This window comes from Zingiber officinale, chromosome 3B (assembly GCF_018446385.1).
Source record: "Zingiber officinale cultivar Zhangliang chromosome 3B, Zo_v1.1, whole genome shotgun sequence".
NCBI classification, from domain to species: Eukaryota; Viridiplantae; Streptophyta; class Magnoliopsida; order Zingiberales; family Zingiberaceae; genus Zingiber; species Zingiber officinale.
This window is the reverse complement of record NC_055991.1, coordinates 103124494-103196582: the sequence shown is the minus strand read 5'-3', so window position 1 is coordinate 103196582 and position 72089 is coordinate 103124494. Positions and strand designations below refer to the sequence as shown.

Here is a 72089-nt window from a genome sequence, read left to right as displayed (position 1 = left end):
CATAGAGAAAAAAAAATATATGATTACTTTTTTTTTTCTTTGCTTATCTCTTTACCAGATAAATATAGAAAAACAGATTATTAAGAAAGATAAAAAAAAAAATGTAATATAATTTCTAATTTTATAAAATATACTACAATTAATAAACTAAATTATTCTATATATAAATTTAATTTAATTTTAATTAAATTGATTTTTACTTAATAAATATTAAATATTTTATGAGATAATATTAAAATAGCAATCAAATATTAATAAAAATAATATTTTAAAAAATACCGAAACTATATCGGCACAACACAATACGGTATCGAAACTATATTGTTTCGATCATAAATTAAAATTTTGGCACCACTCAAAATTTAAATCTTGGAATAAATAATGTGGGCAAGATGAATTAATCATAGATGGTCAAGATAGTGAAATGTGTGTTGAGTTGGATCACCATAGACAAAATCATAAGTGGTCCACCGGTCCAACAGCAGCTTAAAACAAAAGTGTCATCTTATTATTGACTAGGAATATCAGCACAAGTTTTTTTGCCAAGTATAACAACAACCATCAAACTTTATCCCACTAAATGAAATCGGTTATATGGATTCTTCTACACCATTGGGCTCTATTCCCTACTATACCATCATCTATATTTAAATAAATTTTATCTTATTCTATTATTACTGATTAAGTCTTTTTTAGTCTTCATCTTACTCGTTTGATGTGCATACTTGTCAGAGTTTCACATCGCCTAACCGGAACATTATTAGCTGTCTAAGTACATATTTGTGTCATCTTGAACCGGAGTTTTCCCTCAATAGATACAACTCCGACTCTCTCTAATGCACTCATTTCTTATTTTGTCCATCCTCGTATGTCCACACATCCACCTTAACATCCTCATTTCTGTAACTCTTATCTTCTACTCATATGCTCGAGTCATAGCCCAACATAACAGGTCTAACTGTCGTTTGTAGAAACACTTTACGATCACATAAAACATCTGACGCTCTCCTCCATTTCAACCATTTTACTATATAAGACATCTCTCACAATCCCTTCATCATTTAGTAAAATGATCCTAAATATTTAAAGCTTTTAGTTTCGGACAACTCGTCATCTCCTATCTTAACGATTGTTTTATTACGTCTAATATTCAACAACAACATCAAACCTTATCCCACTAGGTGGGGTCGGCTATATGAATCCTTTTATGTCATTGAGCTCTATCTCCTACTATATCATCATCTATACTTAAATAAATTTTATTTTGTTTTATTGTTACTAACCAAGTCTTTTTTTGATCTTCTTCTTCCTCGTTTGATATGCGTATTTGTCATAATTTCACATCGCCTAATTGGGACATTTATTGGTCGTCTAAGAACATATCCATACCATCTTAAACGTCTCTCAGAATTTTTCCTCAATAGATACAACTCCAACTTTCTCTCTAATGCTCTCATTTCTTATTTTGTCCATTCTCGTATGTCCACACATCCACCTTAACATTCTCATCTCTGCAACTCTCATCTTCTGCTCATGTGCTCGAATCATAGCTCACCATTTAGCTCCATATAACATAACAGATCTAACTGCGGCTTTGTTTTAGAGGTACTTTACAATCATATAAAACACTCGACGCTCCCCTCCATTTCAACCATCCTGCTTGTATTCTATGTAAGACATCTCTCTCAATCCCTTCATCAGCTCGTCCTCTCTTATCTTAACAATTATCTCATTAATTCTAATATGGTAAACTTGAATTCCATATATTCTATATTTAATCTACTAAGCTTAAAATCTTTTCCTTCTAGTGTTTCTCGCCAAGATTCTAGTTTAGCATTTACTTTACGTATTTCATCTACCAAAATAATATCATCTGCAAACAACATTGACATATGCGCAGTGAATTCGTCCATAATTAGTGTGACAAGATTGGAACTTAGAACTAATCCTTGATGTAACCCTATCTTTATTAAAAATGCTTCAGTTACTCCGCCTAAAGTCTTTAATTTGGTTATTACATCCTCATACATATCCTTAATTAGTTTAATATATGTTACGCTAACGCCTCTCTTTTCTAGAATTCTCCATATAATTTCTCTTAGAACTCTATCATAAGTTTTTTCTAAGTCAATAAATATCATATGTAGATATTGTTTTTTGCTCCCGATATTTTTCAATTAATTATCTAAAAAGATGTATAGCTTCTATTGTCAACCTTCCAAGCATCAACCCAATTTAATTTTTGGTCTCCTTCCTTGATTTTTTTTCTATTACATTTTTCTAAAATTTCATGGTATGACTCATTAGTTTAATACCCCTATAGTTTGCATAATTTTGTATGTCTTCCTTGTTCTTATATAAGGGAACTCGAGTATATATCCTCCATTGATCAGACATTTTTTTCGTTTTCAATATCATGTTAAATAATTTTGTAAACCCTTCAATACCTTGTTTCCTAAACATTTCCATGCCTCTATCGGAATATCATCTAGTACGACGATTTTTTCATTATGCATCCCATTTAAAGTTTGTTCTACTTAAGTTTGAATTCTACGATAAAAATTAAAATTATTATGTTCATTTAACCTACTTAAATTACCTAAGTTAAGTTGATCACCTAAACCTTCACTAAAAAGTTGATGAAAATACCTCTTCCACCAATTTTATTTCTCCATCGTTTACTAATACCCTATTACGTTCATCGTTAATACATTTTATTTGGATAAGATCCCTTGTTTTCCTTTCTCTCACTTTAGCTATTATATAAATATCTCTTTCCCCTTCTTTTGTATCCAATTTTTGATATAATCGTTCAAAAGTTTCATTTTTTGCTTCACTCACTACTTTCTTAACTTCTTTCTAGGCTATTGTATATTTTTTAAAATTTTCCCGTTATTACAAATATATAATTCCTTATAAACTATTCGTTTTTTCCTTCACTTTCTCTTGTACTTTCTCATTCAACCACCAAGATTCCTTACTTAGTGGTGCATGTCCCTGTGACTCACCGAGTACACTCTTAGTTACTATTTTCAATTTTGATATCATCTTATCCTATGTTATATTAGAGTCATTGTATATTTCAAACATTACCTCTATCGAAATATCATCTAGTACAACACGGCTTTTCCATTGTACATCCCATTTAAAGTTTGTTCTACTTCTGAAGTTTAAATTCTATGATAAAAATTAAAATTTTATGCTCATTTGACTTACTTAAATTACCTAAGTTAAGTTGGTTACCTAAACCTTCACTAAAAAGTTGATGAAAATACTTCTTCCACCATTTTTATTTCTCCATCGTTACTAATACCCTATTACGTTCATCTTTAATACATTTTATTTGGATAAGATGTCTTATTTTCCTTTCTCTCACTTTATCTATTCCCCTTCTTTTGTATCCAATTTTTAATATAATCATTCAAAAGTTTCATTTTTTACTTCACTAACTACTTTCTTAGCTTCTTTCTAGGCTATTGAATATTTTTTTAAATTTCCTCGTTCTTACAAATATATAATTCCTTATAAGTTATTCGTTTTTCCTTCACTTTCTCTTGTACTTTCTCATTCCACCACCAAGATTCCTTACTTAATGGTGCATATCCCACCGAGTACACTCTTAGCTACTATTTTCAACTTTGATACCATCTTATCCCATGTTATATTAGAGTCATCGTATATTTCACCTAATGCTTCTACCTTCTCCTTAAATATATTTTGTTTCTCATCTTTAAACTTCCATCACTTAGTTCTAGGAGTCATATATATTTTCTTTCTATTGATACTATGTTTGAGGCGTATATCCAACACACTAATCTATATTGGGTAGTTAAGCTTTATCCAGGAATGACTTTGCAATTTTTACAAATATTTCTATCCTTCTTCCTAACCATAAGAAAAGTCAATTTGTGATTTATTATTCCCACTTTTGAATGTGACTAAGAGAGATGTATTCAATGTTAGACTTTTAATTACTTTTAATTACTTTTAATTACTTTTAATTACTTTTAATTACTTTAAATGATTTTTGTAGATTTTAAAAGTTTAGATATTCTAGACTTTTATAAACTTTATAGAAATCTAGTGGAATCCAAATTAGATTTTTATAGAGTTTTAAAAATCATGTAGTATTCAAATTGACTTTTTAAAACTCTATAAAAATCTTTTCGTATTCAAAGTTTCAATAGATTTTCGATTCCTTTAAATTCCTTCGATACAAATTTTAACCAATAAGAGCTCTCCAAAACACTTGGTACAACTTTAAAAAAAAGTCTTCTCTTCACCCTCGAGATTTCTATAGACTTCAATCGCCTTAATTTTTTTACGAATAAGTCATTTCTCTTCCCACTCCTCGATTTTAATTATTTCTTCGATCTTAAAGGACCAATTTAATCATCCGTTCTCTATCAACCCACCACCCATCGAATATGTATTTAATCGGAGTATTTAGTGCAGTAAATATAGCAGAGGAATAAAAATTCCTTAGAATAAAATAAGGAATATAAGAATTTGATATTCCAAGTTCATGTTCAGAATCAAACATCGAGCTCCTATTCCATAAGAATTCATAGGACTAGAATAACTATTCTAACCAACCAAACACACATTGTAATAAGATAAATCAGGAGCAATTCCTACGAGGAAAACACATGCCCAGAAAACAATAAATATATTCAATAATAGGAAAAAGATAAGTTCGAATGTGGAGCGATGTTTATCATATCGACAATAACGAAACTTATAGAATTTTTCTTTCCTATAAATCTACAAATTTTCATGAAGTTTACAAATGTATACAAAAATCTCGCAAAAAAGTCTATAGAACTCCATGTAATTCTTTTCACAACTATGGAAAATTCTATAAAAGTTAATAAAAATCTATCAACTCCATAAAAGTCTATCATTAAAAAAAAAATTATTGAAAATCATTCAATCTTTTGATTGAATACACCCCACTAAGTGTTCTTCTCTTTTCTTAAAAAATATATTAGCTAATATAAGATCATATGTTATCACAAATTAATATAGTTTTTCCTTCCTTATTTCTCGTTCCAAACTCATAACTCTCATGTACCCTCTCATATTCTTCATTTTTCACTCTGACATATTCATTTAGATCACCTCCTATTAAAATCATTTCATTTTGTGGAATATTTTTTAATATTTCATCTAAGTCATCTCAAACCTTGATTTAGAGTTTCATCTAATTCTACTTGCGGTTCATATACGCTAATTATGTTCATAATTTCTTTCGTTACTATTATCTTAAGGGTTATAATTCTATCCTCTTTTTTAGTTACTCCTACAACTTCATCCTTTAACGAACTATCTACAATAATACCCACTTCATTTCTTACTTTAATTTTTTCGATGTACCATAACTTAAAACCCAAGTTCTCTATCATCTTTACCTTCTCGCCCACCCATTTTGTCTCTTATACATACAAAATACTAATTCTTCTCCTAATCATCGTATCTACTACCTCCATTGATTTACTAGTAAGAGTTCCTATGTTCCATGTTTCAAATTTCAGGTTATTAATTTTCCTATCATATTTGTTCTTATCCAACTTATGGTATGAGAACTCTTACTTATTTAACACTACACCGAAGTTCTTACGGAGATGTAGCGGTCCTTACTGATACGTTACAGTCGAATCATGTAATGTGAACTCTTGCATATTTAGCACTACACCCAAATTCTGGAGATATAGCAGTCTTTGTCGAGGCGCTACAGTCGAACACTGCAACGTGTTCCTTCCAGGGAACAACTTAGCATTAGCACAATAATTTAATGGATTCATTCATTGAATATTTGTCATAGTTTTAACGCTGGCTGACAACCTAACGCAACCCTCCTCCTTTATCCGAGCTTAGGACCGGTCATGACCAGTCATCATAACGTGTCTCATCTACCAAAATAATATCATCTACAAACAACATGCACTTATTTTGAATGTGTCTGTTCGTGCATGATTAGTGTAAAAAATAAAGACTTAAGCTTATCCTTAATGTAACCCTATCTTTATTGAAAATGCTTCAGTTAATTTATCTGAAGTCTTCACTATGGTCGTTACTTGTACATATTAGTTCAATATATGCTACGCTAACACCTTTCTTTTTTAGAATTCTCTATATAATTTCTCTTTTATAATAAGCTTTTTAAGTCAATGAATACCAATTTATAGATCTTGTTTTTGCTCCCCATACTTTTCAATTTGTTGTCTGAGAAGATGTATAACTTCTATTATTGACTTTCCAGACATGAATCCAAATTAATTTTCGATTATCGTGATCTCCTTCCTTAATCTTTTTTTCTATTACTCTTTCTCAAAATTTCATGGTATGACTCATTAGTTTAATACCCCTATAGTTTGCATAATTTTGTATGTCTCCCTTGTTCTTATATAAGAGAACTAGAGTACTTACCTTCCTTGATTAGACTTTTTTTCATTTTCAATATCATGTTAATTAATTTTATAAGTCATTCAATACCTTGTTTCCCTAGATACTTTCATACATCTATCAGAATATCATCTAGTCCAACGATTTTTTCATTTTTCATCCCATTTAAAGCTTGTTCTATTTTTTAAGTTTGAATTCTATAATAAAAATTTAAATTTCTATACTCATTTAACTTACTTAAATTACCTAAGTTAAGTTGGTCACCTAAACTTTATTAAAAAGTTGATAAAAATACTTCTTCCACCACTATTTTATTTCTCCATCATTTACTAGTACTCTATTGCATTCATCTATAATTCATCTTATTTGGATAAGATCTCATCTTACTCTCTCTCACTTTAGTTATTCTATAAATGTCTCTTATCCCTTCTTTTATATCCAATTTTTGATATAACCAGTCAAAAGTTCATTCCTTGCTTTCTTAGCCTCTTTCTTGTCTATTGTTTATTTTTTTAAGTTTTTCTCGGTCTCATAAATATATAATTTTTTATAGACTATTCGTTTTTCCATCACTTTCTCCAACACTTTCTCATTTTATCATCAAAATTCTTTATTTGGTGGTGCATACTCTTTTGACTCACTGTGCACACTCTTACTACTATTTTCAACTTTGATATCATCTTATCTCATGATGTATTAAAGCCATCGTATATTTCAACTAATACTTGTATTTCTATCTTAAATATGTTTTGCTTACTATTCTTTAACTTCAATCACTTAATTCTAGAAGTCGTGTATATTTTCCTTCAATTGATATCAATCTTTATAAATCTTTCTATTTCTCTTCCTAACCATAAAGTCAATTTACGATTTATTATTCTCACTTTTGAATATAATCAAGTATTCTTCTCTTTTCTTAAAAAATATATTAATTAGTATAAGGTCATATGCTATTTCAAAATTCAATATAGTTTTCCCCTTTTCATTTCTTGTTCCAAACTCATAACCCACGCACCTTTTCATATTCCTTATTTTTCACTCCGACACGCTCATTTAGATCTCTGCATATTAAAATCATTCATTTAGTAGAATGTTTTGTAATACTTTATCTAGGTCATCCCAAAACCTTAATTTGGTACTTTCATCTACATATATGTTAATTCCATTCATAGTTTTCTTTCATCACTACTATCTTAAGAGTTATAATTCTATCTCCCTTTTTAACTATTTCTACAACTATATCCTTTAATGAGCTATCTATAAAAATATTCACTTCATTTCTTGTTTACTCTTTCCTATTTATCAAAACTTAAAATCTAACTTTTTTATCATCTTTGCCTTCTCACCTATCCATTTTGTCTCTTGTACACACAAAATACTAATTCTTCTATTAATCATCGTATCTACTGCCTCTATTACAACCTTTATTGCTTTACTAGCTAAGTAACATATGACAAATCTTCTCCACCTCTAACATCTTAAATCTCACTTTGGCCGATACACTCACACCCATGCCATCAAACCCACCAATTTCCTTTAAGTCAACTTCACCCTCGAGCACCACTCTAACTCACACCATCTCATAAAACATCCATCATCAAACCTTGGGAACGGAACCAATTATTCCCAAGAAAAGGGGTTCAATTCTGGTTTATCGCAACCCATCGGATATTCTTCAGCAAAAGAAGAAGAAATGAATCCTGCAAGACCACCGGCAGTATCAACTACCTCAACAGTTCAAGTCTCTAGTGCTGAGGATCAGATCAAGGATTACCGGACAAACCAACGAAGATTCTATAATATACAGCAAAGGATAATGCCAAGCCAAAGACGCTCAGGCGTACTATTAAGAGCCAAATAAGTCTTGAAGAGCAATTGGAGATCTCACGGTCCAGAAGAGCTGGCATGGTACCGGCAGAAGTTCTATACTCAGCTGGATTTAGACCCACTCAATATAGGGTCTATCAACATTATTCTGAAGAAGACATCCTTTGTATTGAACAAAATCAAGTGGACTTACCACTAGTTACACAATAAAGCCATCAAGTCTTACGAGAGGCAGGATTTTACCATATGCATATGGGCCTCGTAATGATCAGAATATATGCTCTATATAGGCGAGATACAGGGCCATGGTATTAATAGTGCTCAGGGATTCCAGATGCCCCAGTAGCACCAACTAGAGAACAAACCCGAGCACTACTAGACGGCAGTGTTTTGATGCAGTTCCAGAGGTATACTCCTACAATTGAAGACCGCGAAGTTCAAAGGACCCATCATGAAGATGTGGAGATCACCTCCCCAGAAAATGAAATTCTGGCAATGCTAAGGGAAGAATACCCCAAAGTAAATCCTGATGTCATAATACTAGAAAGAAGAACGGCAGGAGCTGCAGGGTATGATTTCACTCTTAATCATTCCTATATAATTGAAGCAGGTGAACGAGAGTTAATACCGACCGGCTTAGCGTTAGGGGTGTCAAAAATGAACCCGACCCGACGACCCAACCCGAGTCGACCCGAAAAAAATCAAGTTCGGGTTGGGCATTTTCGGGTTCGGGTCGGGTTCGGGTTGGAGGGTTGGAGAGTAAAAAATTTTCAGGTTGGATCGGGTCGGGTTCGGGTTGACCCGGGTTGACCCAGGTTGGCTTAAATATAGGGTTTTGTGGGTTTTTTTTTGGATTAAATCAAATTTTATTTTAAAAATTTAGATATTTTTATGTATATTAATATCATGATTGTATGATAATGATGGAGTATTGAGATAAAAGTGAAAAATTATAGGGAAAATAGCCCAAAAAAGTCATTTTGAATCGGATTTTCGAGTTATATGGGTCGAGTTCGGGTTGATCGGGTTGGTCGGGTTCGGGTTCGGGTTGAGGAGTGTAGGGGTGAACTCGGGTTCGGGTCGGATTCGGGTTGGGTTAAAAAAAACAAAAAACTCAACCCGACCCGACCCACCCTAATTGACACCCTTATGGATGGATAGCCTACGATCTGGAGTTGCGTGGCGCACAAGGATATACATTAGGGGGGAGTTATCGACAATGACTTCCGAGGTGAAGTTAAAAATTCGTGTTTAATATGGCATATGGTAACATAATATTAAACAAAGGAGAAGTCATAGCTTAGTTAATTTTGGAAAAATAGTCACCCCGGAAATTGTACAAGTGGTCGAATTGCCACATACTGTTAGAGGAACCAGGGGTTTTGGTTCAACCGATCAACAGACTGTAGTTCAGACCACTACCCCGACAGTCCAGCTTGGAACCACAGCTTGGACCAATTTGATGGACAAACTCCTACCACGAAAGAAGGTTGTTGATCCTTCAACATCCTATCAGCGGCTATATGCTCTCGCGGAGGATATGCCCAGCGACGAATGGATTAATCCATTCTATACGGAAGGTGGTGGGTATGACTCTTCAACTTCTTTTTATTCAGCTGAACCAGACGTCTTTGATGAACAGATGATAGCTCATCTGGACCTAGAGGAAGGCTTGGAAATGGATTATCCTATCCAAAAGAAAGACGAAGGCCTCTTTGCTTCATCATCAGCAATCTCAAAGTATAATCCACCAAAGGATACCATGATGGGACCACCAGCAATAGAACGACCAGAATTTCCAAATCCTTACCAAAATTCGGGATTTATTAGAGCAAAAATCAGGAAGATAAAAAGATAATACAGTGAGCCATGGACTCTCCCGTCGGCCCAACAGCAAACTGGTGCGTTATTAGTACTCCCTGATAATATGGGCTAACTCCAAGACTTTTGGTTTTGATGTTTCAGCAAGATCTAGGTATTCAAGGTTTACGATTCGGGACTTGTTATACCATTCTTTTATATTTTGCTCAAATCTTTCGGACATAGGTGATATATCAGATACTCATACTTACAGCTTAGGAATTTATAAAACTTTCATACTCACCTGATTAATGGCTCCGTTTGGAGGCTTACGCACACGGCAGTCTTTTGCATTTAGTTAACAAATTCGGTCGCCTTATCATATGCTTATCTTCGGTCGCCTTATCATATGCTTATCTGAATATATTAGTAATCCTTACCAAGAAGTATCCTCAATTAAGGCCTTCGGCTTACCGTCTTACACACTTACTAGCCTTGCGGAACTCCAGACCAAGGATGTTTGTCGAATCTCCACCTTTCAGCCTTGCGATTAACTTCTTGTAAATAGGGATAAATAACAAGCATATATTATTTTAAATGGCACAAAAATCCCTTACCTTCACCTTGAACCTAGAAAAAATTTTAGCCTGCCATGAGCTTAAAACTCAAAGCTCTGATACCAAAATAGGATCGCCTTCCATGAAATAATTTTGAAATGAAACCCAAGTCAAAGCTCAGAATTTATTTCACCTTCGGAAAGGTTTTACAATCTCACGAAAACTATTACTTAGGAATAAACACCTTGGTATTGTTCAAGTGTGTCTAAACCTTTACACTCATAGTCCTTATATAGCTTCGTCAAAGTTGTGACGATAAGAAGCGGGTGCCCTTCTTTAGCCCCATTGTCCTTACACATCACCTTTGTCGGCTATTATGGACTTTACAGCACATACTGACTCATCATACCTTTATTTTACATAAAGTAACTTTACAGCTAATAGTGACTAGAGAAAGGACGGCTCCCCGGGGCTCAATCCTTTCCACTTTACATCTGTAGGATTTTGGGCTCACCACTTGCTTCCTAGCTATGGTGGGGTTTCCTGTATTACACGATAGACGTCGCGTAAAGCATTGGATGCTCTCCAAAGGTCTTTTCGTGTTTCTTGAATAATTAGGAGCTTCTCCGTCCAGTAATTTTCTTTTCCACCTCCCGGATGCCTTCTATGATTAAAATCATATTCTTTCATCCGTTGGATAAGCTCAAACTCGTTATTGCCAGGAGGCATTTCATAGCTTGATCTTCAATTTCTTTCATCCTATGGCGTTTTGGGTTTTCTTCTTGGAGAATTATCCTTTTAGCAGTGTCATGAATTAGGTCTTCGTATTCTGTTAGTAAGGGGAATTGGGTGGAGCCCCCCCGACCTTCCTCTGTCAGCACTGCTACCATCTCTTGATCTTCTACTAACCTTGACAAGCTATCTGCAAAAATATTTAACTTGCCATCAATATGTTCAAAGTTTACCTTTATTCCGATGCACATTATGAAATCCATGAAGGCTATCCATCGTACTCCGGAAGGTTTATTTTTGACAGATTTATTGTGGAAGCCGATAATTGCTTGACAGTCTGTTCTTAATGTAATCTCCTCCTTGTCTAGGAAATGAATCTTTAATCGCTCATCGTCTCCATTACAGAAAGATCTACGAATCAATTACAAATTTAATTGTGGGAAATTTTCCATGGCGTAGGCGAATACCTTTCCATATTCACAGGGTTAGCCTTATTGGGCTTCCATTTGCATACCTCCCCACCCTATTATTGACCCATCTGTCTCATAATAATATAGGCATGTTCGGAGGGATCTCTAAATCTGGTAACTGTGTGCCTGGCTTTGATCTGTTTTACAAGGGCCCAATCAGGAAGCCTTCATTCTTTTATCCCCACGAGGAGATGTCTTCTCATATAACGGCCCAAGCTTTGAGCTTAGATTTAGTATATATGTTCTAGCATAGTTTAAAACACCAAGCCACGACCTCATACCCTTCTTTTCCTTAAGCTTGTCGTCCTGTACCTCATTAATCTTCTTTATGATATACGGTTGTAGTAGTAGCTTTCCTTCACCAATCTCCGCCCCAAGAAATTCAATCCTTGATGCTGTGATCTTGCATTTGGTTGGTGATAAAACCAACCCATGTTGCTCACATATGTTGAGCATAACTTCTGGATGTAATATGCTCCTTCTCTGTTTTTGAAAGGCAAAATATCATCAATATAGAGGCTAAAAATTCCTCCGTACCTTTAAAGCGGAAGTCCATCTTTACATGGAAAACCATGAAGCATTCTTTAAGTCGAATGGCATTACCAACCATTCATATAACCCAGGGCAAAAAAAGTTGTCCTTGATCGAAGTGGATTCAGCACTATTTGGTGGAATCCGACTTAGATCAAACTTCTGAGTAGATCTTAGAATTTCTTACCTTCTTGAATAGTATTTATCCTAGGTAAACTATACCGATCTTTATATGTGTTGTCGTTTAGGTCGATAATTAAACATCATTCTTTCTTTACCTTTTATCTCCTTGCCTGTGGTTAGATCTACACTTGTTCCGGATTGCACAATCATGGCCATAGTTCTGTGTCTTGACTTACTGAACCTGATTACTTTTAGCTTTAATAAGGCTTTAACGTGCTTATCAAAGGCCCGCCTCATCGCCGGTGTTACATGTGACAAAGGTTTGTCTTGAATGGTAATGTCTGGGTTAATGATATCAATTTTGCAGATAATTTGATTATTGGCCCAATGTTGGAGGGGATTTTCTCCAATATAGCCTTGTTCTCTAAGTCTGGCAAGCAATGGTCCATGTTTCATCAAAATATTAGTGCTTGATGGATTACCAGCAAAGAATACCTGCTCCTTTATGTCCAAGTATTCCTCTTCGTCCAGTTCTAATTCTTCTATTGCGGAGGCTGCGTTCTGTCTTGTAATGATAGTTCTTAGGCCTCCTTACATACTTATGATGAAATTGCACCCAAGGACCATTTGTATTCCTTCTCCTAAGGTCATTTCAAAGGAGTATGTAAAAGGAATCCTGAATTTGTTTTCTCCGATTATCATTTGTCCTCCTTTAAGCTTCCAATTAGCTGACTGCTTTGAATTGACTCCATTAATTACTATTGTATAAGAATTTTCTTCTAAAGCTTGCGCCGGTATACACCTTTTGTCAATGCAACAGGATGTGGCACCTGTATCAAGTATTGCATTAACACTAAATGGTGCAATGTTTGGAATTTCAAAGGTTACCGTCAGTCCACCTCAAACAAATCGCATCCGACTAACGTATGACAAATCTTCCCCACCTCTGACATCTTAAATCTCACTTTGGCCAATACACACACTCATGCCACGCCAAACCCTCGAATTTCCTTGAAGTCAACTTTGCCCTCAAGCACCACTCTGACTCACACCATCTCATGAGAAATCCATCATTAAACCTAGGAATTTGGCTTAGTCCACCTCAAACAAGTCACATAAGTAACATATGGCAAATCTTCCCCACCTGTGACATCTTAAATATCACATTGGCCAATACCCACACTCATGCCACGTTAAACCCTCCAATTTCCTTGAAGTCAACTTCGCCTTCGAGCACCACTCTGACTCACACCATCTCATAAGAAATCCATCATAAAACTTGGAATTTGGCCTAGTCCCCCTCAAACCAGTAGCATAAGCTTGGCAAAATTGATTGTGTTGCCAAGCTCCACTAAATGAACCAAACTTAATCCAATTCAAGCAAATTCAACCTAACTTTGACCATAGAACCACTGACTCTATCACCTTAATCTGTCTAATCCACCACCCAATATCAAGGTTTGAGGTAGGATCAAAGTTCTAGCAGGTTCACTATCTAACAAAGCCTTTGTAAAATCTAGAGAGAAAAGTATGCTGCATTGATTTAAAGGTTCATATTGATTAGCAAATATAACTAAAAATAGTAATACTATGCGTTCTATGCAGATTCCTTACAGTGAGATGTGAATGCAAGAACACATTCTATTGCAAAACACACTGAGAACGTAAGCACGATTCTCTAGTCTCGCATTACTTCTATTCCAACGGAGGATATATGCTTATATGTGAGAGCACATTATCCAATCGGGCAGTCTCTTTGTGGTGAATGGTATCTTGCATCATGAAACTTTAATTAAACACTAAGAAACTGTATATAATTCATACACACCACTTATACTCGTTTTGTGAAATGGAACTTTTGCAACCAGGCTAAGGAGTTCACAAGCTGCAACTTGTGAAAATATGTAGAATACAGACATGTTTTAAACAACTTTTCCTTTTTTGGTTTCTAACCTAACCAACTGTAATAATTAAGATTATTAAACTTAGAAGTTTGGTTGCTGAGAACAAAATCAAAGTTGCAGCATACCTGTTCTCTTATCATCCTTTCCCTTGGTTCTTTTGGATTTTCGAAAGCTTCGGGAAGTTTGATCAGACTCCTCACTGAATAATTTATTATACTTCTCCAGTAGCTTATTCTTCTCCTCCAATAAATCAAGGACTATATATGCATCTGCTACCTTCCTGACAATTGACTTAGTTGGATATTTCCTGCCAAATGACTCAAGTGACTGGAAGAGCTGCAAAGTTGGAATAGCATAAAGAGGAAATGTGAATTTCTGGAATTATTTGACTCCATAATCAACTCAAAACATCAAAAGGAAATTATGTTCAGATTATACAACCTCCTGAATAAAGTCTTGAAAACAATTTAAATACTGTGTAAATACCTATTTGTCAATGGGTGTATGTCATGAAAGTGTACCTTTACAAGCCTTTCTAGCATGTTATTACGATAATAAATTGAAATCATAAGATCACAAAACCGCCAAGGAACTGAATGCAAATCATGGCTGATTTTCTTCATCCAAATTCTGTGAGCTTCCTCAGCCCTGTTGTCTTTTTCTAATGCACGAATTAGTTGCTCATATGTACCCATTGTTGTTCCTTGACCTTTGCTCAAAATCCACTTTATCACCTAAAGAAGATCATAGTTGATCTAATTCAATACTGCAAGCTGAAAAGGGAATGTACAACAATAAAAAATGCTAAAATAGTACAATAATAACAAGACTTCAATTAAAAACATTAGAGTACTTCAATAGAAATACCTGCACAACTCTATGCCACTGTTCCTCCTTTTCAAGAACAAGAATAGCTTTTTTGAGTGAAACCAATGGAAAGTTAGTCTCCCATGCCACCCAGGCATCAAGGGTACCATATACAGCTTCTTTGGATTCTTCAAGGGTCAGAAGCTAGGAAAGAGTAACCAGTAAAGTATATGTGACACACGATATGCTGGAGAAATTAAACATTTTTGCCAATATATAAGAATAGACAGATAACTATAGCTCCCCATGGAACAAAAATACTCTGATTTTAATTGCTCAAACTTTAAACAGAAAATCACCCTTGGAGATGTTATACTGTAAGAATTACGTTGATAAACAGTACTTAAAGAATGGATATTTCATTATCCATATCATTATTGGTAAGGACAATTCCTTATTTCAAGCTTTTGATTACTTGTGAACCAATTTGTACAAAGCTTTTAATTGGAACTTATTCCTTCATAACTATTATCAAAAGAAAAATAAGAAATTCACATACTGTATTAACAAGGAATATTCGTTTCTCTGCAATAGAGATGTTCTTCCCTATATTTGACTCCGTTGCATTCTTGAAATTTGAATTTTGCAAATCCTGCACGCAGATGAATTTTAAATAATTATTCTTTCTGTTAAACTATAAAAAAACGTATGTACCATTATCTAACATGATGTCAAGAAACAAATAACTTAAAAGTATAATAATTTGTTTCATGAAATATTTGAATAAAAAATACAAAATTCTAGAATCTTAATATGAACAGTACTACACTTAATTCAATAACTAGAATCAAAACATATCCACTCTAGGGTGATCTCCAACCATAACAAGTAATATTAGAGGCACTCGTGATTCATACAAGAAGGTTTGCAAACATTCCATTCGTTGATGAAGAACAATACTGACACAAAAAAAAAGCTCACAAAACACAATTGTTTAATATGAAGTAGAAAGAAATATTTGATTAGAATTTTGGATCTTCTTTCAATTTTGTATAGATTAATGAATTAAGAAAAAAGAAATATATTGATGCAGTTAAAGGCCTAAAGGCAACATTGTGTTAATTGTAATATTCAACATTCAAAATAAAATACAATATAATAATTAATTTTCTATAGATTGAATATGATGATTTTCTTGAAAATTGATAAAATTTGCAGGGGATTTGAAGACAAATATTATAAAATTTCATTATGGACCAAACAAATTGACCACCACCGGCAACAATAAGGCAACAATAAGGGGGTTGGGCGACAATAGTAATGATGGCAATAGCTTTTGGAGGAGGGAAATGGCGAGTATCAACAATGGTGAGAAGTAATCAAATACAACACTAGCATTATCAAGGTAAAATTAAACCAGTGTCTTGATTGGATTAAAAGAGAAAAAGGATGAGGGATGTTGAGAGATAATAGAGATTTGAAAAAACAAAATTGAAAATAGAGAGAAGAGAGGGAGGAAAAAGAAATCAATAACTTGTTATTGCTTAATTTGATATTGCATCCATCTCCTTAAAGTTTGAGGTAAGGAGGACTAACATGACCAAAGGAAGGGAAACAACCTTGGAATGTTAAATCAATAACCTTCTCTTGGAAAAAAAAAACCATAGATCTAGATTAATCAATAGAGAAAGATCTTTGAGGAAAAGGATTCAGTGGAAAGATTCAAAGATTCAGCTACACTTGAAGACCTAGTCTTAGTATAAGAATATAAAGATTTGGTAAATAAATCACGCCTCAAATAAATGGATCCAAGACCAAGCAATGTGCTCTCTCAGCCACTAAGCTAATTGTCACTGTGATGCCCGATCCTTGATGTGTGCTGCAATCGGTTGGATCCATAACAAATTCCTTAAGTGAACACCCCCAAAGTTGTTATATACTACAGAAATGAAGGCCTAAACCATTGGAAAAAAAATAAAACCATTGAAAAAAAATAAAACCATCGAAACAAACCAGTTGATTTCTCGTGCGACTCTGTTTTAACTACATAAAAAGCCAGCATAATCTAAGAAACTTATCCGCAAAAAACACACCTTTGAGTTTATGGCATCCAATTTTTTTCTAAAATTGAGCACAAAATTTATCAAAATTATCACCCACAAATTAATCAACTAGAAGTGTCTAAATAATAAAAAACGGCGAGCTGACCTTGCCGGAACGGAGGCCAGAGGAGACGCGCTCAGTGAGGCCAAGGCGCGGCGAGGAGACATAGATAGCAGAACTCGGAATGCCACGATGATCGAGCGAGTGAGAAAGATGGGACGTGGTTGTGTGAAGGGATCCGACGCAGCGGAAGACACCGGCGGCGGACGGAGTTTGACCGATGTGAGAGTGAGGGGAACGCTGGAGGCACGCTGCTCTTGACAACTTTGGCGATCAGCAATCCTACAGCCATGGCTCTCCCCAGCGATCTACAACGCTACAGCCATTGAACTCCCCCAGGGATAAACCCTACGGCCTCTTCCATGTTCCAAACCGCTCGCAGATAGGAAACGATTGGGCCAGTTAGGATTTTTGACGGCTGGATTGATTTCCAGATAATTGGTCTGGATCATATTTGAGTCTACACGAATAATTAGGGTAAATTTACCCTTAAGCCCTAGAATTTTCAAGCTTTTGCATAATTTATAAGAACAAGACAATTAGAAATATTAGCCATATGAGATTTCTTTCATTTTTTCCTAAATTTGTGAAACCGAATTTTACGTTAATTCAAGATAAATTTCAAGCTTTCCACTAGCTAAAAATAATAATTGTTAACTTCCATTGAGACAAAAAGAGTTTTTTTCAGAAAAAGTAGGGTAAACACTCATACAACGAGAATTTGAATCATTTATGATATTAAGTCATTCGATGGATCCATTTATATTGTTTAAATTTATTTGCTGGCGAGTGTAAAATCTTTCAGCTTCATTTGTGAAAAAAAAAATTTAACTTTTTTCTTCAAAAATGAGAGAAAATAAATTTTAGACCAAGTGAATGATAACAACCACATAGATTTTTCCTCTATCTTTATAATCCTATCCGTTAAAGAGAAATTCTCAAGTATTCTCTCCCTTACTGCAATGTCATCAAGTGGTTGATGTGTTAAGAAGTCATTGTCATTGCAGTGTATATGATTGAAAGGTGAGAGTATAAAAGTGGAGCTGGTGAATAATTGATTGTTTGAATCGCTTACTCATGTCTACAATCAAGTAAGTACACGGTAGAAATATATCAAAAAGATAAAATATGAAACACAAGTAATGCAAATACTTGTGGTCCATAACTACTCCTAGTGCTTATTCCAAGGCCTATAATTAGTCGATGAATCACTTCCAAAATATCTCTATCCTTTTTCCATTTTGAATATCTTCCAAAGTTGAAGAAAACCTTACTTACAATAAAATAAGAATAAGACAAATTCAGAGTATCACAAGTAATATTACAAATGTTCTATGCAAATGTTTCTTTTACCTAAATTAATTTCTTTAGTGTCTAAATGTATTCTTTGGATCCTTATAAGGAGTCAATGATGTGCACGCTGAAGGATAAAAAAAGAGGATAGGGGTAAACAGATGATAGGGGTGAATAATAGTAACTTCTACAATAGGATTAGTCTGCGGCAAAAAAAAAAAAAAAAAAAATACAAACAAAAAACATAAACATGAAAACAACTATAAAGAAAATGCAAACAAGAGTATTTATATAATTTTGTAGTCCCTATTTCCTACTCTATAGTCTATAACCCTTCAGCAGGTCACTCCATGAAAATTCATTAGTTTTTTCTTTCTTAGCTATATTTTAAATGTGGAAAAACCCTTTATAAAGTTTTCTTTTACAAATGAAACTATAAGCACGAGAGAAGTATTACAAGTAGAGTAAGAGAATAGAGTGAAGATTTCAGAAAATAATATCGCATAAGCACTTGGATTTGTTCATTTCGTTGCCTTCTAACTCCATATATATAGTCCTTTGATCAAGACTTCATCCAAGTCTTAAAATATTTTCTCTACACTAGTTCAGCGTTGAGCTTCCAATTGACTATTCTTTGTCATGCAACAATTTACCAGTCATATTAGTCAACTATATTAACCATCAATCAATTGATCTTCCATGAAGTTTCAGATCGCCGTCATTGTAACAGCTAATCGTTCTGTTGCAATTGCTCAACTACTCCATTAGTTGACTTAATGCTCCATCAATAGACTGTTCCTATAAAAAAATTATATTATCAATTGTATCGACAATTAATCATCCTATTCTAACAGTGCAATGGTTTTTGAGCCAACTCAAAGAAATATTAGTCAATTGCTCAAAGTGACTGATTGATCAATTAAGTTACAAATAGAGGCGAATATAAATGTTGTATTCCTTTTTTATTTATCTTGATCAATTGACTAGTCAACTCAAGCTTTAATCGAACAAGAAATATATTTAGTCAATGGTTCTAATTGATTAAGTCAACTCTAAGGTTTAATCTGTACTTAATCTAACCAACATTAAACCCAATCTTTAGATCTTTAATCGCTAAGAAATCTTGCTTCTAGTTCTTTCTCTTTTGGGCAAATATTTTTTTACTTTTCAAGTATACAATCGTTCTTGATTTATTTATTAACACTTAAGATATTACACTTGCAACACTTGTGTTAAATAATTTATATATACACACTTGACGCACCTTATCAATAAGTATCACATAATTTAACTTTGTCTAAATATATAAACTAGCACATTCGTAATTATTTTCTTAGTATTTGCTCTATCAAAATTGTTATTTTCTTAGTATTCTCTACGGGGTTGCATGACCCTGTTATGTGATCTCTGTATGGCTCATTGCGTGGGATGCGTGTTCGATGTGTAGATTGCAGGGCTGTGCTGCCAGCCTTGCATGCAGACCAGCCTGCGCTCGTGTCGCTTCATGTTCATACATTTTATTTTCTATTTGTGTGCAACCCATGTAATTGTGCACTTCTGCTTCATACCTTTAAGTTTTTGTCTTATGCCCTATAAATCTATCAAGAATTATGCTCATACCAAAAGTCTTCCACAATCCATCCTTAATTTATACAAAGAAAGATAAATAATCAATTTATAACTGACCGCTCAAGCTAAGGGGTGGAAAGGATTTTTATCTATTTTTCTCCCTTGATTGCATTTCAAGGAGCTATTATTCAGCAAAGAATGGTAAAAAAAAAAAAACAGATTAATCTTTTTGTCAGGTGCAATTCGGTGCAGCCTCATCTTATACCTCCATCAAGTTGATCTCAAGAGATACAAATGAGCTTCAGCGATCTACTGCTGAGCAATTCATGCACATAAGAAAGCATTAGTGTTAATCTATCATCAATCAAATCTACAAGCAGCAGAACATTAACAAGCAATATTGTAGGAACTCTCAAATTCGAAGAAATTGATATCTCAATGGACCAACAAAAAAGCATTTAACTGTCAATCAAATTCTTTATAGAATGTAATATTATAGGACGATTCCATCAACCAAAGTAGCAATATAACGTTATAAAAAGTTCCCACAGATGCTTGCCATCAATGTTCAAGCTGTTTGAAAAATACTCTCTTCAGAATTGATGGTCTCTTATTTCACATTTCTTCAGACAGATGGCTTTTTGCCAGTCATTCTACTAAAAGCAGACGATATGCAAAATAAAAAAATATAACGAGTCCAAATAATCATTTGGCATCTTGCACACTTACTGCGTTGGTTGCAAGTATGTAGTTGCCTCATGGTTTTGAAGAAATGTTACATTGCAGGAGCTAATATTTACCATCAAGGTGAAGGCTCAGCTTTCTCCCATTACTAAAAATTTGGAGGTAATAGTACAACGTGCCTCCAGATTTAGAGCATAATTGGTTGGTGTAGGGGCAGCGCAAAACTTGATCATTGAATTTGATTTAGGAATGCACATAAGAGATGCACAGCTCTATATTCTTGAATTCTTGCTATCTGCGGCAGATAGTCGCACAATGGAGTGGAATAGTAGAATAAAATTAAGAAAAAATTGTGATGAGAGATAAAATCACCTCTGCAGCTGCATCCCTATTTTAAAGCATCGAATCAATTTCTGCATCTGACGGCCCGCTATCAATTTGTGTTGAAGCTTCTGCAGCAACGCAAGTTACCACTCCTGAAGGAAAAATGGCTTTAGTTGAGCAAGCATTTGGTATGTCTGCTATATCCAATATCGCTTCCTATGTATTTTGTAAGATGCTATATTTCAAAGGCACGCATACAGATTTTACAAAAGGTAAATGCACGCTAATAATCCCACAAACTAGCAAAATGTTTATTTCTTTACTAAATTGATTATCATAACATCACATTGCGAATTAAAAATTAAAGAAAATGATGAGGTCAAGTGCTGGAATTGGGCCAATTGCAGGGGGTTGAGGTATGGGGATCTTCGGAAGAGAAGCAGTAGCTATGTCCCTATGGAGAGCTTGTTTCAATAATATCAATAGCAGTGTGCATCTTGGGAAAATATTCAAGGGATTTCTTAGGGGAATCTTCCTAAAGTGCCCAATGAAGTTTGTCCTTATCTACAGAAGTAGGTTAAAAGGAAACTGCATTAGTAAACTAATGAAGCGGATATGGCAAATTAGGAATGAGATTCAAAACTACAGAACCTCCAAATCCTACAACATGATGAATGAACTGATAATATCAGTTAACTTATTAGCGTCTTGTAACTGTTACCCAAAATGTTCAGGATGATATGTCGAAAATACCGATAGTGGGTATCAGTCACAGCAAATTCAAGTAAAGAAAAATGTCTACCTTTTTATCAAGGTTGGGATGCCCTTAGCCTTCCACCCAACATGAGGTGACATATTAGAGCATCCTCAAACAAGGTAGACTTGATAACTGCTGCGACAGATCATTGTCAATGGCTTCTTTTAAAGAGTAGCCCTTCAGCTAGGTGGACTACCAAGTGATGCTAAGAGTTGGAGAAAATTGACTAAATGTCAAGTTCCAAATGTTCAATAGTTGAATGATGAAAGCGAAGAGGAACTCAGATACTAGTATCAAGGAATTATTGTAAGATGATGACACAATTAGCTGGAGGGATAAGAGCTCTCTATCTGCTGGGGAAGAATGCAAAAGAAAGTTCTATACTTTCAACCTAATCTTCCCAAGTTTGAACTTGGTGATAGTAGAGGATTTAACCTTCTCCCAATGAAACCTTGTCAATTCATCTTGGACTAAGTGTGGCATATGGGCCTGAAGAGATTCTGAATTGAGTTCAGTAAGGTCAAGCTCTGGGTAGAAAAGTATAGTTTGGCCAAAGTAAATGCTCAAGGTTAATACAAGAAAGATGGAAAAACTAGAAGCAAAGAGAAATAGAAATGCTAATACTTACCAATGTGGAGACAAGAATTCTGAGAGCTTGGTACTCAGACAAAGACCATAAATACAGGAGATGTAAAATGAAACCTCTCTGCTAAAGACCCTACTTATAAAGCTAGGTGTCATGCAAAGGAAGGCAAAGATCAGTAGAGGTGATGGGATACCTCAAGGAGGTGATAGTTATGGGAGAGCAAGAGTTACCTCAAGAAATGAAGAAATGACTAGGAAATCAATAAAGATTTCATGTCAGATTCTAAATTGTGAAATCTTAATAGAAGGGGAGTAAATCAAGAAATGTAATTTTGTGCCATGCTAGGCGGCATGACTGAAATTTGTGGCCCGCTGGCCACCGTCCACTCAACACTGGCACTGCGAGCCACCGCAACTCGCGCCGGCCTCCGCGAACTAGCGGAGGCATGATCGCGGTGACCTCTGCACGATCGTGCCGACTCAGAGAAAGACCATAAAAATAGTTCTCTACTAATGACCCTACTTATAAAGCTAGGTGTCATGCAAAGGAAAACAAAGATCAATATGGATGGGATACTTTAAGGAGGTGATAGTTATGCGAGAGCAAGAAATGACAAGGAAACCAATAAAAATTTCATATTAGATTCTACATTGTGAAATCTAAATATTAGGGGAATAAATCATGAAATAATATTTCGCCTGTAGTTTGTTTGTCGCTCGTCACTGGCACTGTGGGCTGCCCCGACTTGTGGTAGCCTCCACGAACTTGTGGAGGCGTGGTCGTAGAGACCTCTGTGCGGTTGCAGCGCCTCAAAGAAAGACCATAAAAATAGTTCTATGCTAATGACCCTACTTATAAAGCTAGGTGTCATGCAAAGAAAGGCAAAGATTAGTAGGAATGGGATACCTCAAGGAGGTGATAGTTAAGGGAGAGCAAGAAATGACAAAGAAATCAATAAAAATTTCATGTCGGATTCTACATTGTGAAATCTAAATAGGAAAGGAGTAAATCATGAAATAAAATTTCGTACCGTGCCGGACAACACGAGTAGAATTTGACATTTTGCCTACTGCCCGGCACCGACACCATTGGTTGTCATGATTTGTAGAGGCTATCACAACCTTACGAGATCACGATAACCTCCACGAGGCTGCAAAAGCCATCGCGATCGAGTGGCTTTTTTATAATATTTAGTTTAAAATTTTTATTTTTTAATGGCTAATTTCTCTCCCTTATTAATTTTGTTTTGTTTCCTAATTTTTTTCTTTCGTTTATGCATTAACTTTTTTTCTTCCTTGTTAATTCTTTTACTCTTTTGTCTATTATTTTTTTCCCCTCCGTACATAGAGAAAAAATATATGATTACTTTTTTTTCTTTGCTTATCTCTTTACCAGATAAATATAGAAAAACAGATTATTAAGAAAGATAAAAAAAAAAATGTAATATAATTTCTAATTTTATAAAATATACTACAATTAATAAACTAAATTATTCTATATATAAATTTAATTTAATTTTAATTAAATTGATTTTTACTTAATAAATATTAAATATTTTATGAGATAATATTAAAATAGCAATCAAATATTAATAAAAATAATATTTTAAAAAATACCGAAACTATATCGGCACAACACAATACGGTATCGAAACTATATTGTTTCGATCATAAATTAAAATTTTGGCACCACTCAAAATTTAAATCTTGGAATAAATAATGTGGGCAAGATGAATTAATCATAGATGGTCAAGATAGTGAAATGTGTGTTGAGTTGGATCACCATAGACAAAATCATAAGTGGTCCACCGGTCCAACAGCAGCTTAAAACAAAAGTGTCATCTTATTATTGACTAGGAATATCAGCACAAGTTTTTTGCCAAGTATAACAACAACCATCAAACTTTATCCCACTAAATGAAATCAGCTATATGGATTCTTCTACACCATTGGGCTCTATTCCCTACTATACCATCATCTATATTTAAATAAATTTTATCTTATTTTATTATTACTGATTAAGTCTTTTTTAGTCTTCATCTTACTCGTTTGATGTGCATACTTGTCAGAGTTTCACATCGCCTAACCGGAACATTATTAGCTGTCTAAGTACATATTTGTGTCATCTTGAACCGGAGTTTTCCCTCAATAGATACAACTCCGACTCTCTCTAATGCACTCATTTCTTATTTTGTCCATCCTCGTATGTCCACACATCCACCTTAACATCCTCATTTCTGTAACTCTTATCTTCTACTCATATGCTCGAGTCATAGCCCAACATAACAGGTCTAACTGTCGTTTGTAGAAACACTTTACGATCACATAAAACATCTGACGCTCTCCTCCATTTCAACCATTTTACTATATAAGACATCTCTCACAATCCCTTCATCATTTAGTAAAATGATCCTAAATATTTAAAGCTTTTAGTTTCGGACAACTCGTCATCTCCTATCTTAACGATTGTTTTATTACGTCTAATATTCAACAACAACATCAAACCTTATCCCACTAGGTGGGGTCGGCTATATGAATCCTTTTATGTCATTGAGCTCTATCTCCTACTATATCATCATCTATACTTAAATAAATTTTATTTTGTTTTATTGTTACTAACCAAGTCTTTTTTTGATCTTCTTCTTCCTCGTTTGATATGCGTATTTGTCATAATTTCACATCGCCTAATTGGGACATTTATTGGTCGTCTAAGAACATATCCATACCATCTTAAACGTCTCTCAGAATTTTTCCTCAATAGATACAACTCCAACTTTCTCTCTAATGCTCTCATTTCTTATTTTGTCCATTCTCGTATGTCCACACATCCACCTTAACATTCTCATCTCTGCAACTCTCATCTTCTGCTCATGTGCTCGAATCATAGCTCACCATTTAGCTCCATATAACATAACAGATCTAACTGCGGCTTTGTTTTAGAGGTACTTTACAATCATATAAAACACTCGACGCTCCCCTCCATTTCAACCATCCTGCTTGTATTCTATGTAAGACATCTCTCTCAATCCCTTCATCAGCTCGTCCTCTCTTATCTTAACAATTATCTCATTAATTCTAATATGGTAAACTTGAATTCCATATATTCTATATTTAATCTACTAAGCTTAAAATCTTTTCCTTCTAGTGTTTCTCGCCAAGATTCTAGTTTAGCATTTACTTTACGTATTTCATCTACCAAAATAATATCATCTGCAAACAACATTGACATATGCGCAGTGAATTCGTCCATAATTAGTGTGACAAGATTGGAACTTAGAACTAATCCTTGATGTAACCCTATCTTTATTAAAAATGCTTCAGTTACTCCGCCTAAAGTCTTTAATTTGGTTATTACATCCTCATACATATCCTTAATTAGTTTAATATATGTTACGCTAACGCCTCTCTTTTCTAGAATTCTCCATATAATTTCTCTTAGAACTCTATCATAAGTTTTTTCTAAGTCAATAAATATCATATGTAGATATTGTTTTTTGCTCCCGATATTTTTCAATTAATTATCTAAAAAGATGTATAGCTTCTATTGTCAACCTTCCAAGCATCAACCCAATTTAATTTTTGGTCTCCTTCCTTGATTTTTTTTCTATTACATTTTTCTAAAATTTCATGGTATGACTCATTAGTTTAATACCCCTATAGTTTGCATAATTTTGTATGTCTTCCTTGTTCTTATATAAGGGAACTCGAGTATATATCCTCCATTGATCAGACATTTTTTTCGTTTTCAATATCATGTTAAATAATTTTGTAAACCCTTCAATACCTTGTTTCCTAAACATTTCCATGCCTCTATCGGAATATCATCTAGTACGACGATTTTTTCATTATGCATCCCATTTAAAGTTTGTTCTACTTAAGTTTGAATTCTACGATAAAAATTAAAATTATTATGTTCATTTAACCTACTTAAATTACCTAAGTTAAGTTGATCACCTAAACCTTCACTAAAAAGTTGATGAAAATACCTCTTCCACCAATTTTATTTCTCCATCGTTTACTAATACCCTATTACGTTCATCGTTAATACATTTTATTTGGATAAGATCCCTTGTTTTCCTTTCTCTCACTTTAGCTATTATATAAATATCTCTTTCCCCTTCTTTTGTATCCAATTTTTGATATAATCGTTCAAAAGTTTCATTTTTTGCTTCACTCACTACTTTCTTAACTTCTTTCTAGGCTATTGTATATTTTTTAAAATTTTCCCGTTATTACAAATATATAATTCCTTATAAACTATTCGTTTTTTCCTTCACTTTCTCTTGTACTTTCTCATTCAACCACCAAGATTCCTTACTTAGTGGTGCATGTCCCTGTGACTCACCGAGTACACTCTTAGTTACTATTTTCAATTTTGATATCATCTTATCCTATGTTATATTAGAGTCATTGTATATTTCAAACATTACCTCTATCGAAATATCATCTAGTACAACACGGCTTTTCCATTGTACATCCCATTTAAAGTTTGTTCTACTTCTGAAGTTTAAATTCTATGATAAAAATTAAAATTTTATGCTCATTTGACTTACTTAAATTACCTAAGTTAAGTTGGTTACCTAAACCTTCACTAAAAAGTTGATGAAAATACTTCTTCCACCATTTTTATTTCTCCATCGTTACTAATACCCTATTACGTTCATCTTTAATACATTTTATTTGGATAAGATGTCTTATTTTCCTTTCTCTCACTTTATCTATTCCCCTTCTTTTGTATCCAATTTTTAATATAATCATTCAAAAGTTTCATTTTTTACTTCACTAACTACTTTCTTAGCTTCTTTCTAGGCTATTGAATATTTTTTTAAATTTCCTCGTTCTTACAAATATATAATTCCTTATAAGTTATTCGTTTTTCCTTCACTTTCTCTTGTACTTTCTCATTCCACCACCAAGATTCCTTACTTAATGGTGCATATCCCACCGAGTACACTCTTAGCTACTATTTTCAACTTTGATACCATCTTATCCCATGTTATATTAGAGTCATCGTATATTTCACCTAATGCTTCTACCTTCTCCTTAAATATATTTTGTTTCTCATCTTTAAACTTCCATCACTTAGTTCTAGGAGTCATATATATTTTCTTTCTATTGATACTATGTTTGAGGCGTATATCCAACACACTAATCTATATTGGGTAGTTAAGCTTTATCCAGGAATGACTTTGCAATTTTTACAAATATTTCTATCCTTCTTCCTAACCATAAGAAAAGTCAATTTGTGATTTATTATTCCCACTTTTGAATGTGACTAAGAGAGATGTATTCAATGTTAGACTTTTAATTACTTTTAATTACTTTTAATTACTTTTAATTACTTTTAATTACTTTAAATGATTTTTGTAGATTTTAAAAGTTTAGATATTCTAGACTTTTATAAACTTTATAGAAATCTAGTGGAATCCAAATTAGATTTTTATAGAGTTTTAAAAAATCATGTAGTATTCAAATTTGACTTTTTAAAACTCTATAAAAATCTTTTGGTATTCAAAGTTTCAATAGATTTTCAGGGATTCCTTTAGAATTCCTTGGATACAAATTTTAACCAATAAGAGCTCTCCAAAACACTTGGTACAACTTTAAAAAAAAAAAAGTCTTCTCTTCACCCTTGAGATTTCTATAGACTTCTAATCGCCTTAATTTTTTTACGAATAAGTCATTTCTCTTCCCACTCCTCGATTTTAATTATTTCTTTGATCTTAAAGGACCAATTTAATCATCCGTTCTCTATCAACCCACCACCTATACCAGTCGACCTAATAATCGGAGTATTTAGTGCAGTAAATATAGCAGAGGAATAAAAATTCCTTAGAATAAAATAAGGAATATAAGAATTTGATATTCCAAGTTCATGTTCGTAATCAAACATTGAGCTCCTATTCCATAAGAATTCATAAGGACTAGAATAACTATTCTAACCAACCAAACACACATTGCAATAAGATAAATCAGGAGCAATTCCTACGAGGAAAACACATGCCCAGAAAACAATAAATATATTCAATAATAGGAAAAAGATAAGTTCGAATGTGGAGCGATGTTTATCATATCGACAATAACGAAACTTATAGAATTTTTCTTTCCTATAAATCTACAAATTTTCATGAAGTTTACAAATGTATACAAAAATCTCGCAAAAAAGTCTATAGAACTCCATGTAATTCTTTTCACAACTATGGAAAATTCTATAAAAGTTAATAAAAATCTATCAACTCCATAAAAGTCTATCATTAAAAAAAAAATTATTGAAAATCATTCAATCTTTTGATTGAATACACCCCACTAAGTGTTCTTCTCTTTTCTTAAAAAATATATTAGCTAATATAAGATCATATGTTATCACAAATTAATATAGTTTTTCCTTCCTTATTTCTCGTTCCAAACTCATAACTCTCATGTACCCTCTCATATTCTTCATTTTTCACTCTGACATATTCATTTAGATCACCTCCTATTAAAATCATTTCATTTTGTGGAATATTTTTTAATATTTCATCTAAGTCATCTCAAACCTTGATTTAGAGTTTCATCTAATTCTACTTGCGGTTCATATACGCTAATTATGTTCATAATTTCTTTCGTTACTATTATCTTAAGGGTTATAATTCTATCCTCTTTTTTAGTTACTCCTACAACTTCATCCTTTAACGAACTATCTACAATAATACCCACTTCATTTCTTACTTTAATTTTTTCGATGTACCATAACTTAAAACCCAAGTTCTCTATCATCTTTACCTTCTCGCCCACCCATTTTGTCTCTTATACATACAAAATACTAATTCTTCTCCTAATCATCGTATCTACTACCTCCATTGATTTACTAGTAAGAGTTCCTATGTTCCATGTTTCAAATTTCAGGTTATTAATTTTCCTATCATATTTGTTCTTATCCAACTTATGGTATGAGAACTCTTACTTATTTAACACTACACCGAAGTTCTTACGGAGATGTAGCGGTCCTTACTGATACGTTACAGTCGAATCATGTAATGTGAACTCTTGCATATTTAGCACTACACCCAAATTCTGGAGATATAGCAGTCTTTGTCGAGGCGCTACAGTCGAACACTGCAACGTGTTCCTTCCAGGGAACAACTTAGCATTAGCACAATAATTTAATGGATTCATTCATTGAATATTTGTCATAGTTTTAACGCTGGCTGACAACCTAACGCAACCCTCCTCCTTTATCCGAGCTTAGGACCGGTCAGGACCGATCATCATAACGTGTCTCATCTACCAAAATAATATCATCTACAAACAACATGCACTTATTTTGAATGTGTCTTCGTGCACGATTAGTGTAAAAAATAAAGACTTAAGCTTATCCTTAATGTAACCCTATCTTTATTGAAAATGCTTCAGTTAATTTATCTGAAGTCTTCACTATGGTCGTTACTTGTACATATTAGTTCAATATATGCTACGCTAACACCTTTCTTTTTTAGAATTCTCTATATAATTTCTCTTTTATAATAAGCTTTTTAAGTCAATGAATACCAATTTATAGATCTTGTTTTTGCTCCCCATACTTTTCAATTTGTTGTCTGAGAAGATGTATAACTTCTATTATTGACTTTCCAGACATGAATCCAAATTAATTTTCGATTATCGTGATCTCCTTCCTTAATCTTTTTTTCTATTACTCTTTCTCAAAATTTCATGGTATGACTCATTAGTTTAATACCCCTATAGTTTGCATAATTTTGTATGTCTCCCTTGTTCTTATATAAGAGAACTAGAGTACTTACCTTCCTTGATTAGACTTTTTTTCATTTTCAATATCATGTTAATTAATTTTATAAGTCATTCAATACCTTGTTTCCCTAGATACTTTCATACATCTATCAGAATATCATCTAGTCCAACGATTTTTTCATTTTTCATCCCATTTAAAGCTTGTTCTATTTTTTAAGTTTGAATTCTATAATAAAAATTTAAATTTCTATACTCATTTAACTTACTTAAATTACCTAAGTTAAGTTGGTCACCTAAACTTTATTAAAAAGTTGATAAAAATACTTCTTCCACCACTATTTTATTTCTCCATCATTTACTAGTACTCTATTGCATTCATCTATAATTCATCTTATTTGGATAAGATCTCATCTTACTCTCTCTCACTTTAGTTATTCTATAAATGTCTCTTATCCCTTCTTTTATATCCAATTTTTGATATAACCAGTCAAAAGTTCATTCCTTGCTTTCTTAGCCTCTTTCTTGTCTATTGTTTATTTTTTTAAGTTTTTCTCGGTCTCATAAATATATAATTTTTTATAGACTATTCGTTTTTCCATCACTTTCTCCAACACTTTCTCATTTTATCATCAAAATTCTTTATTTGGTGGTGCATACTCTTTTGACTCACTGTGCACACTCTTACTACTATTTTCAACTTTGATATCATCTTATCTCATGATGTATTAAAGCCATCGTATATTTCAACTAATACTTGTATTTCTATCTTAAATATGTTTTGCTTACTATTCTTTAACTTCAATCACTTAATTCTAGAAGTCGTGTATATTTTCCTTCAATTGATATCAATCTTTATAAATCTTTCTATTTCTCTTCCTAACCATAAAGTCAATTTACGATTTATTATTCTCACTTTTGAATATAATCAAGTATTCTTCTCTTTTCTTAAAAAATATATTAATTAGTATAAGGTCATATGCTATTTCAAAATTCAATATAGTTTTCCCCTTTTCATTTCTTGTTCCAAACTCATAACTCCATGCACCTTTTCATATTCCTTATTTTTCACTCCGACATGCTCATTTAGATCTCTGCATATTAAAATCATTCATTTAGTAGAATGTTTTGTAATACTTTATCTAGGTCATCCCAAAACCTTAATTTGGTACTTTCATCTACATATATGTTAATTCCATTCATAGTTTTCTTTCATCACTACTATCTTAAGAGTTATAATTCTATCTCCCTTTTTAACTATTTCTACAACTATATCCTTTAATGAGCTATCTATAAAAATATTCACTTCATTTCTTGTTTACTCTTTCCTATTTATCAAAACTTAAAATCTAACTTTTTTATCATCTTTGCCTTCTCACCTATCCATTTTGTCTCTTGTACACACAAAATACTAATTCTTCTATTAATCATCGTATCTACTGCCTCTATTACAACCTTTATTGCTTTACTAGCTAAGTAACATATGACAAATCTTCTCCACCTCTAACATCTTAAATCTCACTTTGGCCGATACACTCACACCCATGCCACGTCAAACCCACCAATTTCCTTTAAGTCAACTTCACCCTCGAGCACCACTCTAACTCACACCATCTCATAAAACATCCATCATCAAACCTAGGAATTTGGTCAAACGGAACCAATTATTCCCAAGAAAAGGGGTTCAATTCTGGTTTATCGCAACCCATCGGATATTCTTCAGCAAAAGAAGAAGAAATGAATCCTGCAAGACCACCGGCAGTATCAACTACCTCAACAGTTCAAGTCTCTAGTGCTGAGGATCAGATCAAGGATTACCGGACAAACCAACGAAGATTCTATAATATACAGCAAAGGATAATGCCAAGCCAAAGACGCTCAGGCGTACTATTAAGAGCCAAATAAGTCTTGAAGAGCAATTGGAGATCTCACGGTCCAGAAGAGCTGGCATGGTACCGGCAGAAGTTCTATACTCAGCTGGATTTAGACCCACTCAATATAGGGTCTATCAACATTATTCTGAAGAAGACATCCTTTGTATTGAACAAAATCAAGTGGACTTACCACTAGTTACACAATAAAGCCATCAAGTCTTACGAGAGGCGTGATTTTACCATATACATATGGGCCTCGTAATGATCGGAATATATGCCTATATAGGCGAGATACAGGCCGTGGTATTAATAGTGCTCAGGGATTCCGGATGCCCCGGTAGCACCAACTAGAGAACAAACCCGAGCACTACTAGACGGCAGTGTTTTGATGCAGTTCCAGAGGTATACTCCTACAATTGAAGACCGCGAAGTTCAAAGGACCCATCATGAAGATGTGGAGATCACCTCCCCAGAAAATGAAATTCTGGCAATGCTAAGGGAAGAATACCCCAAAGTAAATCCTGATGTCATAATACTAGAAAGAAGAACGGCAGGAGCTGCAGGGTATGATTTCACTCTTAATCATTCCTATATAATTGAAGCAGGTGAACGAGAGTTAATACCGACCGGCTTAGCGTTAGGGGTGTCAAAAATGAACCCGACCCGACGACCCAACCCGAGTCGACCCGAAAAAAATCAAGTTCGGGTTGGGCATTTTCGGGTTCGGGTTGGAGGGTTGGAGAGTAAAAAATTTTCAGGTTGGATCGGGTCGGGTTCGGGTTGACCCGGGTTGACCCAGGTTGGCTTAAATATAGGGTTTTGTGGGTTTTTTTTTGGATTAAATCAAATTTTATTTTAAAAATTTAGATATTTTTATGTATATTAATATCATGATTGTATGATAATGATGGAGTATTGAGATAAAAGTGAAAAATTATAGGGAAAATAGCCCAAAAAAGTCATTTTGAATCGGATTTTCGAGTTATATGGGTCGAGTTCGGGTTGATCGGGTTGGTCGGGTTCGGGTTCGGGTTGAGGAGTTTTGGGTTGAACTCGGGTTCGGGTCGGGTTCGGGTTGGGTTAAAAAAAAAAAAAAACTCAACCCGACCCAACCTGACCCGACCCACCCGAATTGACACCCCTACTTAGCATTTGCAATACCGGAAGGATATTATGGACGCATAGCCCCACGATCTGGAGTTGCGTGGCGCACAAGGATATACATTGGGGCAGGAGTTATTGACAGTGACTTCCGAGGTGAAGTTAAAATTCTTGTGTTTAATATGACATATGGTAACATAATATTAAACAAAGGAGAAGTCATAGCTTAGTTAATTTTGGAAAAAATAGTCACCCCAGAAATTGTACAAGTGGTCGAATTGCCACATACTGTTAGAGGAACCAGGGGTTTTGGTTCAACCGATCAACAGACTGTAGTTCAGACCACTACCCCGACAGTCCAGCTTGGAACCACAGCTTGGACCAATTTGATGGACAAACTCCTACCACGAAAGAAGGTTGTTGATCCTTCAACATCCTATCAGCGGCTATATGCTCTCGCGGAGGATATGCCCAGCGACGAATGGATTAATCCATTCTATACGGAAGGTGGTGGGTATGACTCTTCAACTTCTTTTTATTCAGCTGAACCAGACGTCTTTGATGAACAGATGATAGCTCATCTGGACCTAGAGGAAGGCTTGGAAATGGATTATCCTATCCAAAAGAAAGACGAAGGCCTCTTTGCTTCATCATCAGCAATCTCAAAGTATAATCCACCAAAGGATACCATGATGGGACCACCAGCAATAGAACGACCAGAATTTCCAAATCCTTACCAAAATTCGGGATTTATTAGAGCAAAAATCAGGAAGATAAAAAGATAATACAGTGAGCCATGGACTCTCCCGTCGGCCCAACAGCAAACTGGTGCGTTATTAGTACTCCCTGATAATATGGGCTAACTCCAAGACTTTTGGTTTTGATGTTTCAGCAAGATCTAGGTATTCAAGGTTTACGATTCGGGACTTGTTATACCATTCTTTTATATTTTGCTCAAATCTTTCGGACATAGGTGATATATCAGATACTCATACTTACAGCTTAGGAATTTATAAAACTTTCATACTCACCGATTAATGGCTCCGTTTGGAGGCTTACGCATACGGCAGTCTTTTGCATTTAGTTAACAAATTCGGTCGCCTTATCATATGCTTATCTTCGGTCGCCTTATCATATGCTTATCTGAATATATTAGTAATCCTTACCAAGAAGTATCCTCAATTAAGGCCTTCGGCTTACCGTCTTACACACTTACTAGCCTTGCGGAACTCCAGACCAAGGATGTTTGTCGAATCTCCACCTTTCAGCCTTGCGATTAACTTCTTGTAAATAGGGATAAATAACAAGCATATATTATTTTAAATGGCACAAAAATCCCTTACCTTCACCTTGAACCTAGAAAAAATTTTAGCCTGCCATGAGCTTAAAACTCAAAGCTCTGATACCAAAATAGGATCGCCTTCCATGAAATAATTTTGAAATGAAACCCAAGTCAAAGCTCAGAATTTATTTCACCTTCGGAAAGGTTTTACAATCTCACGAAAACTATTACTTAGGAATAAACACCTTGGTATTGTTCAAGTGTGTCTAAACCTTTACACTCATAGTCCTTATATAGCTTCGTCAAAGTTGTGACGATAAGAAGCGGGTGCCCTTCTTTAGCCCCATTGTCCTTACACATCACCTTTGTCGGCTATTATGGACTTTACAGCACATACTGACTCATCATACCTTTATTTTACATAAAGTAACTTTACAGCTAATAGTGACTAGAGAAAGGACGGCTCCCCGGGGCTCAATCCTTTCCACTTTACATCTGTAGGATTTTGGGCTCACCACTTGCTTCCTAGCTATGGTGGGGTTTCCTGTATTACACGATAGACGTCGCGTAAAGCATTGGATGCTCTCCAAAGGTCTTTTCGTGTTTCTTGAATAATTAGGAGCTTCTCCGTCCAGTAATTTTCTTTTCCACCTCCCAGATGCCTTCTATGATTAAAATCATATTCTTTCATCTGTTGGATAAGCTCCGACTCAGTTATTGCCAAGGAGGCATTTCTGATAGCTTGATCTTCAATTTCTTTCATCCTATGGCGTTTTGGGTTTTCTTCTTGGAGAATTATCCTTTTAGCAGTGTCATGAATTAGGTCTTCATATTCTGTTAGTAAGGGGAATTGGGTGGAGCCCCCCCGACCTTCCTCTGTCAGCACTGCTACCATCTCTTGATCTTCTACTAACCTTGACAAGCTATCTGCAAAAATATTTAACTTGCCATCAATATGTTCAAAGTTTACCTTTATTCCGATGCCTGTTATGAAATCCATGAAGGCTATCCATCGTACTCCAGAAGGTTTATTTTTGACAGATTTATTGTGGAAGCCGATAATTGCTTGACAGTCTGTTCTTAATGTGATCTCCTCCTTGTCTAGGAAATGAATCTTTAATGCGCTCATCGTCTCCATTACAGCAAAGATCTCTGAATCAATTACAAATTTAACTGTGGGGAATTTTCCATGAGCGTAGGCGAATACCTTTTCCATATTTCTGGGGTTAGCCTTATTGGGCTTCCATTTGCATACCCCTCCCCACCCTATTATTGACCCATCTGTTTCCATAATGATATAGGCATGTTCAGGAGGGATCTCTAAATCTGGTAACTGTTGTACTTGGGCTTTGATCTGTTTTACAAGGGCCCAATCAGAAGCCTTCATTCTTTTATCCCCATGAGGAGACGTCTTCTCATATAACGGCCCAAGCTTTGAGCTTAGATTTAGTATATATGTTCTGGCATAGTTTAAAACACCAAGCCACGACCTCATACCCTTCTTTTCCTTAAGCTTGTCGTCCTGTACCTCAGTAATCTTCTTTATGATATACGGTTGTAGCCGTAGCTTTCCTTCACCAATCTCCGCCCCAAGAAATTCAATCCTTGGTACTGCAATCTTGCATTTGGTTGGTGATAAAACCAACCCATGTTGCTCACATATGTTGAGCATAACTACAAGATGCTTAATATGCTCCTTCTCTGTTTTTGAGAAAACCAAAATATCATCAATATAGACGGCTAAAAATTCCTCCGTACCTTTAAAGCAGAAGTCCATCTTTCTATGGAAAACCGCCGAAGCATTCTTTAAGCCGAATGGCATTACCAACCATTCATATAACCCGGAGGGGCAAATAAAAGTTGTCCACTGGATTGAGGCTGGATTCATAGCTATTTGGTGGAATCCTGACTTTAGATCAAACTTTGAGTAGATCTTAGAATTTCTTACCTTCTTCGGAATAGTATTTATCCTAGGCAAGCTATACTGATCTTTATATGTGTTGTCGTTTAGGGTACGATAATTAAACATCATTCTTTCTTTACCTTTTATCTCCTTGCCCGTGGCTGGATCTATACTTGTTCCGGATTGCACAATCATGGCCATAGTTCTGTGTCTTGACTTACTGAACCTGATTACTTTTAGCTTTAATAAGGCTTTAACGTGCTTATCAAAGGCCCGCCTCATCGCCGGTGTTACATGTGACAAAGGTTTGTCTTGAATGGTAATGTCTGGGTTAATGATATCAATTTTGCAGATAATTTGATTATTGGCCCAATGTTGGAGGGGATTTTCTCCAATATAGCCTTGTTCTCTAAGTCTGGCAAGCAATGGTCCATGTTTCATCAAAATATTAGTGCTTGATGGATTACCAGCAAAGAATACCTGCTCCTTTATGTCCAAGTATTCCTCTTCGTCCAGTTCTAATTCTTCTATTGCGGAGGCTGCGTTCTGTCTTGTAATGATAGTTCTTAGGCCTCCTTACATACTTATGATGAAATTGCACCCAAGGACCATTTGTATTCCTTCTCCTAAGGTCATTTCAAAGGAGTATGTAAAAGGAATCCTGAATTTGTTTTCTCCGATTATCATTTGTCCTCCTTTAAGCTTCCAATTAGCTGACTGCTTTGAATTGACTCCATTAATTACTATTGTATAAGAATTTTCTTCTAAAGCTTGCGCCGGTATACACCTTTTGTCAATGCAACAGGATGTGGCACCTGTATCAAGTATTGCATTAACACTAAATGGCGCAATGTTTGGAATTTCAAAGGTAACCGTCAGTCCACCTCAAACAAGTCGCATCCGAGTAACATATGACAAATCTTCCCCACCTCTGACATCTTAAATCTCACTTTGGCCAATACGCACACTCATGCCACGCCAAACCCTCGAATTTCCTTGAAGTCAACTTTGCCCTCAAGCACCACTCTGACTCACACCATCTCATGAGAAATCCATCATTAAACCTAGGAATTTGGCTTAGTCCACCTCAAACAAGTCACATAAGTAACATATGGCAAATCTTCCCCACCTGTGACATCTTAAATATCACATTGGCCAATACCCACACTCATGCCACGTTAAACCCTCCAATTTCCTTGAAGTCAACTTCGCCTTCGAGCACCACTCTGACTCACACCATCTCATAAGAAATCCATCATAAAACTTGGGAATTTGGCCTAGTCCACCTCAAACAAGTCGCATGAGCTTGGCAAAATTGATTGTGTTGCCAAGCTCCACTAAATGAACCAAACTTAATCCAATTCAAGCAAATTCAACCTAACTTTGACCATAGAACCACTGACTCTATCACCTTAATCTGTCTAATCCACCACCCAATATCAAGGTTTGAGGTAGGATCAAAGTTCTAGCAGGTTCACTATCTAACAAAGCCTTTGTAAAATCTAGAGAGAAAAGTATGCTGCATTGATTTAAAGGTTCATATTGATTAGCAAATATAACTAAAAATAGTAATACTATGCGTTCTATGCAGATTCCTTACAGTGAGATGTGAATGCAAGAACACATTCTATTGCAAAACACACTGAGAACGTAAGCACGATTCTCTAGTCTCGCATTACTTCTATTCCAACGGAGGATATATGCTTATATGTGAGAGCACATTATCCAATCGGGCAGTCTCTTTGTGGTGAATGGTATCTTGCATCATGAAACTTTAATTAAACACTAAGAAACTGTATATAATTCATACACACCACTTATACTCGTTTTGTGAAATGGAACTTTTGCAACCAGGCTAAGGAGTTCACAAGCTGCAACTTGTGAAAATATGTAGAATACAGACATGTTTTAAACAACTTTTCCTTTTTTGGTTTCTAACCTAACCAACTGTAATAATTAAGATTATTAAACTTAGAAGTTTGGTTGCTGAGAACAAAATCAAAGTTGCAGCATACCTGTTCTCTTATCATCCTTTCCCTTGGTTCTTTTGGATTTTCGAAAGCTTCGGGAAGTTTGATCAGACTCCTCACTGAATAATTTATTATACTTCTCCAGTAGCTTATTCTTCTCCTCCAATAAATCAAGGACTATATATGCATCTGCTACCTTCCTGACAATTGACTTAGTTGGATATTTCCTGCCAAATGACTCAAGTGACTGGAAGAGCTGCAAAGTTGGAATAGCATAAAGAGGAAATGTGAATTTCTGGAATTATTTGACTCCATAATCAACTCAAAACATCAAAAGGAAATTATGTTCAGATTATACAACCTCCTGAATAAAGTCTTGAAAACAATTTAAATACTGTGTAAATACCTATTTGTCAATGGGCATATGTCAAGAAAGTGTACCTTTACAAGCCTTTCTAGCATGTTATTACGATAATAAATTGAAATCATAAGATCACAAAACCGCCAAGGAACTGAATGCAAATCATGGCTGATTTTCTTCATCCAAATTCTGTGAGCTTCCTCAGCCCTGTTGTCTTTTTCTAATGCACGAATTAGTTGCTCATATGTACCCATTGTTGTTCCTTGACCTTTGCTCAAAATCCACTTTATCACCTAAAGAAGATCATAGTTGATCTAATTCAATACTGCAAGCTGAAAAGGGAATGTACAACAATAAAAAATGCTAAAATAGTACAATAATAACAAGACTTCAATTAAAAACATTAGAATACTTCAATAGAAATACCTGCACAACTCTATGCCACTGTTCCTCCTTTTCAAGAACAAGAATAGCTTTTTTGAGTGAAACCAATGGAAAGTCAGTCTCCCATGCCACCCAGGCATCAAGGGTACCATATACAGCTTCTTTGGATTCTTCAAGGGTCAGAAGCTAGGAAAGAGTAACCAGTAAAGTATATGTGACACACGATATGCTGGAGAAATTAAACATTTTTGCCAATATATAAGAATAGACAGATAACTATAGCTCCCCATGGAACAAAAATACTCTGATTTTAATTGCTCAAACTTTAAACAGAAAATCACCCTTGGAGATGTTATACTGTAAGAATTACGTTGATAAACAGTACTTAAAGAATGGATATTTCATTATCCATATCATTATTGGTAAGGACAATTCCTTATTTCAAGCTTTTGATTACTTGTGAACCAATTTGTACAAAGCTTTTAATTGGAACTTATTCCTTCATAACTATTATCAAAAGAAAAATAAGAAATTCACATACTGTATTAACAAGGAATATTCGTTTCTCTGCAATAGAGATGTTCTTCCCTATATTTGACTCCGTTGCATTCTTGAAATTTGAATTTTGCAAATCCTGCACGCAGATGAATTTTAAATAATTATTCTTTCTGTTAAACTATAAAAAAACGTATGTACCATTATCTAACATGATGTCAAGAAACAAATAACTTAAAAGTATAATAATTTGTTTCATGAAATATTTGAATAAAAAATACAAAATTCTAGAATCTTAATATGAACAGTACTACACTTAATTCAATAACTAGAATCAAAACATATCCACTCTAGGGTGATCTCCAACCATAACAAGTAATATTAGAGGCACTCGTGATTCATACAAGAAGGTTTGCAAACATTCCATTCGTTGATGAAGAACAATACTGACACAAAAAAAGCTCACAAAACACAATTGTTTAATATGAAGTAGAAAGAAATATTTGATTAGAATTTTGGATCTTCTTTCAATTTTGTATAGATTAATGAATTAAGAAAAAAGAAATATATTGATGCAGTTAAAGGCCTAAAGGCAACATTGTGTTAATTGTAATATTCAACATTCAAAATAAAATACAATATAATAATTAATTTTCTATAGATTGAATATGATGATTTTCTTGAAAATTGATAAAATTTGCAGGGGATTTGAAGACAAATATTATAAAATTTCATTATGGACCAAACAAATTGACCACCACCGGCAACAATAAGGCAACAATAAGGGGGTTGGGCGACAATAGTAATGATGGCAATAGCTTTTGGAGGAGGGAAATGGCGAGTATCAACAATGGTGAGAAGTAATCAAATACAACACTAGCATTATCAAGGTAAAATTAAACCAGTGTCTTGATTGGATTAAAAGAGAAAAAGGATGAGGGATGTTGAGAGATAATAGAGATTTGAAAAAACAAAATTGAAAATAGAGAGAAGAGAGGGAGGAAAAAGAAATCAATAACTTGTTATTGCTTAATTTGATATTGCATCCATCTCCTTAAAGTTTGAGGTAAGGAGGACTAACATGACCAAAGGAAGGGAAACAACCTTGGAATGTTAAATCAATAACCTTCTCTTGGAAAAAAAAAACCATAGATCTAGATTAATCAATAGAGAAAGATCTTTGAGGAAAAGGATTCAGTGGAAAGATTCAAAGATTCAGCTACACTTGAAGACCTAGTCTTAGTATAAGAATATAAAGATTTGGTAAATAAATCACGCCTCAAATAAATGGATCCAAGACCAAGCAATGTGCTCTCTCAGCCACTAAGCTAATTGTCACTGTGATGCCCGATCCTTGATGTGTGCTGCAATCGGTTGGATCCATAACAAATTCCTTAAGTGAACACCCCCAAAGTTGTTATATACTACAGAAATGAAGGCCTAAACCATTGGAAAAAAAATAAAACCATTGAAAAAAAATAAAACCATCGAAACAAACCAGTTGATTTCTCGTGCGACTCTGTTTTAACTACATAAAAAGCCAGCATAATCTAAGAAACTTATCCGCAAAAAACACACCTTTGAGTTTATGGCATCCAATTTTTTTCTAAAATTGAGCACAAAATTTATCAAAATTATCACCCACAAATTAATCAACTAGAAGTGTCTAAATAATAAAAAACGGCGAGCTGACCTTGCCGGAACGGAGGCCAGAGGAGACGCGCTCAGTGAGGCCAAGGCGCGGCGAGGAGACATAGATAGCAGAACTCGGAATGCCACGATGATCGAGCGAGTGAGAAAGATGGGACGTGGTTGTGTGAAGGGATCCGACGCAGCGGAAGACACCGGCGGCGGACGGAGTTTGACCGATGTGAGAGTGAGGGGAACGCTGGAGGCGATTAGCCATGCTCTTGACAACTTTGGCGATCAGCAATCCTACAGCCATGGCTCTCCCCAGCGATCTACAACGCTACAGCCATTGAACTCCCCCAGGGATAAACCCTACGGCCTCTTCCATGTTCCAAACCGCTCGCAGATAGGAAACGATTGGGCCAGTTAGGATTTTTGACGGCTGGATTGATTTCCAGATAATTGGTCTGGATCATATTTGAGTCTACACGAATAATTAGGGTAAATTTACCCTTAAGCCCTAGAATTTTCAAGCTTTTGCATAATTTATAAGAACAAGACAATTAGAAATATTAGCCATATGAGATTTCTTTCATTTTTTCCTAAATTTGTGAAACCGAATTTTACGTTAATTCAAGATAAATTTCAAGCTTTCCACTAGCTAAAAATAATAATTGTTAACTTCCATTGAGACAAAAAGAGTTTTTTTCAGAAAAAGTAGGGTAAACACTCATACAACGAGAATTTGAATCATTTATGATATTAAGTCATTCGATGGATCCATTTATATTGTTTAAATTTATTTGCTGGCGAGTGTAAAATCTTTCAGCTTCATTTGTGAAAAAAAAAATTTAACTTTTTTCTTCAAAAATGAGAGAAAATAAATTTTAGACCAAGTGAATGATAACAACCACATAGATTTTTCCTCTATCTTTATAGTTAAATTAGTTCTTACCACATATCTCTTTAACATTAAGGTTACGTTTGGTAGGATGTAATCTGCCTTGTAATGTAATCCTGATTACATTACAAGGTAGATTATTTTGTTTGTTTCACTTTTAAACTTGTAATGTAATGTAATCTGGATTACAAAATGTAATAAAGTTTTGTAATCTGGATTACAAAGCAAATGCTATGTAATCCGATTACATTACGAGGTCACTGTCCCACCAAAATTTAAATACCGAATATACCCTTAGTCCACCGTCGGCCCCCGCCCCCCGCCGTCGACCGCCGACCGCCGCTGCCGGCCGCCGACCGCCGCTGCTGGCCGCCGACGATGGTTGGCGGCCGGCGGTGGCGGCCGGTAGCTACCGCAAGCTCCGGCAGAAGTGCGGCAACCATCAGTAGAGGTCGTAGGACATTTTTGTCATTTTATAATAATACAAATTACATTCCTGATAAAAAATAATAGATACCAAACAAAAGAATGTAATCATCTTTGTAATCAAATATTACATACATTACATTTCCAAACGTAGTAATGTAATCAAGATTACATTACATTACATTATAAATTTGATTACATTACAAGCTAGATTACATTACACCCAACCAAACGTAGCCTAACTCATTAACTCGCCATCCACTAACCACTAACTTCATAATATAAATATTAACTTATTACATTCTCATCCATTAACCACTAACTTTGTAAAGCATCCACATTGGTGGGTATTATGACACAGCAGCTCATAAAAAAAACGTAAGGTTCACATGTCATATATAAATTATATTAACATATTTATTTTCTCATATTCATTTTAATATTAACATTTATTATTTGTGGATCCATTTGTCTACCCATTCATCTTTATTCTTATTTTACATTAAATAAATATAATTCCATTTTTAGTTACTCCATCAATTTAATTTTATTTGATTGGTTTTTAATTTCATTTATAATATTTTTAATAAAAAAACATGGGAGGGTCATGGGTACCCTCCCATCTCATGCTTTGAACCCATGTGGGGTGAGCTAGCCCTACGCCCACCCTCACTCTCACCCATCAAGTGTGCAAAGCACACGATAGATTTCTCTCTCTAACACGTGCATGCACACACCATAGTGAGATTTTTTTTATAAAAAAATTTTGAACGCATTCAATGACGTTGTATTCTGTGGGTCTTATAACACCTACTCATATTAGTTTTAATACCAATTGAGTGTTATAACATCCAACAAATTCTACCAATGTGGAAGCCCTAATACAATTATTAACACACTAACTCCATTATGCAAACATTAACCTCCACTAACGCTTAATCATGGGCACCACTAACACATGACTTAGCAATCCCTCCCTTAAAATGATATTCTACACATAACAATCAATTAATAAAAGTTGACCTTTGGTTGAACTTTATAATCGCAACAACTATTTGTTAGACTTCTTATATGCAAAGTGATCCTGTATGAAACTGGAGGAGATAGCACGCAGGGCAGGTGACGACGCTATTAATCGGAAGAAGACTTTGCACTAGAAAAAAGGTGATGAGCTAGAGAAGGAAAAGGGCTCTGAGTGCCTGACTCCTATATGCGCACACTCAAACAAGCTAATGGAATGTTAGAGCAAAAATCAGGCAAGGGATCCCTAACATCGGCTCTCCAATGCACAAGTCAGTAGGTGACCCAATGAAAAGTGGAGAAGGACTATGATAAAATTGAGTGAGCATAATAGAGAGAAATCTTGTGTTTTGGTAAGTAAAACGGGTAAAACGTACCTCCAACGAAGAGAACCCCCCTTTTATATCACCTCGGATAACCTTGCAATGATAAGATGAAAAGAAATATTTAGTGTTAGAAGATGTCGAATAATGGAAGGTGTACAGTTTGGCATTTGTATAGTTATCCTCCGAGGAATCTTCTATTATATGCATATGAACAATCTCATATAACCTCCGCAATAATGATAGAAGTTGTATAGTCACCTGGCCAATTCGGGGATGATTGGTTGAGAACCAATATTTTTCACACTACTTGCACCATCGTGGATAAAGTCTGCAAGATGATCATCAATAGTGATAGTTGTGAGAACGTAATATCCACTGAGGTTGTCCAGAAATTACAACTAAAGGCATATCGTTATCTTAAACTTTACAAGTTATCCTAGTTAAATAAAAAAAGTGAGGTAATAGTAGACCGATGATGCCTTGTTTCCTTTTCAATTGGTCAATTTTTATTGTGCTTGGTGTGATGTGGTGGTCATGGATGCGTGTTATGTATTATTGGGGAGACATATACCCTTCACATCAAGGGAAAAAAATTGTGTTAGCGCCGCGGTGGGAAGGAACTACTCTAATTCCAGTAGTTAAAAATACTAATTTGTTTTCTATATCCAGGTTTTTAGATGAAGTGGAGCATGGAGTTGTATATGTTTTTGCTACCATGTGATGTGGACGCCGAGGTGGACGCTTTTGTTGGACTCCGCTATAGTTGCAAGCAAATTAGTTACTACCTAATTAGCTACTATTAATAGAAATAAATTAGCTATTACCTAATTAGTAGAAAATAAATAATGACCTAATTTAACTACTGCTTTAGTAGAAATAAATAATGACCTAATTGACTTTTCTATTTTTGATTCATTGTTTCCTTTATGGGTTGGTATTTCTTAAATCGTGTCATGTTTGACTCCTTATATAAGGAGTGTTATTATTAATAAAGAGAGAAAGAAAAATTGAGTAATTTAGATTCTGTTTAGGACAAGTCTTTCCCCCACCCTTCTCTCCTTACTAAAGAAAAAATTATGTAATTGGACTATGTCTAGGATGAGTTTCTCCTCCTCCCTTCTCCATTATGTGTTGCATGAGCAAGTTTGTATTTGGGTCTCGACCTGTGACTCGATCCTACATTTAGGACCATAATAATTTGGTGTCAGAGCCGATTATAAGTGACACAGATCCTATCACATCCAAATTCGATGTCTTCATGGAAAGATTGACCTCGCAACAACAAGTTTTCATGGAGCAAATCACGTTCCATCACCGAGTAGAGGAGCAAATGACCGAGTTATCCCGTACCGTTCAAGAGACAAGACGACAACGAGTGCCCACCACAAACAGCTCTACTAGCATGGAGTGTGGCTATTCTAAAGCCTCGGAGGTCAAACTTGAACAACTAATTAGTGGCACCCTGATTATGCGGTATACGAAGATGGAGTTCTCCACCTATTCTGGAGAAGAGGATTCACTAGCTTGGATTAAAAGGTGTAAAAAAATCTTTGTCAACCAAAGAACCACAGAAACCGATAAGGTTAGCCTTGCTGCTTTCCACTTGGTAGGGGAAGCTCAACTTTGGTTTGATTAGATGGAACAGGAAGAGCCAGATATGACTTGGAAAATTCAAAAACCATTGTCAAATCCGCTTTGGGCCGTTTATGAGCAACAACCCTCTGGGAGAGCTAGCAAATTTGAACCAGACATGCTCGGTAGAAGGCTACTAGTGGCAGTTCCAGTCCCACCTCGCCTGGACCTCGGAGCTCGGACCTCTGACCTCTGACCACAACAACATGTTGTTTGACTTGTTCATTGTAGGGCTAGTCGAAGATCTCTGTATCGACATCAAATTACAAAAGCTTGAAAACCTAGGCAATACAATGAATATGGTCAGAGCATTAGAACAGAAGCAGTGCTTCCATCAAGGCAGGGTGTTGCTCAACACTAGTAGTGGAGACCCTCCTTTAGCGAAGACCAAGACAACGGGGGATATCAGTAATGAGACTCCACCTACTTCATTCTTCAAACGTTTGACTCGTGTCAAGATGGCATAATGGAGAGCCAAGGGCCTTTGTTTTAACTATGATAAGTCTTACTCCACGGGTCACAAGTGTAAATGCATGTTTTGGATTGAAGTGTCTGATGATAACAGGGAAGGTGAGGAAGTGGGGGAAGTGGATTTGAAAGTTCCCGTCATGCTATTAGTGGTGTTATACCCCGCTTTTGAGCTTGAGGACAAGCTCAGCATCGAGGAGGAGAGTGATGATCTGGACGCCGAGGTAGATGCCTTTGTTTGACGCTGCTATAGTTGGAAGCAAATTAGTTACTGCTATAGTAGAAATAAATTAGCTATTGGCTAATTAGTAGAAAATAAATAATGACCTAATTTAACTACTGCTATAGTAGAAACAAATAATGACCTAATTAGTTTTTCTATTTTTGATTCCTTGTTTCCTTTATGAGTTCGTATTTCTTGAATTGTGTCACGTTTGACTCCTTATATAAGGAGTGTTATTATTAATAAAGAGAGAAAGAAAAATTGAGTAATTTGGACTCTGTTTAGGACGAGTCTTTCCCCCTTCCTTCCCCCTTACTCAAGAAAAAATTGAGCAATTGGACTCTGCCTAGGATGAGTCTTTCCTCCTCCCTTCGCCCTTATGTATTGCATGACCAAGTTTGGATCTGGATCTCGACTTGTGACTCGATCCTGCACTCGGGACCATAACACCGTGCTAGAGCGTTGCTCCTGCCATGGGCACTAAGTTATCGACCAAAGTACAGCAGCTGTTAGCAGATTTTAATGAGTTGATGCTAGAATATCTTCCTTCTGGGCTATCGCCTATGCGAGATATCCAGTATCAGATTGACCTTGTTCTGGAGTTGGCTTTGCCTAATCGACCAAATTATCGCTTTAGACTTAAGGAAGTTGAAGAATTGCAACATCAGGTGGTGAAGTTGTTGGAAAAAGGACACATCTGAGAGAGCATGGGCCTTGTACAGTTCGTGCCCTACTAGTGCCGAAGAAGGATGGCTCCTAGCATATGTGTGTTAATAGTAGAGTCATCAACAAGATTACAGTGAAGTACCAATTTCCAATTCCCCGATTGGACGACATGTTGGATCAGCTATTTGGTTCTAAGGTCTTCTAAAAAATTGACCTTAAAAGTGGCTATCACTAGATCAGAATGAGGCCTGGTGATGAATGGAATATGACATTTGAGACACAACATGAGCTATATGAGTGGATGGTGATGCCTTTTGGACTGTCCAATGCACCCATCACCTTCATGAGATTTGTGCATCAGATTTTGCCACCCTTTATGGGAAAGTTTGTGGTGGTATAGGTTGATGATATCCTCGTTTACAGTCTGACATGGGCATCATACTTCAATCATCTCCATGTTGTCTTCGAAAAGCTGAAAACGGAGTGCTTATTTGTAAATAAGAAGTGCTCTTTTTTACTACATCGATAACTTTCCTCAGCTTTATTATGTCTACTGATGGTGTATATGCAGATCAAACAAAGACAGATGCAATATTGGAGTGCCCTCAACTGAGGACCTTGTACAATGCCAAAAGTTTCTATGGCTTGTCTTATTTCTATTGCCGATTCATTAGAACTTGCAGCACTCTGATTATTCCTATCACCGAGTATCTCAAGGGAAGGGCTTTCAATTGGTTTGAAGAAACAGAGGCTAGCTTTCAATTGGTCAAACAGAGAATGACTTAGCATTAGTTGTGACCCTTTATGAGTTTGATAAATTATTCGAGGTCAACTGTGATGCATCCGACATAGGTATAAGTGTTCTGAGTTAATTTAGGCGACCAATTGCTTTCTTTAGCGAGAAGCTCTCCGGATCTAAGAAAAATTATTTTACTTACAACTTGGAGTTCTATGCCATCGTGCAATTCTTAAAGCATTGATGATACTACCTAGTATAGAAGTTCATCTTGTTTATTGATCATGAATCATTAAAGTACATTAATGGTCAACACAAGTTGATCAAGCGACATGTCAAGTGGGTGACTTACTTACAAGAGTTCACCTTTATGCTTAAGGCACTAAGTCAGAAGTCTGAACCGTGTCGTAGATGTCCTGAGTTGGCGTTCTTTTTTACTCACCGCCATGAGTACCAACATTGCAGGCTTTGAAGTTTTCCCAATATATATGCAATTGACCCATCATTTGGAAGGATTTTCCAAGAGGTACATGATGGTCACTAATATTATATTTTGTATAATGCCATTGTGCAATTCTATGCCATTGCCATAGAGAGTATTGACGATCTAGCAAACATGTTTATAAATTTTTAGTGGCTGAAAATTGAAATACATTTTGTTCCTCGAAATTTTCTTTTTATTCAATATAAAATTTCAAAAACATTTTCCCCCTAAGTGGAGCTTAGTTTTAAAGCTAATATTAGTTTTTTTTTTTTTTTTGATATTTTTCCTTCAAACATTATATTTAGTGATATTTGAGAAGGGAAGTAGGTCTATCTCATGTGTTTAGGTGGATATTGATTTTAGTTATTGAATGAAGTTAGTACTGGTCATATTAAGATTCTAGAATTTTGTATTTTTTATTCAAATATTTCATGAAACAAATTATTATACTTTAAGTTATTTGTTTCTTGACATCATGTCAAATAATGGTACATATGTTTTTTTATAGTTTAACTGAAAGAATAATTGTTTAAAATTCATCTGCGTGCAGGATTTGCAAATTTCAAGTTCCAAGAATGCAACGGAATCAAATATAGGGAAGAACATCTCTATAGCAGAGAAACAAATATTCCTTGTTAATACAATATGTGAATTTCTTATTTTTCTTTTGATAATAGTTATGAAGGAATAAGTTCCAATTAAAAGCTTTGTACAAATTGGTTCACAAGTAATCAAAAACTTGAAATAAGGAATTGTCCTTACCAATAATGATATGGATAATGAAATATCCATTCTTTAAGTACTGTTTATCAACGTAATTCTTACAGTATAACATCTCCAAGGGTGATTTTCTGTTTAAAGTTTGAGCAATTAAAATCGGAGTATGTTTGTTCCATGGGGAGCTATAGTTATCTGTTTATTCTAATATATTGGCAAAAATGTTTAATTTCTCCAGCATATCGTGTGTCACATATACTTTATTGGTTATTCTTTCCTAGCTTCTGACCCTTGAAGAATCCAAAGAAGCTGTATATGGTACCCTTGATGCCTGGGTGGCATGGGAGAATAGCTTTCCATTGGTTTCACTCAAAAAAGCTATTCTTGTTCTTGAAAAGGAGGAACAGTGGCATAGAGTTGTGCAGGTATTTCTATTGAAGTACTCAAATGTTTTTAATTGAAGTCTTGTTATTATTGTACTATTTTAGCATTTTTTATTATTGTACATTCCCTTTTCAGCTTGTAGTATTGAATTAGATCAACTATGATCTTCTTTAGGTGATAAAGTGGATTTTGAGCAAAGGTCAAGGAACAACAATGGGTACATATGAGCAACTAATTCGTGCATTAGAAAAAGACAACAGGGCTGAGGAAGCTCACAGAATTTGGATGAAGAAAATCAGCCATGATTTGCATTCAGTTCCTTGGCGGTTTTGTGATCTTATGATTTCAATTTATTATCGTAATAACATGCTAGAAAGGCTTGTAAAGGTACACTTTCTTGACATATGCCCATTGACAAATAGGTATTTACACAGTATTTAAATTGTTTTCAAGACTTTATTCAGGAGGTTGTATAATCTGAACATAATTTCCTTTTGATGTTTTGAGTTGATTATGGAGTCAAATAATTCCAGAAATTCACATTTCCTCTTTATGCTATTCCAACTTTGCAGCTCTTCTAGTCACTTGAGTCATTTGGCAAGAAATATCCAACTAAGTCAATTGTCAGGAAGGTAGCAGATGCATATATAGTCCTTGATTTATTGGAGGAGAAGAATAAGCTACTGGAGAAGTATAATAAATTATTCCGTGAGGAGTCTGATCAAACTTCCCGAAGCTTTCGAAAATCCAAAAGAACCAAGGGAAAGGATGATAAGAGAACAGGTATGCTGCAACTTTTGATTTTGTTCTCAGCAACCAAACTTCTAAGTTTAATAATCTTAATTATTACAGTTGGTTAGGTTAGAAACCAAAAATGGAAAAGTTGTTTAAAACATGTCTGTATTCTACATATTTTCACAAGTTGCAGCTTGTGAACTCCTTAGCCTGGTTGCAAAAGTTCCATTTCACAAAACGAGTATAAGTGGTGTGTATGAATTATATATAGTTTCTTAGTGTTTAATTAAAGTTTCATGATGCAAGATACCATTCACCACAAAGCGACTGCCCGTTTGGATAATGTGCTCTCACATATAAGCATATATCCTCCGTTGGAACAGAAGTAATGCGAGTCTAGAGAATCGTGCTTACGTTCTCAGTGTGTTTTACAATAGAATGTGTTCTTGCATTCACATCTCACCGTAAGGAATCTGCATAGAACACATAGTATGACTATTTTTAGTTATATTTACTAATCAATATGAACCTTTAAATCAATGCAGCATACGTTTCTCTCTAGATTTTACTAAGGCTTTGTTAGATAGTGAACCTGCTGGAACTTTATGTAGGGGATCAGTGGCCGGCTAGAAGGGGGGTTGGATAGCTAGATTATCTCCAATTTTGATTCTTCTCTACAAGGTTAGTTACGCAAGCGGAATACGAAAACTAAAGCAATGAAAATAAACAAGTAAGAGCAAACGCTAAAACAAATCCTTTACGTGGTTCGGAGATTGCTTGCTCCTACTCCACGGCTTGTCCTTGAGGTGGACGAACCCTTGATCCTTCGATGGATCAATCCTCGGCAATCTCTGGCTAGCTCTTACTCCTTCTCGGTGGAGTACAACCTCTCACAAAGCTCTCTTCCTCTTACAAGATAAAGACTTAGATTATGAGGAAGAGAATGACTTGAAAGCTTTGGACAATTGCTAAGGAGTTATTCAACAAACATGAGTAACCTCTTTCAAGCCCCAAAGCTTCCTATAAATAAGAGGAGAGAGTTGATCATCATATCAACTCATCTCGGCACCAGTCGACTGGCAAAACCATCAATCGACTGGTGCTACTGTTGGAGGTAGCCAACGGCTACTTTGCAGCACCAATGGTCATTTACCAGTCGACTGCTAAAACTAGCAGTCGACTGGTAGTTGTTTGCTGAGCGAACAGAATACTTTTGTTCGCTGTCAGTCGACTGCGCAGTCGACTACGACTGCGCAGTCGACTGCTAAGACTGCACATACACACTTATCCTCTTCGGAGTCGCCCTTGAAGTCCTCTTCCTCGGCCTTCGTCCCTTAGATGCACCCGAGCCCGTGGCTCCTCTCCGTGCCATCCTTCACGTTTCCTTGAAGTCCACTTCCGTCGGCTCCACTCCGTTGCTCCTCGTCCGGCGGTCCCTCGGATGCCTTCCACACCATCCTTCACCGACTCAAGGATCCGAGCCCTAGGATGAGCTTCCCAAGCTTAGTTGCACCAAGCTTCTCATGTGTGTTTCACCAAGTCCTGCAAGACTCAAACACACATATCAAACACATATGAAAGCCTAACTTAAACTCTTTGACACACATATCAAAACCATGATCGTACCGATCAAACTTGGGTCGATTGCACCAACAATCTCCCCTTTTTTAATGTGTGGCAATATGTTTAAGTTAGACATAAATAATAACATTGAAAATTAAAAGCAATATGTAAACATGAAAGATTATACCCAAGCTCCCCCATAACACCTTAGCATTTGCTCTTCAACCTTAATTTTCAAGTTTGACACACAATTAGGTTTCTAACTTAAACCTTCCCATTTCTCCCCCTTTGACACCATCAAAAGTTGTACCAAACATGTACACATACCAAGGTATCAATGTGGACTTAACATGACCCAAAACCAGCTCTTGAAGATGCTGAAAAATAGATACCAGTTGACTGCTAACTGTCGCAGTCGACTGACACATTACTGATATGAATTTTAGCCTTCCGAAGCCAACTTCAGAAATGCATAAAAAATTCTAGAAAATTCAAAAAAACATGAAATTTGAAGACATATTTCTTTTAAGGTGATATATTTAGGAAAAATATGTTTTCATAAAAATTCATCATATTTTTGAAGTTTTGATAAAAACTTAAATACCTTGAAAATCACTCAAGTTTGTATCAAATTAAACCCTAGTTTTGAATTCATATGTTTCAAAAATAACTATTCACTGTAAATAAACCATAAAATTATTTTCAAAACATTTGAAATGTCCAACTATGATCTATGGGCAAGATGTCCATTAATTAAACATTTACTTTTCCTATAGTTGGCCTATGATCACTAAAAATTGATACATTTCATAACTCATCAAAATGTCATAAACATATGTGAATTATTTGTATCATCCTAATATCTCACATTTATGGTTAGAAAATAATGCGAATCATTGTGAGATAAAGGTAACCTCTACTTAGCCCTTTTGATCATGAATTTCTATCAAGGCTAAGTGCTCCCCCTTAAGATCTCAAGTCAACCATTTTCAAGGATTTGAATTATGATTTCCATGGTTGACTTGACCTAAAATCCTCTAACCCTTGAGGATTGATTTTGGCACCCAATAGAAATTCTTTCTAATTGGGTTAACCAAATATTTCTTGTGGATCCATTTTCTATCTATGGTCTTGGTTTTTGATTGCCCCTAGCAAGTAGACAATGGTAGGTCTTTTCATTATTGGATTCATTATATCCTAACCCATTTTTCTTAAAACTTGCCCTTTGGCTCCCAATTATCATGTTTAGGGTTTTGGATCCAATTTCAAATTTTCTAAGGGCATTTGTAAGGTATTCTACCTTTTCCCTTAAAGCCTTATTTTCTTCTTCTAAACATGAATCATTTGAATTAGTAGAAGAAGCATGCATATCATCATCCCTAATAGACATGGATTCTAATTTTTCTTTAAGCATGCAAATGTCATTTTTCAAGGTTTTATTTGTCTTTTTTGCCTTGAACAAATCATCATTTGTACTTTTAATGATCTTAATTAAAACATGAGGAGGAAGATTGTATACCTCACTTACCGAGACGTCCGAATCCGAAGTTTGCCCTCCCCCTTCACTTGAGCTCCCTTCTTCATCTTCACTTGAGCTCCTTCCTTCTTCTTGTTCGGATAAGGTGGAGGCTACATCATCAATTCCCATTAGAGCAAAATGGGAAACATGGTGCTCTTCTTCCTCCGATGACGATGGATCATCCCATGTTGCTTTTAGGTTTTTGACTTTCTTCCCTTTTTCTTTTGACTTCTTCTTCTCTTCCTTCTTCTTTAAGAGGGGGCATTCATCTCTTATGTGTCCTTCTCATTGACAATTGTAGCAAATGACCCTCCTTGTTCTACTTTTGCTTCTTGAGTTTTTCTTGATATGAGATTTGTTAGTTGAAAACCTTTTAAATACTCTTCTCATTTTTCTTACCATATATGCCTCTTGATCGCTATCCATTGAAGCGCTTGATTATTCGGAGTCGGAGGATGGTGGAGATGAAGATTTCTTCTTCTTTCCCTTTCCCTTGTTTGCCACAAGGGCTAGTCCTCTTGATCTATGAGCTTCTCCATCTAATCCTTCAACTCTTGTTTCGTGAAGCTCCATTGTTGAGAAGAGTTCATCTAGAGAGGATTTCTCTAGGTCCTTTGATATGTAGTATGAATCTACAATGGAGCTCCAAGTTGTGGTTCTTGGGAAAGCATTTAGGGCTTTCATCATCATGTCTCGATTTGAAAGTGTCTCACCTACACTTGTTAGTCCATTAATAATTTCCTTAATTCTAGAATGTAAAATTGATACCTTTTCTCCTTTCTCAAGCTTGATATTGTTGAGTTGAGTTCGAAGGAGGTCTCTTTTTGCCAATTTTGCTTTCGATGTCCCTTCATGAAGCTCCAATAGCTTTTCCCACAAGTCTTTGGCACTTGTATAGTTTCCAATTCTTGTTACTTCTTGTTGTGGAAGAACATGTAGTAGGTGATGCATTGCCTTGAAATTTGCTAGATGCTCTTCTTTTTACCTTTTGGTCCATCTTGTTATGTCGATTGTCTCATTGCGTTCATCCTTGGGCTCTTCAAATTCACTTTTCATGATTAGCATAATGTCAAAATCGGTATTGAAAAATATCTCTATTTTCTTCTTCCACTAAGAGAAGTCTCCTTCGAATTTAGGTGGATGAATATTTGAGCCGGTCATTTTAATGAAGTGCTCTTCTTGGCGATTAGTCCGTTGAAGAGCGTCCTTGCTCTGATACTATTTGTAGGGGATCGGTGGCCGGTTAGAAGGGGAGTTGGATAGCTAGGTCACCCCCAATTTTGATTCTTCTCTACAAGATTCGTTACGCAAGCGGAATACGAAAACTAAAGCAATGAAAATAAACAAGTAAGAGCAAACACTAACACAAATCCTTTACATGGTTCGGAGATTGCTTGCTCCTACTCCATGGCGTGTCCTTAAGGTGGATGAACCCTTGATCCTTCGATAGATCAATCCTCGGCAATCTCCGGCTAGCTTTTACTCCTTCTCGGTGGAGTATAACCTCTCACAAAGCTCTCTTCCTCTTACAAGATAAAGACTTAGATTAGGAGGAAGAGAATGACTTGGAAGCTTTGGACAATTGCTAAGGAGTTATTTAACAAGCATGAGTAACCTCTTTCAAGCCCCAAAGCTTCCTATAAATAAGAGGAGAGAGTTGATCATCATATCAACTCATCTCGGCACCAGTCGACTGGCAAAACCATCAGTCGACTGGTGCTACTGTTGGAGGTAGCCAACGGCTACTTTGCAGCACCAACGGTCTACCAACGGTCATTTACCAGTCGACTGCTAAAACTAGCAGTCGACTGGTAGTTGTTTGCTGAGCGAACAGAATACTTTTGTTCGCTGTCAGTCGACTGCGCAGTCGACTGCTAAGACTGCACATACACACTTATCCTCTTCGGAGTCGCCCTTGAAGTCCTCTTCCTCGGCCTTCGTCCCTTAGATGCACCCGAGCCCGTGGCTCCTCTCCGTGCCATCCTTCACGTTTCCTTGAAGTCCACTTCCGTCGGCTCCACTCCGTTGCTCCTCGTCCGGCGGTCCCTCGGATGCCTTCCACACCATCCTTCACCGACTCAAGGATCCGAGCCCTAGGATGAGCTTCCCAAGCTTAGTTGCACCAAGCTTCTCATGTGTGTTTCACCAAGTCCTGCAAGACTCAAACACACATATCAAACACATATGAAAGCCTAACTTAAACTCTTTGACACACATATCAAAACCATGATCGTACCGATCAAACTTGGGTCGATTGCACCAACACTTTGATCCTACCTCAAACCTTGATGTTGGGTGGTGGATTAGAGCAGATTAAGGTGATAGAGTCATTGGTTCTATGGTCAAAGTTAGGTTGAATTTGCTTGAATTGGATTAAGTTTGGTTCATTTAGGTGGAGCTTGGCAACACAATCAATTTTGCCAAGCTCATGCGACTTGTTTGAGGTGGACTAGGCTAAATTCCCAGGTTTCATGATGGATTTCTTATGAGATGGTGTGAGTCAGAGTGGTGCTCGAGGGTGATGTTGACTTCAAGGAAATTAACGTGGCATGAGTGTGTATATTGGCCAAAGTGAGATTTAAGATGTCACAGGTGGGGAAGATTTGTCATATGTTACTGAGGTGGACTAAGCCAAATTCCTAGGTTTCATGATTGATTTCTTATGAGATGGTGTGAGTCAGAGTGGTGCTTGAGGGCAAAGTTGACTTCAAGGAAATTGGAGGGTTTGGCATGGCATGAGTGTGTTTGTATTGACCAAAGTGAGATTTAAGATGTCAGAGGTGGGGAAGATTTGTCATATGTTACTCAGATGCGACTTGTTTGAGGTGGACTAGGCCAAATTCCCAGGTTTGACAATGGATATCTTATGAGATGGTGTGAGTCAGAGTGGTGCTCGAGGGTGAAGTTGACTTAAAGGAAATTGGTGGGTTTGACGTGGCATGAGTGTGTGTGTATTGGCCAAAGTGAGATTTAAGATGTTAGAGGTGGAGAAGATTTGTTATATATTACTTAGCTGGTAAAGCAATAAAGGTTGTAATGGAGGCAATAGATACGATGATTAATAGAAGAATTAGTATTTTGTGTGTACAAGAGACAAAATGAGTAGGTGAGAAGGCAAAGATGATAAAAAGTTAGATTTTAAGTTATGATAAACAGGAAAGAGTTAACAAGAAATGAAGTGAATATTTTTGTAGATAGTTCATTGAAGGATGTAGTTGTAGAAATAGTTAAAAAGGGAGATAGAATTATAACTCTTAAGATAGTAGTGACGAAAAAAAACTATGAATGGAATTAACATATATGCACCTTAAGTAAGATTAGATGAAGGTACCAAATCAAGGTTTTTGGATGACCTAGATGAAGTATTACAAAACATTCTACCAAATGAATGATTTTAATATGCAATGATCTAAATGAGTATGCCGGAGTGAAAAATGAGGAATATGAAAAGGTGCATGGGATTATGAGTTTGGAACAAGAAATGACAAGGGGAAAACTATATTGAATTTTGAAATAGCATATGACCTTATACTAATTAATATATTTTTTAAGAAAAGAGAAGAATACTTTATTACATTCAAAAGTGAAAATAATAAGTCATAACTTGACTTTTTTATGATTATGAAGAGAGATAGAAAGATTTATAAAAATTAATATCAATTGAAGGAAAATATACACGACTCCTAGAATTAAGTGGTTGAAGTTAAAGGATAGTAAGCAAAACATATTTAAGATAGAAATGCAAGTATTAGTTGAAATATACGATGACTCTTATACATCATAAGATAAGATGATATCAAAATTGAAAATAGTAGCAAGAGTGTGCTCAGTGAGTCAAAAGGGCATGCACCACCAAATAAAGAATCTTGGTGGTAAAATGAGAAAGTGCAGGAGAAAGTGATGGAAAAATGAATAGTCTATAAAAAATTATATATTTATGAGACCGAGAAAAACTTTAAAAAATAAACAATAGCCAAGAAAGAGGCTAAGAAAGCAAGGAATGAACTTTTGACTGATTATATCAAAAATTGGATATTAAAGAAGGGGTAAGAGACATTTATAGAATAACTAAAGTGAGAGAGAGTAAGACGAGATTTTATCCAAATAAGATGTATTAAAGATGAATGGAATAAAGTACTAGTAAATGATGGAGAAATAAAATAGCGGTGGAAGAGATATTTTTATCAACTTTTTAATAAAGTTTAGGTGACCAACTTAACTTAGGTAATTTAAGTGGGTCAAATGAGTATAGAAATTTAAATTTTTATCATAGAATTCAAACTTCAAAAGTAGAACAAGATTTAAATGAGATGAAAAATGAAAAATTCATTGGACTAGATGATATTCTGATAGAGGTATGAAAGTGCCTAGGGAAACAAGGTATTGAATGACTTATAAAATTAATTAACATGATATTGAAAATGAAAATAATGTCTAATCAAGGAGGGCAAATACTCTAGTTCCCTTATATAAGAACAAGGGAGATGTACAAAATTATGCAAACTATAGGGGTATTAAACTAATGAGTCATACCATGAAACTTTGAGAAAGAGTAATAGAAAAAAAGATTAAGGAAGGAGATCACGATAACTGAAAATTAATTTGAGTTAATGTCTGGAAGGTCGACAATAGAAGTTATACATCTGCTCAGACTACAAATTGAAAAGTATGGAGAGGAGAAGCAAGATATACAAATTGGCATTCATTGACTTAAAAAAACTTATTATAAAAGAGAAATTATACAGAGAATTCTAGAAAAGAAAGGTGTTAGCGTAGCATATATTTAACTAATTAAGGATATGTATAAGGATGTAACGACCAGAGTGAAGACTTCAGACGGATTAACTGAAGTATTTTTAATAAAAATAGGGTTATATCAAGGATAAACTTAAGTCTTTATTTTTTTTTACACAAATCATGCACGAATTGACACATTCAAAATAAGTGCATGTTGTTTGTAGATGATATTATTTTGGTAGATGAGACACGTTATGATGATTGGTCATGATCGGTCCCAAGCCCGGATAAAGGAGGAGGGCTGAGTTAGGTTGCCAACCAACGTTAAAACTATGACAAATATTCAATGAATGAATCCATTAAACTATTGTGCTAATGCTAGGTTGTTCCCCGGAAGGAACACGTTGCAGTGTCCGACTGTAGCACCTCTGCAAAGACTGCTATATCTCTAGAAATCGGGTGTAGTGCGAAATATGCAAGAGTTCACGTTACAGGGTTCGACTGTAACGTATCAACAAGGACCGCTACATCTCCATAAGAACTTGGTAGTAGTGTTAAATAGGTAAGAGTTCTCACACCATAGGTTGGATAAGAACAAATATGATAGGAAACCTAATAACTTGAGATTTGGAATATGGAACATAAGAACTCTCATTAGTAAATCAATGGAGGTAGTAGATAGGATGATTAGGATAAGAATTAGTATTTTGTATGTATAAAAGATAAAATGGGTAGACAAGAAGGCAAAGATGATAGAGAACTCAGGTTTTAAGTTATGGTACACTAAAAAGATTAAAGCAAGAAATGGAGTGGATATTATTGTAGATAGTTCGTTAAAGGATGAAGTTGTAAGAGTAGTTAGAAAAGAGGATAGAATTATATCCCTTAATATAATAGTAACGAAAGAAACTATGAACATAATTAGCATATATGAACCGTAAGTAGGATTAGATGAAGCTCTAAATCAAGGTTTGAGATGACTTAGATGAAATATTAAAAAATATTTCATAAAATGAAATGATTTTAATAGGAGGTGATCTAAATGGGCATGTCAGAGTGAAAAATGAGGAATATGAGAGAGTACATGGGAGTTATAGGTTTGGAACAAGAAATGAGGAAGGGAAAACTATATTAGTATGTGATAGCATATGATCTTATATTAGCTAATACATTTTTTAAGAAAAAAGAAGAACACTTAGTGGGGTGTATTCAATTAAGAGATTGAATGACTTTCATTATTTTTTTTAATGATAGATTTTTATTAACTTTTATAGAATCTCACATAGTTGTGAAAAGAAATACATGGAGTTCTATAGACTTTTTTATAAGTTTTTTACAAATATTTGTAAACTTCATGAAAATTTGTAGATTTATAGGAAAGAAAAATTCTATAAGTTTCGTTATTACCGATATGATAAACATTGCTCCACATTCGAACTTATCTTTTTCCTATTATTGAATATATTTATTGTTTTCTGGGCATGTGTTTTCCTTGTAGGAATTGCTCCTGATTTATCTTATTGCAATGTGTGTTTGGTTGGTTAGAATAGTTATTCTAGTCCTTATGAATTCTTATGGAATAGGAGCTCCATGTTTGATTATGAACATGAACTTGGAATATCAAATTCTTATATTCCTTATTTTATTCTAAGGAATTTTTATTCCTCTGCTATATTTACTGCATTAAATACTCCGAAAAAATACATATTCCATGTGTGATATAGGCCGTAGTAGGATTAGACAGGTTGCATAAATAGGTTGGATTGGATGAGTCAAGCAAATTAGATCTAGTAGGAAGTGCTGGTAGTACTGCAATTAGCCTTGCCACAATTGCTCCAATATATGAATGTAGATGTCATGTTGTCATTCTTGATGACGTTGCGATTGAAAAGGTAGAAGTTGTTTTATGTTTTTGTACTCTTGTATTTTACGAGTAGAAAGAAGTGTTCCTTTGTAGTAATTTAAGAAAAAAATAGAATATATTATAGAGCTTATGGATTATTGGGTCGGCTGGTATATGTGGTGGGTTGATGGAGAACGAATGATTAAATTGGTCCTTTAAGATCAAAGAAATAATCAAAATCAAGGAGCGGGAAGAGAAAGAACTTATTCGTAAAAAATTAAGGCGATTAGAAATCTATAGAAATCTCAAGGGTGAAGAGAAGATTTTTTTAATTTTTTTTTAAGTTGTACCAAGTGTTTTGGAGAGCTCTTATTGGTTAAAATTTGTATCCAAGGAATTCTAAAGGAATCCATGAAAATCTATTGAAACTTTGGATACCAAAAGATTTTCATAGAGTTTTAAAAAGTCAAATTTGAATACTACATGACTTTTTAAAACTCTATAAAAATCTGATTTGGATACCACTAGATTTCTATAAAGTTTATAAAAGTCTAGAATATCTAGACTTTTAAAATCTACAAAAATCATTCAAAGTAATTAAAAGTCTAACATTGAATACATCTCCCTTAGTCATATTCAAAAGTGGGAATAATAAATCGTAAATTGACTTTCTTATGGTTAGGAAGAAGGATAGAAAAGATTTGTAAAGATTGCAAAGTCATTCCTAGAGAAAGCTTAACTACCCAATATAGATTAGTAGTGTTGGATATACGTCTCAAACATAGTATCAATACAAAGAAAGTATGTACGAGTTCTAGAATTAAGTGATGGAAGTTAAAGGATGGGAGACAAAATATATTTAAGGAGAAGGTAGAAGCATTAGGTGAAATATACGATGACTCTAATATAACATGGGATAAGATGGTATCAAAATTGAATATAATAGCTAAGAGTGTACTCGGTAGGACATACACCACTAAGTAAGGAATCTTGATGGTGGAATGAGAAAGTACAAGAGAAAGTGAAGGAAAAACTAATAGCTTATAAGGAATTATATATTTGTAAGAACGAGGAAATTTTAAAAAATATTCAATATCCCATAAAGAAGCTAAGAAAGTAGTTAGTGAAGTAAAGAATGAAACTTTTGAACGATTATATCAAAAATTGGATACAAAAGAAGGGAAATAGATAAAGTGAGAGAAAGGAAAATAAAAGATTTTATCCAAATAAAATGTATTAAAGATGAACGTAATAGGGTATTAGTAAACGATGAAGAAATAAAAGTGATAAAAGAGGTATTTTCATCAACTTTTTAGTGAAGGTTTAGGTGACCAACTCAACTTAGGTAATTTAAGTAGGTTAAATGAGCATAGAAATTTTAATTTTTATCATAGAATTTAAACTTCAGAAGTAGAACAAACTTTAAATGGGATATACAATGGAAAAGCGATGTTGTACCAGATGATATTTCGATAGAGGTAATGCTTGAAATATACGATAACTCTAATATAACATGGGATAAGATGGTATCAAAATTGAAAATAGTAGCTAAGAGTGTACTCGGTGAGTCATAGGGACATGCACCACTAAGTAAGGAATCTTGGTGGTGGAATAAGAAAGTACAAGAGAAAGTGAAGGAAAACGAATAGTTTATAAGAAATTATATATTTGTAAGAACGAGGAAATTTAAAAAAATATACAATCGCCTAGAAAGAAGTTAAGAAAGTAGTGAGTGAAGCAAAGAATAAAACTTTTGAACGATTATATCAAAAATTGGACACAAAAGAAGGGGAAAGAGACATTTATATAATAGCTAAAGTGAGAGAAAGAAAAATAAGGGATCTTATCCAAATAAAATGTATTAATGATGAACATAATAGGGTATTAGTAAATGATGGAGAAATAAAAGTTGTGGAAGAGGTATTTTCATCAACTTTTAAGTAAAGGTTTAGGTGAACAACTTAACTTAGGTAATTTAAGTAGGTTAAATTAGCATAGAAGTTTTAATTTTTATCGTAGAATTCAAACTTAAGTAGAACAACTTTAAATGGGATGCACAATGGAAAAGTCGTGGTACCAGATGATATTCCGATAGAGGTATAGAAGTTTTAGGGAAACAAGGTATTGAAGGGTTTACAAAATTATTTAATATGATATTGAAAATAAAAAAAAAATACCTGATCAATGGAGGATAGGTACTCGAATTCCCTTATATAAGAACAAGGGAGACGTACAAAATTATGCAAACTATAGGGGTATTAAACTAATGAGTCATACCATGAAACTTTGGATTAAAGTAATAGAAAAAAGATTAAGGAAGGAGACCAAAAATCAATTTGGGTTCATTCTTGGAAGGTTGACAATAAAAGCTATACATATTCTTAGATAATTAATTGGAAAATATCTGGAGTAGAAATAATATCTATATATGGTATTTATTGTCTTGGAAAAAACTTATGATAGAGTCCCAAGAGAAATTATATGGAGAATTCTAGAAAAGAGAGATGCTAGCGTAACATATATTGAACTACTTAAGGATATGTATGAGGATGTAATAACCAAAGTAAAGATTTTAAGCTGAGTAACTGAAGTATTTTCAATAAAGATAGGGTTACATCAAGGATTAACTCTAAGTCTCTATCTTTTTATACTAATTCTGGACGAATTTACTGTGCACATGTGCATGTTATTTGCAGATGATATTATTTTGGTAGATGAAACATGTAGAGTAAATACTAAACTAGAATCTTGGCGAGAAACACTAGAAGAGAAAGGTTTTAAGCTTAGTAGATTAAAGATAGAATATATGAAATTTAAGTTTACAATATTAGAAGTAATGAGACAATTGTTAAGATAGGAGAGGACGAGTTGTCCGGAACCGAGAGATTTAAATATTTAAGATCATTTTTGCAAAATGATGGAGGGATTGAGAGAGATGTCTTACATAGAATACAAGCAAGATGGTTGAAATGGAGGGGAGCGTCGAGTGTTTTATGTGATCGTAAAACACCTCTAAAACAAAACCGCAGTTAGATCTGTTATGTTATATGGAGCTAAATGTAGGGTTATGATTCGAGCACATGAGCAGAATATGAGAGTTGCAGAGATGATGTAACGCCCGAAAATTCTCAAATCAATTTTATAAATATTCTATGATTTTTCTGGAATTTTAGGATATTTTTATGGAATTTTTAGAGTAGCGGAAGTAGCAAAAACAAATAGAAACATAAAATGGTCTAGGCGGGAATTGAACCCGAGACCTATGGGCCCTATGCCTTATAGAGGACTCTAGTAACCAAGTGAACCCAGCAGGGCCGTGCTGAAAGAAGAGGGAACCAATTATATTTATATTTAAGTTGGCCGAATTAACCACTTAATATAAATAGGAAACTTAAGTGGGGATTGGTTTTACATGTTTCGGCAACTCCTCCTCAACCCTCACGCCGCCCCCTCCTCTTCTTCACCTCACGGCACACCAAGGCCCCGAGAGACCTAGGGTTTCGCTCCTAGAGACGTAAGGGCACCTTCCGGCAATGACTCCGACACGAGGGCGTTCCTCTCCGTGAGAAGAGCACGTAGACGCAAGATGATCGTCAAGGGAATCGTCTTCACCAGAAAACTAGCGACTAGAATCGTAAGAAATCTAGCGCAGGAGGTAAGAAACCCCTCACCTGCAGTATAAGTAGCTCTTTTGAGGTTTTACGTCTTAGTTTAGTTGTGTGCAGAATTTTAGTATGTAGGGTGTGAACTAGTGCACACCATATATTTGATAAAATGTGTAGCTCAGTTAAATGCCACTATAGGCATTATAATTGCTCAGTAAATGCAATAGAAGCATTTTTACAGCATGTTCAGTTTTATTACAGCTTATATGGGACTACGGTCCAATGGGTGTGCTCCCACAGTCGCCTCTAGGTTCAGACAACCTAGCTCTGGGTTCAGATAATCTAGAAATAGCAAGATAAGAAAAATTCAGCTATAACCAGTATTTTATTTTCAGCAGTGGCACTGTACTGGACTAGATGTCCATTGGGTTGGGCTCCCATAGTCGTCCCTAGGTTTAGATAACCTAGTAAACCCTATTAGATTCAGAATTTGCAATGCGCGCACAGCAAGTACAGTTGTCGGGCCCATCAGCAGCATGATTATGTATTTTCATCTATTTATGATAAATAGTTTTAAAACTTCACAAAATAGTTATGTGAATTCAATACAGCTTTAGCATTAGTGTAGTATTAGCTTAGCTCAGCTTTTGTATCAGTTGAGTTTCTTGTTGATACAATACAATAGTTATGATTAGCACTGGTTGTCATGCCTAGTTTAATGTTATGCCATGTTTAGTGTTTTCATCATGATCTTCATCTTGGATTTTGATTGACAGCATATATATGTTAAGTGGCATGTTTTGAAATCATAAAATGCATCGTTTGCATGTTTTGTGAGGTAGATGGTTTCTTACTAAGCGTAAGCTTACAGATACTTCTTTTCCTTATACTGCAGATAAAGGTAAAGGAAGGATGGACTAGCGGAGGCTGGAGGACAATGCTACGAAGATGTGTGTGGGCAGGAACTTGGAATAAAGATCCTTGGAGAAACTAGCAACCTTTAGAACTTAGTATTTTCTTATAGTATTACTTTTCTGCATTTCTAGATATTTAAGTGTCCGAATTATGCAAGATATGCTTAGATGGTTAGTGGACATGCTTAGAACACTAGTTGTTTGCTATTAGAATGTTTTCCAGTTATTTTAGAACTTATGTATGCGATCTTGGCACAAAACAGTGCTGAAATCAGAGCTTAGCTACGAAATCAGAAACCCCAATCGATCCACCGATCGATTGGAGGCCCTCAATCAATCAGCTGATCGATTGGGGAGTTTTCCTCGTGAACAGTAAGCTCCTGGATTGATCAGCTGATCGATCCGGTCGCGTTCTGTCGCGAACAGAGAGCCTTGGAATCGATCACTGGATCGATCAACAAACTTCTGTCGCGAACAGAGAGCTCTGGAATCGATCCTTGGATCGATTGATAATTTTGGATCGATCAGCCGATCGATCCAGAATTTACCCCGTGTACAGTAGCAAGCTGAATCGATCAGTGGATCGATCAGACCACTCCAATCGATCCACCGATCGATTGGGAGGCCTGATAACAGCTGGAAACCCCTTATTTCAGTCCTTGTTCATATGTGAAGTCTAGATTACTTCCTTTAGCATGGGAACAGCATTCAAGATGTAGTTTAAACATGAATTTCAGATCTAATAGCAATCAGCAGAAGAAGTAGTAGTAGTTAGCAAAATTTTAAATCAGATCAGTTTCCGCACATTAAGAATAGCTAGCAACAGTATAATGTGACGATCCGGCCTTACAGCTTAGCCAGTAGAAGGCGGGTCGTTACAGATGAGGATGTTAAAGTGGATGTGTGGACATACGAGGATGGACAAAATAAGAAATGAAAGTATTAGAGAGAAAGTTGGAGTTGTATCACTACAAGAAATTTTGGATTTAACCACACCTAATAGACAACAGTTTTTCAAGAAATTATTGTCTTTTTTTCATTTAACAACAATTTTATTGAAAACTGTTGTTGTTCACCATAATATTTTTTAAATAATAGCAGTTTTTCAAAAAACTATTGTCTAATGTATGTCAAAGACAACGGTTTTAAAAAACTATTGTCTTTTAGTGTTGCTTATATGATAATATACAATAGTTTTATTAAACTATTGTCTATTGAATGTTGTTGAATCTTAAAAACACAATAGTTTTATTAAACTGTTGTCTATTGAATGTTGTTGAATCTTGAAAACAACAATTTTTTTAACTTCATGAAAAAAAACCTAAAACTCACTTCTCCGTAACTCTTCAACGAATAAAAACCTATCTCCGACTCCTTCGTGACTCCTCCGCGAAAGACGCTCCTCGTCGCTCTTGCTGGGAACCATTAGGCGATGGGCTATGGGAGGAAGGGCCTAACTTAAATCATTAGTCGAAGGCGACGGGATTTATAGAGTCCAATGCGACGGGGAGGCAAGCTTTCGCTCTCCGATGGCTGGGAGAATGGCACGGGGGAAGGCGGAAGGGGCCGTCACAATTTGGGTCATTTTGGTTTGCATCTAGACTTGCGATCCAAATCCGAGCTTCGCTTTTGGCGCTACCGATCCCAACGACGGTGAGTGAGTTGATAGTCTCGTTGAGGGTTTGATGTGTGCTTTCTCCTGGAAAGGGCTTGAACAATTTCTTGGCACTCTTGAATTGCTTTTCTGACTTGGTGTTTTGGTTGATAAGTGCCAAATTCACATGTTTGCAAAAGGTTGATTTATTTTTTTTCCTTCTGTAAATTATGATGCTGATCGATTAGTTTGCTTCATTTAGTCGCCGAAAGAGATTTTTTTTTAAGGCTTCCTATTCTTCTTGTGACTCTTGTTTAGCAGATTTATTATTCTAGGTATTCATCCAATAAGTAGAAAACAGGAAAAGAAATGTTTTAAATTTTTGCAGTTATCCCACAAGAACTGCGTGGTCTGAGTTTTACCTAATACGCCTGGTGAAATTGTTGTTTTATCCAATTCAACTTGATTCTTGTACTCAGTTTTCATGCTCCCTGCGCAACTTCTGCTCTCTATGTTCTGTTCGGGAGTTTGAATTCAGCACCACAGCTATCAGGCTGGAAGCAAAGTGGTGATCCATGCGGGGAATCATGGCAGGGAATTACATGCTCTGGCTCATCAGTGACAGCTATGTGAGAGTGATAACTTGTGATTTTAATCTTAGTATGTTTTGCTTGCTTCTTATCTGATTGATGCACTCTTTCCTTTTGTGCTAGCAGAAAATTGTCAAGTTTGGGTCTATCTGGAACACTGGGCTATAATATGAACCAAATGGCTTTGCTGGAGGAGCTGTAAGTTAGCAAAATTTTTAGAGATTCCTCTTGGAATTCAATATTCTCACAATGCTAGTTTGTTACAGGGATATGAACCAAAACAATCTAGGAAATGGTAATTTGATACCTTATAACCTCCCGCCAAACCTTCTTAGATTGTGAGTTGTTTGAATATGCTTCCAACTATCATTTAGTTTTGTAGGTGCCCATCTAATGGTAATCCTGTCTGCAGAGATCTTAGCAATAATCAATTTGGTGGAAGCATACCCTATTCAGTTTCTCATATGGCCAAATTGGAGCTTCTGTGAGCAGCCTTATTCTCTAGTTCAATTTATCATGTGATATTGTCATTAATGTAAAATAAGGCAATGCGTCAATGGCTACAGAAATCTTGCTCACAATCAACTCCGTGGACATCTGGATGATATTTTTCAAGGCCTCTCCAAACTCCCAACAATGTGAGTGTAGACAAGATTTTCATTCGAGAAGAAACTTACTTCTTAATATCAACTATCTTTATATTCTGTGTGATGCAATATCATTTACCTCTTGTATCTGCTCAAAATAAGTTTCTTATTCATAATTATGGTTTTGCCTTCAATACTGTCAAACCTACATGTCCATGAATACTTTCTACTCTATCATACTCCACTCTCTGATAAAGGGGCCTTTTTATTGCAGGGACATGTCTTACAATTCTCTTAATGGTACCCTTCCACAAAGCTTCAGAAGTCTGACAAGTTTTACAAACTTGTAAGAGGAATAATGAATGTTCCAAGCATTAACATAATATCTTATCATTTGGCCTTTTTTTAAAAATCTTTCTCCTAATACAAATTGCATGAAGAATGTTATGCTTACTATTTCTTCATCCACTTTCAGATATTTGGAGAACAATCAATTCACTGGTACTATAAATGCCCTTGCCAATCTTACCCTTCAGAGTTTGTAAGTAATAAATAAAGTTTCCAGTTTATATCAAAATTAGAATTAATTTGGGTTACAAGAAAGATTTGACTTTCGTAACCCTTCTTTAGGAATGTTGCAAATAACCACTTCAATGGATCCATTCCTAACCGGTTAAAGGGGATTAATAACCTTCAGTGAGTACTAAATGAACTTGCATGCTATCATATGATTTAATTGAGGATAAATTGAATGCTCATTTGTGGATCCTATTCTGTAGGACTGATAATAATGACTGGAGCTCTGGGACGGATAGTTCATCTCAACCAAATCAATCTCCATCTGCTCAAAACTCCAATACTGGCCATGGTAGCGGTGTACGTGTAGGGGGAATAGCAGGAGGTGTTGCAGGTGTCTTCTTCATTGGTGGATTAATTGCATTTTTTTTTTAATTTGGAGAAAGAGAAGAAAAAATTTGATCGAAGAAAATCTTGGTCAAGACCGGCTATATGCTCATCTAGATTCAGATAGAGTTAAAGGTACTCCACATTTGTTGGTATAACAAGCGTCCTGCAAAATCTGGTCTATTACTACATTAGGATTCTTATTGCGGTTCACACATTTAATTGGGTTGTAGTATGACTTAGTTTATGTTGCAGAGAAGGAGATGAATAGAACATCCTCAATATTTGACATAGAAAAGTTGCCATCACTTCCTCCACCAAGTCTTAAACCTCATCACTATAAATCATTTGACGAAGATGATTGCTCAAGCAAACTTATCACAAAGAAGGTGGACGTAACAAGTATCAAATCAACTATTTATTCTGTGGCTGACTTGCAAATAGCTACAGATAGCTTCAGCGAAGACAATCTTATTCGCGAAGGCACTTTTGGTCGTGTTTTCAAGGTAGAGTTTGATGACGGAAAGGTATTAATATGACCAAAAATAAAGCTTCTTATTTATTCCGGACACATGTTTGATAGTGGAAAAATTTAGAATCATCCATCTTGTTTGCACTGGAAAGCTGATTCATCTAATCATTTGCCATGTATTTTGGTAACACTATTTAAAGAGTTTTAATGGCACGACTAGTTTGCTCAACTGATTGAATATCATGTATGACTTTTGGATTATATTCTACATTTTTGTTTAGATTTTGGCTATGAAGAAACTAAATCCAAAGTCCCTGCTAAGCAAATCAACTGGCGACTTCATTGATCTGGTCACAAATATTTCTCTTCTGCATCATACAAATTTGACAGAGCTGGTAGGTTATTGTTCTGAGTATGGACAGAGAATGTTGGTGTATGATTTTCACAAGAATGGTTCACTGTATGAACTCCTCCATCTCTCAGACGAACCACTGTCATGGAATGCTCGGATCAAAATTGCACTCGGTGCTGCTCGGGCTTTAGAGTAAGTGGGATGGTATCCTCTTTAGCAGATATTTGTTTATTGTAGCCTAAAGATTGTCCTCTGTTCTGTTCAATGATGTGGCATCAAAGAAACCACAGAGAACCATCGCCTAATGCTTGCCCTTCCTCCCATAGCCTCGACCGTTTAGTTTCTAACTTAAACACTAGAACTTCTGTTTAGTTTCTAATTTGTAATATATATCTTTATTCGAATAGGTGTCCTCAACAGTACTGGGAAGAATGCCGACAAGCTAAAAAAATGGAGAGACTTTAACAAATTAAGAAGCACTAGGAGCTGCAGTCCCTCCTCTTCACCGACATCTAAGTAGAAAATCTCGTGTTATATTGTTCTACCTTTGTTTTAATAGTGTTATCATTTTGTTGGTTGCTTATGAAATTTTGTTGGTTGCTTATGAAATTTCTTCAGAATGTTATAGATATTATTTCTGAATGTTAGAAAATTGTATATTAAATTTTATTTTTGAAATTTAGTATTTTGAATGATTTATAATATTAAAAAATTACGTATTAATTTTTTTTATTTTTTATCTACAAAAGACAACAATTTTTCACCATTGTCGTAGATAGTTTAAAACTGTTGTTGAAGACCCTATTATTAAAAGTAGACGCTCAAAGACAACGGTGAAAAACTGTTGTCTTTAAAGGAAAAGACAACAGTTTTTCACCGTTGTAAAAATGTTGTGTTTGCCTTCAAAGACAACGATTAAAAACTGTTATCTTTGGGCACCCCTTTTAACAACACAGCATTTAACAACAGTTCTAAAAGGCCTACGACAACGGTGAAAAACTGTTGTTGTTAGGCTTTTTTCTTGTAGTGTATCTATTAGAAAAAACTCTGAGAGACACGTTTAAGATGGTATGGACATGTTCTTAGATGACCAATAAATGCTCCAGTTAGGCGATGTGAAACTATGACAAACACGCATATCAAACAAGGAAGAAGAAGATAAAAAAAAACTTGGTTAGCAACAATAAAACAAGATAAAATTTATTTAAGTATTGATGATGATATAATAGGAGATAGAGCTCAATGACATAAAAGGATTCATATAGCCGACTCCACTTAGTGGGATAAGGTTAGTTGTTATTATTGTTGTTGAATATTAGACATAATAAAATAATCGTTAAGATAGGAGATGACAAGATGTCTGAAACTAAAAGTTTTAAATATTTAGGATAATTTTTACAAAATGATGGAGGGATTGTGAGAGATGTCTTATATAGTAAGATGGTTGAAATGAAGGAGAGCGTCAGATGTTTTATGTGATCGTAAAGTACTTCTACAAACGACAGTTAGACCTGTTATGTTGGGCTATGACTCGAGCATATGAGTAGAAGATAAGAATTACAGAAATGAGGATGTTAAGGTGGATGTGTGGACATACGAGAATGGACAAAATAAGAAATGAGTGCATTAGAGAGAGTCGGAGTTGTATCTATTGAGGGAAACCTCTGGTTCAAGATGGTACGAATATGTACTTAGACAACTAATAATGTTCCGATTAGGCGATGTGAAACTATGACAAGTATGCACATCAAATGAGTAAGATGAAGACTAAAAAAGACTTGATCAATAATAATAAAATAAGATAAAATTTATTTAAATATAGATGATAATATAGTAGGGAATAGAGTTCAATTGTAATGACCCGACCCATTTGGCGGCCCATTTGGCGACCCTCAGGTCATCGACCGTCGGCCGTGTCGTTACTCACTAGGATTTTCCACCCCTGGCCAGTGGATTTTTGCCTCCCCCAGGATTCAAACTCTAGACCTCCAGGCTTAAGTACTAGAGTTTATGAATCTTGGTAGTTAAGTGAGAGGCGCTCACTTGGCTATCAGGATTTATAAACTCTAGTACTTAAGCCTGGAGGTCTAGAGTTTAAATCCTGGAGGAGGCAAAAATCCACTAGCCAGGGGTGGAAAGTTCTAGTGAGTAACGACACGGCCGATGGTCGACGGTCGACGACCCGAGGGTCGCCAAATGGGCCGGGTCGTTATAATAAAAAGGCGCCTTTTTATTGTAACGACCTGATCCTTTTAGCGGCCCTTGTGGCGGCCCAACTAGCGGCCTTTATGTCGTCGGCCCATTTGGCGACCTTCTCATGTCGTCGATCGACGACCATTTGGCCATGCCGTTACTCACTAGGTCTTTCCACCCCTGGCCAGTGGATTTTTGTCTTCCCCAGGATTCGAACTTTAGACCTCCAGGCTTAAGTAATAGAGTTTATGAATCCTGGTAGCCAAGTGAGCGCTCACTTGGCTACTAGGATTCATAAACTCTAGTACTTAAGTCTGGAGGTTTAGAGTTCGAATTCTGGGGGAGGCAAAAATCCACTGCCAGGGGTGGAAAGTCCTAGTGAGTAACGACACGGCCAAAGGATCGTCGGTCGAGGACATGAGAGGTCGCCAAATGGGCCGACGACATAAGGGCCACCAGTTGGGCCGCCACAAGGGCCGCCCAAGAGGCCAAAGGGTCGGGTCGTTACACCAATGATGTAGAAGGATCCATATAGCCGATTTCACTTAGTGGGATAAAGTTTGATGGTTGTAGTTATACTTAACAAAAAAACTTGTGCTGATATTCCTAGTTAATAATAAGATGAGACTTTTGTTTCAAGCTGCTGTTGGACCGGTGGACCACTTATCATTTTGTCTATGGTGATCCAACTCAGCACACATTTCACTATCTTGATTATCTATGATTAATTCATCTTGCCCACATTATTTATTCTAAGATTTAAATTTTGAATGGTGCCAAAATTTTAATTTATAATCGGAACAATATAGTTTTGATACCGTATTGTGTTGTGCCGATATCGTTTCGGTATTTTTTAAAATATAAAATATATTAATTAAAAATATTTTTATTAATATTTGATTGCTATAAATGCTTATTATTGAGTTATATTTGAAATGTAAGGTTGAGTTTAAATTTTAATATTATCTCATAAAATATTTAATATTTATTAAGTAAAAGTCAATTTAACTAAAATTAAATTAAATTTATATATAGAATAATTTAGTTTATTAATTATAGTATATTTTATAAAATTAGAAATTATATTACATTTAATTTTTTTTATCTTTCTTAATAATCTGTTTTCCTATATTTATCTGGTAAAGAAATAAGCAAAGAAAAAAAAAAGTAACCATATAATTTTTTTCCTACGTAGGGGAAAAAATAATAGACAAAAGAGGAAAAGAATTAACAAGGAAGAAAAAAAG

At 35.2% G+C, this 72089-nt stretch overlaps 2 protein-coding genes, 1 long non-coding RNA gene and 1 pseudogene across 3 annotated transcripts in view; 2 read left to right on the top strand and 2 right to left on the bottom strand.

The window, feature by feature from the left end:
- Nucleotides 1-17771, bottom strand: part of LOC122055076 — a 21069-nt gene extending 3298 nt beyond the window's left edge. The window contains exons 1-6 of the mRNA XM_042616471.1: nucleotides 17672-17771; nucleotides 17365-17570; nucleotides 15716-15808; nucleotides 15217-15360; nucleotides 14871-15083; nucleotides 14475-14685 (exon numbers count right to left, since the gene is read on the bottom strand). Of these exons, the coding sequence (XP_042472405.1) occupies nucleotides 14475-14685; nucleotides 14871-15083; nucleotides 15217-15360; nucleotides 15716-15808; nucleotides 17365-17570; nucleotides 17672-17771 (967 nt within the window). The remainder of the gene's footprint in view (nucleotides 1-14474; nucleotides 14686-14870; nucleotides 15084-15216; nucleotides 15361-15715; nucleotides 15809-17364; nucleotides 17571-17671) is intronic.
- Nucleotides 17772-20638: 2867 nt separating this feature from the next.
- LOC121967188 (pentatricopeptide repeat-containing protein At4g21190-like) lies at nucleotides 20639-41693 on the bottom strand. The gene is made up of 7 exons (XM_042517257.1): nucleotides 41317-41693; nucleotides 39670-39762; nucleotides 39171-39314; nucleotides 38825-39037; nucleotides 38429-38639; nucleotides 21238-21341; nucleotides 20639-21160 (listed from the first exon to the last, which is right to left on the bottom strand). Exons 1-6 carry the CDS (start codon nucleotides 41566-41568, stop codon nucleotides 21259-21261), a joined length of 996 nt encoding a protein of 331 aa, XP_042373191.1. The 5' UTR covers nucleotides 41569-41693; the 3' UTR covers nucleotides 20639-21160; nucleotides 21238-21258.
- Nucleotides 41694-49138: 7445 nt separating this feature from the next.
- On the top strand, nucleotides 49139-49472 carry LOC121968479. The gene is made up of 2 exons (XR_006108170.1): nucleotides 49139-49276; nucleotides 49410-49472. It is a non-coding gene; the product is annotated as an uncharacterized LOC121968479 (long non-coding RNA).
- A 16177-nt stretch (nucleotides 49473-65649) lies between these two features.
- LOC122055075 lies at nucleotides 65650-68845 on the top strand (annotated as a pseudogene).
- The last annotated feature ends 3244 nt before the right edge of the window (nucleotides 68846-72089 follow it).

What these genes read in the sequence shown, in the direction of transcription:
- LOC121967188 (XM_042517257.1), bottom strand. Translation starts at nt 41,568, where the DNA reads ATGGCTGTAGGATTGCTGATCGCCAAAGTTGTCAAGAGCATGGCTAAT. An exon ending in GAATATTCCTTGTTAATACA is followed by an intron (nt 39,315 to 39,669) that starts GTATGTGAATTT and finishes ACTCTTTCCTAG; the next exon opens with CTTCTGACCCTTGAAGAATC. An exon ending in AGTGGCATAGAGTTGTGCAG is followed by an intron (nt 39,038 to 39,170) that starts GTATTTCTATTG and finishes GATCTTCTTTAG; the next exon opens with GTGATAAAGTGGATTTTGAG.